The sequence below is a fragment of the Hirundo rustica genome, chromosome 5, assembly GCF_015227805.2.
Source record: "Hirundo rustica isolate bHirRus1 chromosome 5, bHirRus1.pri.v3, whole genome shotgun sequence".
Taxonomy (NCBI): Eukaryota; Metazoa; Chordata; class Aves; order Passeriformes; family Hirundinidae; genus Hirundo; species Hirundo rustica.
Genome location: NC_053454.1, coordinates 71124725 through 71196813, shown reverse-complemented (window position 1 = coordinate 71196813; position 72089 = coordinate 71124725). Strand labels below are relative to the sequence as shown.

General features: G+C 40.0%; 1 protein-coding gene and 1 long non-coding RNA gene across 2 annotated transcripts; both read left to right on the top strand.

Annotated features, from left to right (window-relative positions):
• The first annotated feature begins 5627 nt into the window (after positions 1 to 5627).
• Positions 5628 to 16946, top strand: LOC120753574 (uncharacterized). The gene is made up of 3 exons (XR_005701161.1): positions 5628 to 5681; positions 15084 to 15156; positions 16827 to 16946. It is a non-coding gene; the product is annotated as an uncharacterized LOC120753574 (long non-coding RNA).
• A 22648-nt stretch (positions 16947 to 39594) lies between these two features.
• PCDH18 (protocadherin 18) lies at positions 39595 to 49284 on the top strand. The gene is given in 5 exon segments (XM_058420783.1): positions 39595 to 40458; positions 40460 to 42403; positions 43326 to 43411; positions 43540 to 43703; positions 47805 to 49284. Coding segments are annotated over 5 exon segments (3411 nt in total). The 5' UTR covers positions 39595 to 39918; the 3' UTR covers positions 48482 to 49284.
• Positions 49285 to 72089: the final 22805 nt, after the last annotated feature.

Genomic DNA, 72089 nt, shown 5'->3' with positions numbered 1-72089 from the left:
TACACACGATAAAGTGAAAATCTTCTAAACTAAACTTCTGAGCTGATTGTAGGGACACAGTTCCACAGTGTTGATAGAAGTTCATCTTTTGACCTCCGTGCCGCTGCTGAGCTTCTACACACGTGTTCATGGATTTATTTCATTGGGAGCTGTTATTTTGGAATGCTTGTAAAGGTCACATATACGAGCATTTGGAAGCTTGCCCAGGTTGCTTTAAGTAACCCCAGGGACAGAGAGTTGTGTGATTTCTGAGGCCTTTGTAGGGAAGTGGCAGAAACAGCAACTTAATTCTAGTTTAAGGGTTTAACTAGACTTCGTTTCGTGGAGATAAAACAGCACAGCTGCCCCCAGTTATGTTCAGAAACTGAAGGTGTTAATGAAAAAAATGAAACTTATAAACAGAAGTTATTGGTGAAATATTTAAGTTCAGGAACTTGTTATTAATTAAATACACTGTTGCAGGAGTGGTGGTTTTTCCTCCCCCCACGAAGTGATAAAAGTTTGTAATCCGTGCGTTTCAGATTTGTAAATTCTATCATTGTGCCAACTGTGTGCCTGAGGGTCGTGAATGCATTTTATAGGCATTTCTGTGAAATGAAGCATGCCAAACATCACCAGAACAGAAAATGAGAAAGTGAAACAGAAGAAGGAGGGTAAAGGAATGTATGTTTTGCAAGTGCCGGTTTGCATTTCTTTCAGTCAAAAATTAGACGCAGTTCCTCCGTAACAGCTCTAAGGGCCCACATAGTCATAGGTCTAAATAATTTTATGACCCTAGAGTAATTTTTTTTTTTGTATCAGCACTGGCTTGAGGAAGCAAAATGAACCCAACAGTGTGCTTTAAACAGTATTTCAGGGTCACCCTGCCAGCATTCAATTTGCAGTTCTGCTGTAAATCTGCCACCATAGGCAATGTACAGGAGCATGCTCAATCCCTTTTTTGGCGGGGATAGGACTAGCTTGTTTATTTTTTGGCACACTATTAAAGTCTAGCTTGTTGTGGCTATTTTTTTTTTTTTTTTCCTTTCAGTACTATGATTTTGTCTCAAAAATAGTGATAGGGAGTAAATAAGGTGGCCTGATTTAATTTCTTGTTCTGCCACACACCCTGACTCTGCGTCTCATGTCATTAATAGATCTAATAGGATTTTGGCATGAAACCAAAGAAGGGGAGGGAGGAAGGGATGAGCTGCAGAGAAAGCTGGTGCCTTTCTCAACCCAAAAGCGATGTCAGGCCTATCAGCCTTCTCTTTTAGCCCTCCCTGACAGAGCTAGAGGCATTTCTCTATACATGAGTGTGTCTCATGCATTCATGAGGCTTTTTGACACCGCAGCCTCTTTTGTTACGAGATAGATCACAGCTCTGCCCTTCTCCCAGCTACCATATGGTGCAGTGGAAAGGGGCTTTCAAAGGGAGAGCAGGGCTGAGGAGCTGAGGCAGGCAGAAGAAAGCGATCGAACAGCGGCAGATGAGATTGATTTATTTTCACAGTGGAGGAGGCAAGTTACTATGACTGGTGGAGAGAGGGGGGAGAGTGCCTTGGAATAGAAAACTGTCTCCAGAGCAGGAGAACGGGCTGTTGGGATGACAGCCATGTTGTGCTCGTTCTCTAGGCACAGAGCTTGAAAATAAGTGTACGTGGTTTTTTGTTATCTTAATAATGCTGGCTGAGAAAAGCTGAGAAATTCTTACAGCCCCTTATAGCCTCAACACGGGATCTCAGCTGCCTCATTTCTCTGAGACCGAAATCTCTCTGCCCTACCACGTGTGCGTAACTGTCAGGCTTTAGTCTGACAATGTTAGAAGATTCCAAAAAATATGTCTTCACTGTGGTGTTTGGAGAAGGACTGTTTAAAGGAAAACATAAGATGACAAATCCCTCTCTCTGTTCTGTGAGTGCAAATGCACTAAAATCCACTGAGTTTTTCAGACTTACAAGTCATTACCTTGTTTTACCAAGGTGACTTTATTAAAAAAGAATTATTAACTGACTCAAAATTACTATGTGCTATTTTTCGTCTTTTACTTTATTCAGCTTCAAAAGGAAGTCTGTTTCACGCCTGCTTGCAGCCACTTTGACTTCTACATTTGGTGACCAAATATTTCAATTTGAAAAAGAAAAACAAAAATTATACATGTTTGTCTTAATCAAAAGAATTTCTTATTGAGATTTCTTGAATTGTATGGCAAATTGGACTTTGATCTTGATGGCAGTATAGATCAAAAAAATACATGTAAGGACACACTTCTCAAAATTTAGGAAAATTTCTGATAAAGCCGATTGGAACTGCAGTTTTTATTCCCAGAAGAATTAATAAATCTGTGTAATTATTTTAATATCCCTGTGGGACTGAACTAAATTGTGCAGAATGCACAGGAAGGGAATCAACTGTATTACTTGGAAATTTTAAAGTGTTTTGTTCTAAATACATTTAAGGTCATTTTGTGTCTCCTGAACTGCTTCAAGAGAGTCATGGAAATTACAACTCAAGGACATGTGAGAGGACTGAGAAGATCAAAGTTAGAGACCATTTCCACAGGATGGGAGGATACATGGATGGAAGAGGCAATGAGAGAGATGTGGTACAAGTTTAAAAAATCGTGCTTGGCACAGTAGCTAGGGAACCATTATTCACTATTTTGCAACTAAATGACTGGAAGACACCCAACACCAATTTAAAATAAAAGTTTTGAAATAAATCAAGTAAAGTCTTTCATCTCACTGCATGTGATTAAATTGAAGCTTTCATTGCTGCTGTAAATTCTGAAGGCCAGAAGTATAGATGGGTCAAAACAGATTCATTTGAAGGAGAATAAAGTTGATATTACAGTACCTTAGATGCAAACTGTAGCTTGGGAAGTCCTAGAAATTTTGCATTTTGGGGAACTGGGACAACATGTCAGAAGAAGCAATTAATTTCTAATTTTCTTGTATAGTTTTGCCTCTTCTACTGACTACTGCAAATGACCAAACGTGTATGAAGCAAACACTTTATCTGCCCCAGTATTATTTTTCTTTTCTTATAAAATATTTATCAGTTCTAGTAAGCTGGGCTCTCTCGTTACTCTGTTCATCCAGTTGGGTACCATTCAGGTGTTTAATTCTGTAGTTGACTTTTGAGGTTTAACTGGAGGGAAGATATTGAAGCATTTGGGAGATATATCAGACAAGGAGAGTTGTCTCAAAGGGGAATACTCCACATCCCATGAGACAATAAGGGAAGCTCAACTGGTTTCTGAAACTGACTCTAAACAAAATACTACTTTTCTAAAAAATGAACTGCTTGACTTGGATTTGACATAAGTTTACATTTAAACCTGACAATTTTTTTTTTTTTAATTAAAAAAATTACAATTTTTGTTGCAGATGTATATCTTATATAAAGGTTGGTATTTCCATTTCCTAAATTAAGTTAGTTTATTGACTATTGCAGATGGCAACAGGGCTGTTGGGACAGATCACACAGGTCCACTGAAACACTGTAATACTTGGTGCAGAGAAACAGGATTGTCCTTTCACACTATTCCCTGGTCAGAGGAAGTGGAGAAATGCCAGTCTGAATTCCATTGGCTTGGATTCAGCGATGCCTTTGAGTAAGAGTCAGCAAAGCTTGTTTTAAGTTAATGATGGTGTTACACACTACCCTCATGGAGAACATGTGCAAGGGATCACGTTCCCCTTTTATGCACATGTCAGCCCTTGAGAAGAGTAGAATGAGATGAATAAAACCACTTCACCAAGATTATTTCTGAGAATTTTTAAATGAGTCATCCAAGTTTCATGTCTTTCATAATTTAAATAATCTATATAATTGTGCTTTTCCTTATGCAAATAAAAACATATGCAAATGAATGAAGGAAAGGAAAATAATATTTTTGTGAGTAAGTGGTGGTCACAAAAGAACTATTGTGTTACTTGTTATTGCAGATTTTTTCTGTCAAGTGAAAAGACACTGCCATTGCTATTCATCTTTAAAAATACTGCTACTTTTTGAAAAATGAAAAGCAGCATTTGAGCTTAATTCTAAGGCTGCATGGTAAATCAGTGTTAGTCACAAGCATATTTATTCAGTATTCATCTTCCATAGCTAATTTTACAGTAGGAAGAGAAAGACAATTTTATACAAAAGAACCAAGAGGTAATTTTTTTCTTAGTTTATTCCAATTATTGTCATTGTTTTGATTAATATTTTCACTTAGGAAATGAAGAAATGCTCTGCTGGATGAGACTGGTGGCCTAGCTTCCAGGAGTGCTATAAGGAATGCCACGTGAGCCTTTGTACTTCCCGAAGTCCGGTCCCCTCGGCCCCTGGATGTCTGGAATTGTGGTACTATCTGGTTTAGGACCAGGCAGGCATGTACCCTTTTTTAATCTATTTGATGATCTTTTGACTATGAGTTTATCTAATCCTTAACCTGGTGATACCTCTGGACAGGAAATTGGAAATATCAATAACTAATGTGAAAGAGTACCTTCTCATAATGTTTAACTTGATGTTTTACAATGCAAAGGAATTTTTTTTATTAAAAAACACCATTTAATATGTTTTGTGGCATCAAAGAATTTGACCAGATAGCTCTTGGTTTCCACATAGGATTTAAACCAACTAGCATAATTTGTGATATTCAAACAGACAGATTTACTATTTAAGACATGACATGTATACCTTGTGAGTTTGTCTCAAGAATGCCAAGTACAATAAAACAAACCAAAATCAAGTGTTCATAGCTTTAATTGGAGAGAGTTGAAGTACTTAGCACCTTGCTATATTCTAGGTAAACTGCTCCCACGGTCATGACACACAAGTGAAGTGAAATGTTCTCGACAAGGTCAAGCAAACAATTTAAGAGTTTGATTTTCATAAGGACTGGGTCTCAGGTACAGATTAGAAGAATGAATACAAATTGCAATTCCTTTAGACCGATGTCTTTGTTCCTAAAATTTGTCTCTACGTATTACATTTGAGCTACCTGGTAAAACTTCCTTATTCTTACAGGCAGGGTATCAGGTAGAATCCAGTTGCTTCAAGGGTAAGCCATGTTAATTCATGAAATGTTTCAGCAGCCTCACATTATTCCCAGTGTGCCTTGCTTGTGAATCTGTATTGCAAACTGACAGCAATTGTATTGTATGGGGGTAGTTTTGCCCAATTTTTAAAAAAAGGATGCTAAAGCATCAAAGATATCTTGCTTCAGGTACCACAGCTACAGAGAATCCTAAGGCCATGTGGTTTGGGCTAATATCTATCCCTGCATAACGATAAAACATCTATTTTGATTTTCACTGGATACAGAGTTTTAGAAAATCATTTGTCAGGACATTGGACAAGAATTGCTCTACTCAGGCATCTCAGTGCATGATCCTGAGTAGGACAGAAGTGTCAAACCGCATTTGATTTCAGTTGCTGCTATTCATGTATGGTTTTGACAATGAAGGCATTAATAGATCAGATTTATTCAAGTACCATAATTAAGCATCTTGTCACTTTACCAAAATTATATCTTGTCAACAACAGCAATGACAGCAAGAAGTATGGGATATCTGTAGAAAGAGATGCATATTTTATATTTAAACAGAATGTGATATCCTTAGAGCCTGTGGTACATGTTGTGTTGCTTTTTTTTTCAGAGAAGTTAACTGAGAGGACTCATTACATCTTGAGAGCCTTGCAGCCTCCAGGTAGGTCATTGCTACAGTCTGGAACTGCAATTGTTCTTGAGTCTTGCCCGGCATAGGAGGGTTTTGGGAGAAAGGTTTTTCATTGACGATACTCAGAGGAAACAACTGCTCAGAAAGAACTAGGCAGATTCTGTTTTATCAGAGAAACCTTTAAAAGGTTTTCAGTAACCTAACAGTATTGAAAACTTACATTTGGAAATGCATACGCAACAAGGTTGCAAGTTGTTTTTACATTGAATAGAAGATTTTTTGGAACACTTAATGTATCACCTACTGCTACGGGTCCTTCTCATTTTAGCAGCATTAATTCAGCAAGGCTGAAGTAAATACCTCAGATACTGCACGGATAAAGTAATTCAGTAAATTCCTGGGAGAGCAGTATCCCACAACTTGACGCTAGTTAATCCTATACTTTTGAGAGAAACATTATTTTCATTTTGTACCCAAAATTTCCAATAGCAAGGTGAATCCAGTTTACAGCTGGATTATTAGCAAACAATGCCTAAACTACCACTGTTAAGAAACAAATAGTTTTAATTTTAAATATAATAACTTTTGATAGTAATTAAACAGATCAATAGAATCTTAAGCAGAATGCTTAAAAGAATTTTAGGGATTCTTTAAGTCTATGTGCAAAGTAAAACATTCTTATGTAAAAATTCTTGTTCCTGAGTTAAGGCATTGCCAAAACCAAATAATACAGGTTATCCTTGGTACAGAAGCAGAATAAATTGGTAGAAATTATGGTGTTTGAAATTGGGTTAACATTGCATCATTCTTAAAAATAAATTTTCTTTTTTTTTTTTTTTTTTTTTTTTAAGACTTTGTATAGAACCAGTTTCACTTGAAACTCCTGGGTTCTCAGCAGCTTTTGTTGAAAGCAACCTCTTACATGACTTTACTAACATAAGTTACAGAATTTTACTAGACTTCCATAAGTATTGTAGTATGAGAGTTATTAAAAAAAGAAAAAAAGAAAAAAGAAGGGAAAAAAAGAAGACAGTATCTGTGTTCCTTACATCTGAAAGTGTCCAATGCTTTTACCCACCAAATATCTTCTAAGAAAATGATACCGCTTTTGTCCATGGCATTGCACATGCTGAGATATGTGATATCCTGAACTGTGTGCCCTGGGAAGGAAAAAAATATGGAATATCATGCTAAATGCCCAATAATTGTTAGTGCGTGAAATAACTATTTTGTGTCCAGTTTCATTACTCATTCTGCTCTCTGCATCATATTTCATTGAACTCTTATAAGCTGGAAGCGTACTTTGGTTTGCTATCGTGTTTCAAACTTTCTGCCAGATGTTTTCTGCTACTTTCTGGAAAAAACACCCAACCTCAAACAGAAGCCTTGTCATTTTGTCCCCAAGCTGAGCACAGGTCAGTGGCATACATTTCTACAGCCTTGAAAGATGCTGTAGGCAATTCCTTAAACAAAACCGAACATAAGCAGGGCCCGTATTTCACAGAGAGTTGTAAATCCAAACAAATAAGCCCCCATTTCATTTCCGAATACAGTGCAATAAGTACATTCAGCCTCTGAACAGAAACACATTTCTTCTGGTATTTCAACCCTGCAATATGTTGAAGAATCCCTGTGGCCAAATAAAGTAAGATGAAAAAAGTCCCCTCTAATGAGAAGCAGGATATTATCCTGTTCGTCTCTTTCATGGTGTCACACGCCTTCTGATGTTGAAGCTGGATCATATAGCTCTTTCGTCACACAATCAGTAAGTAAACACTGAGTCTCCCCTCTTCCTGTCCCTGCTCCTTCCTCTCTGACCCTCAGAGGAACTGTGTGAAGAGCAAAAGAAAGGGGAAAAAAGACGACTTACATGTGCAAGGATTTAGCTTCTGGCAAGAGACATTATAAGGAATTCATTTCCTGGCACATAATTTACATGTCCAGTGCTCCCTCCCACTCCTTTTCTTTCTCCCACCCTTCCCCCCATTCCCCTTCCAAGCTGTCTTCTCACTCCGCAGTGTTTGCTGCGACTTCCTGCCGTATGTTTGCTTTCTATTTTCATATCCATGGGAAAGGAATCTGCTCTAGCACAAGGCTGCTGTCCTGCCTGTGCCCATGCTGGCCGTCACTGCCCCTTTTAGCTTAGGCCACAGGTATTTGGGCTCCATTAAGTGATGGTGAAACCATCCAGCAAATGACAGTCATTAAGTTTTAGCCGAGTCAGCTGGAGAAATTTCCTCTTCTCTTTGAGGTTTTCCCTTTCTGCTAGCAAGCTCCAGACAAAATAAAATAGTTTTTCAATTTTAAATATTTAATCTAAAATCTGGTTTAGGGTTTTATTTTTGGGGAAAAGAGTTATGTCCCTCTTGCTCATTAACGGGCTCTCTGTTGTCTATCTTTGATGCTGCTTTGGGCAGCTCTGCTACTTTGATCCTCTTAGAAACAGGCTCATTACAACATCCACCTCACAGAGTAACACTTCAAAGCTTCGCAAAGGACAAAGGGAGGAATTTAGAAACACAGCCAAGTGGCTCTCAAGTATCTTGACTAAATTAACTTTGTATTAAGTGTTACTGGCCCAGTTGCAATTTTGAGAGGAGGAAACAAAGCAGTAACTCCATGTGCCTCTTTCACGCATTTTATATCAAACGAATAAATATGCTTGAAATCTTCCAGGACTCTCTGCCACAGCATCTGCTAAACAAAGCTGACACCACAGTTGTATCAAAGTTAGCAGTTGCTCTGGAGATGTTAAAAAAAGCAGACTGATGTTGTCAATTGACTTCATTTATATTGTTCAGAATGATAGAGCTAATGTTAATCATCCAGTGAGATTAACACAGGAAATAAGCAGTTCTCAAAATCATTATCTCCAGAACCAGCAGTAACCACATTCATCGTCAACACTTTCAGATCTATCCTTGCTGTAATGACTAGCATTATGGGTCATTCTCCAGCCTAAATTTATTCCTTCTGACATGTTTGACTTCGTACTTCATTCAGGAAGTCATTACTGTTACAATATACAATTTTCACTACGTGATTTCTGCACAATTTGCAGTGCAGCGCTATTAACACAAGCTTCTTAAGCACTCCTGTCCCAGTGAAGGTACAATGGCAATCCCAGTGAATTAGAGAGCTCAGCCAGATCCTGAGTGTCACGGTCATGCTGCCTACCAGTGGTGGGCAAATCAGCCTATCCCTTGTGGGTGAGTTTAGACTCCCATCTTATATTGCCATAATCCCTGCCATGGGAAGGGTTTTTACTCTTGAAATATCAGGTGACTCTGGTCTAGGTGGTAATGATTCCTAACATAAACCCTTCGCATGAGGTGAGGCAAATGCAGGTCCCATTCACTACAGACTTTGAGAACATCTACGCTGGTCTCTCTCAAAGACTGCAGAAAGACTTTTGCTTGAAAGTTACGATTCTATTATTTATTTTATTTATTCTGCCTTTTGAATCCTTTACCAGAAGGTTTTCCTGAACAAATCAGAGTACTATTTTCTGAGATGCCACTAAAATACGTTTTCCTGAACAAATCAGAGTACTATTTTCTGAGATGCCACTAAAATAATCTAATACTGCCAACACTTTGCTAGGTTTGAGACATTATTAATTTGCAAAATTCTCCTTTGACTCACAAGTGTTTTACAGTACTGAGTGTTACAATGCAAGTTGTGCTTCTGCTTTGAAAGCGTAGTAAGTGTAATAAACAGAAAAAAAATCACTGGGAAGCCTGCACCTCAGGTTCCAGGACAGAGGGTGTAGATGGCTGCCATTTATCAGGGCTAGACCGTGTTCATTGTATGCTTTATTGCTCCAGAAGAACTGTCATAGCACCTTGCTTACACATATTTCTACTCTATTCTCCTAGCAATCCTTAGAATGTACTTATGTCCCTCCCTGAACCATTAATTTCCTTCTTGAAAAGAGTTATCAGTAAGTATAATCAATGAACTATGATTTTTCTAGGGGGAAAAAAAACCTGGATAGTGGTTTATAAACTTTTTATAGCATACAAAATTTCTTTGAAAACAAAGAAAATTGTATTTTATACACATTTGGTCTGCCCACATGTGCTCCTTTGTGAGGTATGAATTCAGTGCTAATGTAATTTCAAGCTCTTTGTCTTGATTCAACAGGACTCCCTGGAGTCTTCTGGGAAAACAGAGAGGAAAAAAAACCCCATGACTTGGATAGATCTCTAACATGGATGAATTTTAGGTAGAACATTTGAGGACCAACAATGAAGCTGGTAACTGACTTATTCATTCCACTTAATGAGGAATCTACTTCCCAACCACCCCAGCCCACGTCAGTCTACCCAAATGAATGATACATTCATGCTTCAATTTTTGGTGAATGATTTGTTCTCTGCTGTTAAATAGTTAAATTGGAAATTAAGTATCACTTTCATTTCCCTGTCAATATGTCCTGGAGCTGAAGCATTTTCCTGGAGGTTACTGTGGGCTAGAGAGTTGCTGCAGTTTTGGACCCTGGAGAGTCGCATGCTGTCCTGGACATGGAGCCTCAGCATGAAATTTTCTTCTTCTTCTTCTTCTTCTTCTTCTTCTTCTTCTTCTTCTTCTTCTTCTTCTTCTTCTTCTTCTTCTTCTTCTTCTTCTTCTTCTTCTTCTTCTTCTTCTTCTTCTTCTTCTTCTTTCTTCTTCTTCTTCTTCTTCTTCTTCTTCTTCTTCTTCTTCTTCTTCTTCTTCTTCTTCTTCTTCTTCTTCTTCTTCTTCTTCTTCTCTATTTTTCTCTTTAATGTAAGCCACGTTCAATTAGACCTAATTTCTGATTGATCAAAGCCTTCCATCCAGCAGGCCACTTAACTTTTGTACTTCGATGACAAGTCTGGAGAATCCACTTGGCACAGGCAGAACCCATGCTTGAGGTTAGGAGTGTAAGAGTGCAGACCCCTGACTTGTGTCTCCATATACGTGTAATTTGCCACCCTGCATGCTGGGTAAACAAGAAATCTTAGATTTTTCCATGTCAGGTTTGCTTTGAACATTGATACCTGCTCTGTCTGGAACATAAGGCATCTGTATAGAGACTAGTGTTTTTCAATACAGCAGAAATGCCTACTGCATGCCGCATGAACTCCGGGATCAAACCTTTCCTTTGGTAAGTGGTCTTCCAGTAGAGTAGCACTTTGCTGTTTCCACTGAACCTGATCTCTGAAGCAATTTCCCAAAGCAAAGATCATGCTATAATGCAGTTCCCTAAAATCTTCCCGCTTTTATTCTCTCACTAGCCACGGAGCTTTTGGGCACTGCCAGCAAATCCCAACAGCAATATCTTCTCCACCAGCGTATCGGTGACAGAGCCAAACGGTGACAAATAGAGTCCTTTCATAAATGCAGCTATCCCTCCGTATTTCATTCACATGCGTGTTGGCATGGGGATGCTGTCAACATTGTGATTTTGAAATAGCAGGGCACTAACACAGTGGTTGTTATGACCTTCTTTTATGTAGACAGGTATTTATTTCCCTGACTGTGCTCACCAAAGCAGGAAGTCTTGAGTTATTCTAAATTATTCTTCCACTTGTGAGCCGACCTTTGCCATTTCTGTCTCTAAACTTACGGTGTATCCATCACCAAGAAACTCAGAAGTATTTCAACAGAATACTTGCTGACTGACAATCTGCCTTGAGGAAATAAACTTCTGTAACTAAGCTCCTGGAAAAAGCTCTTTTGGGGCAGGTTTGGAGGTTTACTGTCCTGATGCTGTGCATTCTCTCCTGAGGGTGATTCTCTCAAAGTTATATCCTACTCTAAATTTCTCACCGTTTTTAACACAGTTGATCTTTAGGCAATGAAATATTGGTTTCTATTCACATCTCAGTTCTTCTCAGTTCTTTCCCCCAAAGTCGATCCTAATCCACAATTCAGTTTCTTTTTAATATCTGCTTCAGGCATATCTTTATGGAGAAATAGACTGAATTTTCCACAGTTGTAAGCATACCCAATGGGACCTCCATACCCAATACATGAGGAAACCCAAATTTTACTGATAATTTTAGTTGGCTCATAATGTTTAACAGCTCTCTGCCATGTTCAAACAAATAAGATTTTCCTTGGAAATACTAGGGCTTGTATTTCACTATCTATTCCATTCTTCTACTTCTCTATTTCACTGTTGACTGAAGAAGATCCTAATAGAACAAATAATGTGTTTTAAAACCCGCTTACTAGAAATCCCAGTTTAGTTCTTGCACAATTTATTGTATTCTATTTTGAGCTATGTATCAGCCTCTGTAACAGATACAAAACCAGCAATCTATGGCTTATATTGCATTATTCACAAATCCCTTCATTTGCTTGGAATCTAGATCACATATGAGTTTTTAAAAACTATTCTCTTTGCAGCTGCTGTCCTATGGACAACTTTCCCTCCCTTTTAGTTCCTCTTTTAAAGATGTAACTGCTTTACTTATGAAGCACCCTCACCAGCACTATGAGTACATCTAATTCATCATGCAGTGTCCTGGAATGTCATCCTTCTACAACATATATTTCCATTTTTAAAGCAACTTCCTTATAATACTTCCTTATAAGGCAAAATCAAATCCTGACACATTTCTCAAAATTGTGACAAGTCTCTGGGAGACTGTTGCTTAACTACACTCTTCAGCTCATAGTAAGTTTCTGTCTCAAAACCTTGGATTTATCAGCTTATGCAATTTTCAAAAGCTAAAAGGAAATACATAGTGATGGGAATATATTAATGAAGTTGGGCTGCTTTCTCATGAGAATCTTGTTTATCTATTTGTTTATTTTCTGAGTGAAAAAAAAACCCAAAAACCAATCTACTTGTTTTTATCAGGGAGGCTAAGAATTCAGAGGAAACTGTAAAACACAAATAATGGAAAGGACTGACAAAATAGAACCGGAGAGAAAGGAAAGCTAGGCTTTTTTTCTACTTTTAGTTACAGCTAGTCCTCATTTTACCCCCAAACTCATGGAGAACTCCACTCCCTGGTTCCTTTATGGCAGAAATAAAACCCAATGACCTCAGTTCCTTTCCAAGAAAAAGACTTTTTTTTTTCCTTTTATTTGATATAATGCCATTTTGAAGGCCTCTGGATAAACAGATACTCTAAGCAACCTAACATTTCTTGCATTTTTTGCAGGTTAGTTTCTAGATGGCTGAGATGGTAATTTCATCTGAACTGCCCTCTTCTAGAATATCTTGGGAGCTGACACCATATAACAGTATTTAGGTGCTTGTGACTACAGACATCTGTAGCAGTAGTAGATACATTAATTTCCCCGTCCATTCCTTTTGCAAGTTTCCATAGCAGAAAAGCTTTTTTTCTCTTCTTAATTGCACATGTTCAACAGAAAAAGGCTCTATTTTAAACACAACTTGTCCTTTTGGGAAAAAACCCCAAACCATAACTTAACACTTATTAGTTTAAAAAGGAGCACATTGAAATATCTATTTTTACTGACAACAGTCAAAATTAATTCTTTGGCAGGACGACAGGTTCCACTTCCAAATGAATTCTGAAATCTCTGTATGGATTTTTCTAAGGTATTTACTTAAAATTATGAACCATATTTCCTAATTTATGGATCATTTGAAGATCTAAGGCAGATGAATGCAGACAGATCCATAATAATGGAGTTTCAAAATTATATCTGCATCATGGGCTTATCAAAATTACGTACACAGATCGAATGCCTAATATTTAGCTGGCTATTTTCTAAATGCAATAACAGATAAGCACCTCAAGGCTGATAAAAATAGTGTGTATAAATATGGAATCCTCTAGTAATTATAAATTAATTTTTGTCTGCTAATTCATAGTGTTCTCCTATGTTCATGCATTTTGGGATATGAGCTAAGGTATGTGAGATGGGATCTCTTCCATCCTCTGGGATTAACATGCCATTTACACGGTTGTCAAGTGATGGATGAGATAGTGGAGGCTGAGGACAGGGTATCCTCGGTGGCTGGTCCTGATGCTGCTTGTGAGACCTCTGGGTTCCTCTGACTGCTGTGGGGTCAGCAGAGCAATCAGTGTGCCAGGCACGAGACAAAAAGTCTGCCAGCTTCTTTCTGCAAGATGAAAAATGAGATGGTAGAGTTCAGTGATTCAGAGAGTTTAATGTGACCACACGGAGACACTAAGCTGACCAGGCATAATTCACAAACTGGTGTTATCCCAGGTAACATGACAAAGTGCTCGAGCCCAGGGAGATCTAGTTTTGATGTACTGGCACCTGAATGAGAGTAGAATTAAGTCACATAATCTGCTTCCCACTCTGACCCTTAAGCCATTGGCTCACGGGGGAGCACAGAGGTTTAATGCCAAGGCTGATGAAAACTGACCCATTTCAGTTTACATGGGACTGGAAAGATGGATTTTAGAGAAACTGTGGCAGAAAGGCCACATGTTTCAATTGATTAATTGATCTAAAATTGAATCTCCTGAAGACAGCAGATGGCAAAGAGAGAAAAGCTTTTATAATGCGGTAGAACAAATAGGGACATTTCCAAACCAAATAAATAAAAAGATGAAAGCATTAACAAAGGGCACCTTTATAAAGTAACAAAGGGCTATGGACTCAGCCACTACAACAAACCTTTCTTCTATCTTTTTGCAATCACCAGCACTGTTATGAGCCACAAGCCAGCAGCGCCTCACTGAATGACTGATTTACACTTTGACTGCAAGTACAGTGGTTTTTATCAATTTAATGAAAGTGTGAGGAAAATACACCGGGTTTGAGGTACTGATATATCTCTTTTTCTAACATTATATGGAAACTAAATTGGTCTCATCAGTATTAAAAGTGTGATTTAGAGTCGCCTCTGAGGTGCATGGATTCTACAAGCTTCAGTCCCAGAACTATACAATTATTAATGCTGAAGGCTGGTCACAAGCTAATATGCTCTGCCTGCAATTTCTGGACGGAAACTGTTACTGAGGGAGCAGATATATGTTTTTCTATCTGTATAAATCTGATGCAAAGTAATTACATAGGGGTTTATGTCAGATTAGCTAAATTGTTTCACAATTTAAATCAATGCAAGATGTTAGATGTTCCAGGTTCCAGATACAAAGGTTTCTTACAGTGCTTAGTCATGGCTATGAAAGAGCTGTCCAGATATGGAAGGCCACTAAACTTCAAAAAGACCATTGTGAATTAAACACGGTGGAACTGCTAAAAAATGCTGTCTGTAATTTGCTAAGTCTCATTATACAAGGATAATAATTTTTTTTGGAACTGCTTTGGAAGCGGTACCCTGATGCTTCTATTGTCTTTTTTCTTTTTCTTTCTTTTTTTATTTTTTTCCCCCCCTTTCCTCCTAAAAAGCATGATATTAATTATGGTTTCTGTCTGGAATTACTTGTAGAAATTTAATTTATTAAATTAGCTTTAGACAAAAGGATGTTTTCTTTCTCTCCTTAGCAGGTACAGCTGCAAACACTGAACTGAAGTGCTTTCTGGACAAGATCACACCACATGAACTGGCCATTTGCAGGTAGGTATTAGCTGGCAATACCTGTTACGGTTTATTAGAGTCAGGTGTGAAATAATTTTCAAGCTAACAACTTCCCTGTACACATAAACGTCTCACAGATACTTTCCTTCTTTCAGAGGTGTATTCCTGCCCACCTGGCGTAGCTGCATTTGTAAGATGCCATAGCTCCACTCCTCTCCAGCCTGAGCACGGGATCAGCCTTGCACTGACCACAAGGCTCTCAGGCAGCTCCCAGGCAGGCTGGACTCTGGCTCTTCTAGAGCCCAGTCAGACAGCACTCACGTGGGCCTGCAAAACTCTCCATAGGACTGAACCTTCATTAAGTCAAAGGGGCCTTTGAATATTCATTTCTTTTCAGAAATAATAGCTTTGAAAGTTCTCAGCACTGGCTATGTGGTAACATTTTGCTCCCACTAGTCTCACCTATAAAGCTGAAGGTCAGGATTGAGTGGATGAGTTGCTTGCAGCACAACATAGTGTCTGCTGGCCTATTTTTTACCCTTAGAAGGAGCTAGAACCCTCTATCCATATTTTATACTCATTTATGCCTATTTGCTAAGTAATTATTTTCTTCTTCATCTTTCTATACCCCGAACCTTGATCTTGCAGACATCTTGCTATTGTTAATGAGAAATTGCTCATAATTGTCTTTACAATGCTCACTTTCCACCTCTTAGCACTGAGGCATCAGATGATAGTTCACTTTGCAAGACTTGAAAAGTCCTCTTTTGGACAATACATTTATACTAACAGAGCTCAAACCACGAACAATAATGACAGCCTTACAGACATGATTACTAGCTGAGACACAAGTACACTCTCTTGAATACATCACCCAGGCATTATTTTCAGCTCCAGAAAGCAATTTCCATATTCTACGGAGAACAACATGACACCTATCTCTAAGGGAAGCAGTAACAATCTAGTATTTGTGGAAATACAATGCATCTTCTAAATGACAGTTTCAGGGATATGTGTAAACTCTCTGTCTGGAGGGTATTTCATTAATTCCAGTTCCTATAAAGTCCATCATCTACTTAAGACATGGAAAAGCTTTTAACGAGCAAGATCTCTGGCTCTCAAGAGACAAGGTGTTCCAAGAAAACAAACATCTCTCTTAAGATAGCGCCCAAGACCTGGTGCACTGAACTTTGAATAGATTTGCTATTCTAACAACTATTCTAGGCAACGCTACATTTATCTGCGAGTTGAGGAGGAGGGGTGATGGTGAAGACATGGACCTCCAGCATGGGCCTGGCAATACAGGCGCTAGATGAGTTAAGATGGAAAAATAGAACATTTAGGATAAAATGCTGAATAGCAAAAGGCATAAAACTTATTCTGCTGTCTGATGGTTTGAGCTGAGGCTTCTGCAGTGATTTTCTCAGTGCAACTGTCCTAGTTCAAAGCAACAATATATTTTATATGCCTGTGTCTATCTTATTCCCCACTGAGTTTCTCACTGTTCTTGAGAAACAAAACAATTAAAAATGATCTTCGGTAGTGAGCGAATCTCTACCTGATCTGTTTTTCCAAACACACTTTCTGAACACCCTGAGCTAGCCTACCTTCATTTCTTCCTCAGCAATGGTACTTTGGAAGATCAAATGTTCCTACTCTAATACTTTTTTTACTCTCTGCGTGTGGGTGTGTGTGTTTGTTTCTTCCAGGTTATTTGGATTATGAGTCATAACATGTCCTGAAACAGTGGGAACTGCACCAGATGTAGCAGAAGCTCTGCTAGACCACAGCAAGAAGCTCCTCAAGTACTGAGATCCCTTGCAGAAACCCAGTGCCTACTTTAAAGCTGGACAGTGCATCACAGTGACTATTGCAAGTCAGTGCAGAGCTCGTCACTGGTGAAACTCATCTAATTCATTTATGTTTGCTTGTACAAATTCAGACAAATTTAGTGGCCCTGTAATGTATGTAGAATAAAAGTCTTTGGTTGGGATGAAGTGCTAGCTAAATTGCTGGTGTGATGTCTTCAAAACAAATACCCATCGATTATTTCATTCACTTAGCAAGAGATTATCCCAAACCTGGATAGATCACATTGATTTGTGACCCTCAAATTAGAGGAGAAGCTCTATCATGGATTAGAACTAATTCAAAGCCTCCATAGGATTCTCTTTTGCATATACTACCTCAGTTCTTCTTCCCTCTGGCCACAACGAATGTTAGTGAAGGAAAAATTTATTTCCTGAAGCCATGCTGCCTTTAGCAATTTCACATAGCTCTAAATTATGTGTAAATATCTCATTTCTTAATGATGTTAATGTTGCTGAGTGCCTAGGTCTGCAGTACTCAGAGTTTTATGAATAAATATCAGCTCTAAATTACTCACCCTGTGTGAGCAGTAATCACTCAGACTCTCAAGAAAGCAGAAAAAATTCTTGTGTTCTTTTCTCCTCAATTTACTTGAAATTCTAAAGGCTTGCAAACTTCACATACTTTTAATGGTCTGTCTGCTTCAGCATTATCATAAAACTTTTAACACTTCACCTTTGCATTCTTCAGGATGTGACCTTCAGCTTTCTCTGGAAATGTTAAGACAAGAATTAATTCTGCTTCTCCAGTAATATCAAGTTTTCCTGTCACCAGCATCCTACTTGTGTTCTGTAACGGTCCAATTAATGCCCTTCTTGATAGTTTGCTTATCTCCATACATTCAGTTTATAATTTCCTTTCTATATTATATCCTGGTTTAAAAAAAAAAAAAAAATCCCTAAATGTACATATTTTTCAAGCTCCCTTGATCCCTTGTTCATTGTTTACACATCAATTTTTTCAAAAAGATACTACCTGACTGGGTGATTGTGAAATAAATATTAAAAATAAAATAAAAATAAATAAATAATAATAAAAAAAAGACCAAAATACTATACAAAAGTATTCTTGAAGAAAATATGCTGTGTAAAAAATAAACTCCTCAGAACTTCTTCCTTATGGCACTTATCCCTTTTTCTTCTCTCCAGATTCATCCTTTAATACTGCTTTTACATTATCCTGAAATAAAAGCTTCAAAAGTTGCTGAGATATGGGAAAGGGTCAGCTCTAATAGCACATCTGCTTGGGATACAGTACTCCTTCTTCAGAGGAATGTAATCTAGTCTTTTGTTAATAATACAAGTAATCTCCAGAAGGAGATGATGAGGAGGCCTGAACTTCTCTGTTTTGAATTTACTTTGTTAAAAAAGGTAAATTCCAGGATCATGCCTGTCATCCAAATAATCAAAATCTCCATTTCTCTACATCCCTACAATATTATCTGCAGCTGGATTTGCCTCCCTTCATCTTATATAAATTTTATTGGTTTTATTCATGTGTTATTCCTATGGCCTGGACTGCAGTTTTTGCTGTAATACACAGCAATATTTGCATGAAATGTTGGAGAATTGTAGGGTTTTTCAGTTACTGAATGACAGATGCACTGTCAGGACTAGATTTATTTTTTTTTTAGGGGATTAAGTGTCTAAATATTTAGCTGGGCTAGTATTTCAGCTGTGTTTAGGTGACAAACACACATCCATTTTACTGTACCTTCAAAGGTTCCCACAGCAGTTATTCAGATTATTGAACATTAACATTTTTCCAAACTCTTGTCTTTGCAAGCTGGAATTTCAGAGTTTGCTAGAACATTCCTGAAATGCCTACAAATTCTCTGGCTTAGCCAAAGGAATATTATGGATATTATGGACCGAGACATCCATATGAAAATTAGTTACAGAAGTTTGTAACAAATGCTAGCCACCTTACTTTTAAAGCCTTCTTCAGGTTTATTCACTGCTGTTTATCAGCTCTCAGGTATTTTCCTTGCTCCTTTCCATGATGCCTTTACCCGTACACTGACTGTGGTCTATACAGTGCTGATTTACGTAGACACTCCTTTCCTGGCATTGCAATGGAGAGATCAGACTGAAACAGGATTTTGAAAGCTACTCTTTATGACCTGGGAACTGGATGTTGTTGTTGTTGTTGTTGTTTTCTTTGTAAATTCCCATTTGTGAAAGCTTTTTGAGAACTGCAATTTAACTTCATTTGGTAAGAAAGTTAAATAAAAGCAAAATGTTTCAGAAGTTTTTGGAAAAGAAGTAGACAGAAGCAGATACTTCTGTGGTCAAAATTTACTGGATGATCTAAGTCTTTAGACAAGTTCTCATTTAAAGTTTTGTTGAGAGAAACAGGTTCTAGTAAATACCTTAATTTGGGTGAAGCAGCATCTTTTGCTAAAGCTATGATTAGTTGAAAACATCCCAGACTGCTTCAGCAGGAGCACAGAAATTATGCCACGTTGTTAGGCTGGTTTGCAGTCTGCTGACTGCAGAATGCTTTTATATTGTTTGAGCATCTGCTCAAGAAATGTGCAGTTGCTTCGAGCTCAAATCATCAGAAAAAGCCAAGGAAGAAACTGCAGCTTCTCATCAGGTCCTTTCTTCCCCAATTCTGCCAGGTGATTGTCTCTGTTCTGCTGCTTCCAGGAGTTTCTCTCTTTCCTGTACTGCTGGCTACTAATTGATCTCCCTGAAGCGTTTTTGCTTGCTTCTGTTCCACTCTGTTCCTTGGTCTTCACCGTGGACCCTGGGACCTCCTTTCTGCTTGTCACTTGAAGCATCCAGACAGCCCCAATCCAGGGAGTGCCGCATATTTCTCCTGCTCCCCTCACCCCAGGACTCTTTCACGGACCGTATTTGGAGAAGGTCTACAGCTCAGGAAAGGCTCTACTCTTTTCCACATCTTCTCTCGTTTTGAGCTCAGTCATTGCTAATCCTCAGGGTGGCACCCACCATTTCTTTCCAGCTGGCAAGGAATTTTTCTCTCTCTTCATTTTTTCCTATTCCATTCCCACGAGACACAAGCTGGATTTTGAAAGTGATAATTCAATCCACATGTCCAACCAAGGAAGCTAAACTAATAGCCAGTGCTCCTCGATCTGTTTTCGAAAATCACAGCACTCAGGGCTTTGAGTGCCCTGCACACAGGCACAGTTTATCCCAGAAGTTTGCAGAAACCTGCTATTAGATGACCCAGTGGGACTAAGGTATCATTTCTTACCAAAGCTGCAGAAACAAAACGTAGCACTTTCAACTACAATGCCTAATTGTGAACATTAAATATTTTGACAGCTGGAGGAGAAAACAAGTCCTGGAAATGTCCAGGATTGTTATTCATAAAGTGATGCAATGGGTAGAAAATCTAGCTACTTTAGTATATAAAAAAGTGAAATCTTGCCTTTCCTGACAGAACCTCAATAAAATTTTCCCTTGGAAAGGAAAAAAGAAAAGTGAAAGAAATCCTTACTAGGTGGTGATTTTGTAACAATGTACTCTGCTAATCTCTCTGTTAAGCTGATCTGAGTAACACTGAAGCTGTAAAAGACCCTGACTTTAAAGATCCTTGAAGGTAGGTCTTAACCATATAGAAAGGATACATTGAAATTTGCATGAAAAAACCCCTAAAACTTACCCACTCTTTTATGCTATTCTAATGTTATGGAGCATCCCTTACACAGACACACAGATACACGGACAAAGACAGACAGCCACACACACATCACTTTGTGCCGGCACTGGCTGTTAACATAAAGAGCTTGGTCTGTACAAGGTCCTGCTTCCTCCTCCCCATTCCAACAAAAAAGGCAAATGAACAGGAGCACAAGCTAGGTTTGTTTGTTTGTTTGTTTGTTTGTTTGTTTTCCAGAAACAATAATGGGAAAAGAGAGTTGTGCATTTGAGATACCTAGAAATAAATTTACTACATTCAACTAAGTAAAACACAGCCCCACAAGAGAGAAGGTGTTTAAACTTTGAGCATCTGATGCCATCCCTTGACTTTACTTAACTGTGCCGCTTTGCTGAGTGGAAAATCTAGTTACTCGAATGTATAAGGAAAATGAAGACTTATATTTCATGACAGAATCTAAATAACATCTTATCTGTCCAAGTGAAAATCACGTCCATTACACTAGAATGGTTATGTACATCATCCTTCTAGTTTACATTGTTAGGGTGCTTTTACATCAAAGATGTCATTTTTACCTTCCATCAGACATCCATGGATTCCTCGCGCAGCCTCCCTCTCCTCCCGCTCTGCCCTCGCTGCTCTTTGTTTTACTACCAGGTAGCATGAAATTGTAGCTATATTTTTTGAGCTGTTTTTCACAGGTTGGAGTAAAATATATTTATAATGCGAGTAAATTTTTCATCGTAAAAGGTATTTCTTCATTCAGAAAAGCGTCTGAACTTAGAGCAGCAAGTGTATTGTTAGAAGCAAGGTTTCACTGTAAAAGCTTTAAATTATGTCTTAAAGCTTTTTACATGCAGTGTGTTGTCTCTGCTGCTCTGTAAGTCACTGGCCTGTCAGAGGCCAAAGATTGTCCTTTAGAGAAAGGCTTCATTCTTTGTGAAGCAAAGTGATGAACCAAAGTAATACAAATAAGATGCCTGCCCTGAGACTTAGGTGTCAGAATACATCTTTGCTGTCAAGCAAAGCAGAGATGCTAATATGAAAATGGGGTCTATTGTTTTCCTGAAATGCTCATGGATAAGTGTTTTATTGGGCTATTGAGGCTAGGGGATAATATGTATTCTCAGTGTTCCTGACACTTTATCCAAAAAATCATGAGTTAATGGCACACTACCCACTCCCAGTGGTGAGGTATATACAAGAAGGGAGAATTTCTCAGAGTCAATAAACCCCACTCTATTAATTCGAAATATCCTTGGCTTTTATGTTTAACCTTGGGATAAGTACATCATTCCAATAATGGGATTAGAATATTATTATCTTTCCATTTCTTATTCAAATCTTCAACTTATCATATGTTTATAGTAAAATTGCCGGTTTCCCTGCAGAAATGTGTGTGTATATATACACAGATTTCAAGGAACTTGGTTGTGAAATATGACTCCCAAGGTATATAGTGTTATCAATATCCTTCTAAGATATCCTCTCATAAAATGGTAATAAATTAAGCATGAAGCTTGGATCCTTGACTGTACAACAGCTTTGCCAGTCAGCAGCATGGTAATTAGGATTGAAGGGAATGGAAACATTAAGTGTCTGCGATTTGTAATGAAGAATTCCAGATGATTGTAACAGTCCTTTTAAAACCCCAGAACAGGGATAAACGTAAATGTCTGACTCCTACGAGCACAAGCACATGCGTAGAAGGAACCCTTTCCTAAGCATAACATCCAGCATTAATTTATATTTCCAGTCTTTTTTTTTTCATCTGCTGGCAGCTTAATGCTGAAAGAAAGTTCTCCTTATCTGAGTTGATAGCTAACAGTCAAAGTTGTTCTCTTGTCTCTGTATCTTTCAGAGGCAGTGAAACTGATTTATAACAATACATGGATGCACTGAATTAGAAAAGACAGTTTCAGAGCAGTGACATGTTTTTCTTCCTACATTGCATTCTCCACTGAGATCTGTCACTGAGGCTGCAGGAGAGATGTGTGTACTTGGAAAGGTTCTCCTGCGCACTCTCTCCTCTTCCTTCCCCTTCCCACTTGTCCTTTTGCTCCTCTGATTTTGAACAGAGAACTGCTCTGCCAAGCAGAGGGTGAAGGAGAAGGGGTGAAGGTCTTGCTTCGTGGTTAAAAAGGACACAGCAGCTGGTGAGATGAAATCCCAGCTCCTGAGTAGAGCTGAGCCCATCACTTTGATGGCACAGACAGCTTTCACTCCTTTGCAGCTTAGCAATTGAAGACCTTATCCAAATTTCACCCCAAAGCTGATGTAAAAGGCTGCAAAGACTTTGAAATTAAACACAAACTTTCTTTTACTTCTGAAATTCCTAAGGAAGATTGGGTGATTTTCCTCTGATGCTTAGGTACCCTAAACTGCTGCTTCAAGAGAGTGTTTCCTTAACAAAATGGCCACATGCATTGATAAGTCACAAACCAGTTTTCCAGACTAAGAGATGCTCCCTTGAAAACTAGACTTTATGTATAAACTTTAATTATTTTATTTAATATTTCAGAAATGTTACTTTAGCACACTAAACAATTTATTCAATTTGATTTGCAAATCTAGGACAATATCTCTGCCTTAGCCAGCTGTAGGAAAGAGACAGTTGTACAGAAACTATGTATGTATGTATACAGAATAAGCACACCCTCTATGGCTTTGGATATTAAACACATTCCTACCACTGAAACATTTTTCCCAGCTCTTCCTCTGTGTCCAGAATGCAAAAGGAAGTTTCTTCCAACCTTTCATAAACTTTCAAATCCCACGAGCAGCGTACACCTTTGTAGCCTCAACTTTTTGTGTTCTTGCCAAACTGAAAAGAAATAACAAGAAAAAATTTCCCGTAAGATGTCCCAATATGCATCTATCTGTAAAAAGTTGAACCCAAACTGAATATAAACTGGCTGCTCCTTCCAGAAAGGCCCTATGGAATATAGCTCAGCGTGCAGAAAAAGCACATTTGCAACGGTGTACATACATATATATATACACATGCATATGCAGAAGTTTTGACAGAAACAAAATTTTTACATTCAGGATAGATTTTGTCACCGACATTCAACTGACTGGGTGAATAAACTCAACCTGTCCACCTACAGGTATAGGCACAAAAAACATCAGAGAAAATAGCCCTTGAATGGGATCTGCTGTAGAGTTCACATCCTTCCATAATTGTTTTGGAACCTTATGCTGTTGCTGGGGACTGCTAGAAGACAGTGATAGGTTTTCTGGGGGAAAATTTGGGCATAAGCATTTGAAAGCAAACCTGTCAACTTCTTCTGTTTGCCAATGACAAAATTTGAGTTCCTTTAAAAAAAAAAGAACAAAAGAAAACCCTCTTAAAACAATTGTAACTCAATTGGCTTCGTTGTAACTTAAAAATGTAACTTAGTAAAGTTAATGCAAGTATAATGCTGATTATATATGTGTGTATGTGTACTCATATACTCATATTTACATATTTACAAAAAGGGGTAAAGAAGGATTATCTTCTTTTAAGGCAATCTTTAAAATTGCAGAAGCAAAAAATTATTGCAGTTTAGGTGACAAAGAGTGTGCAGTGTTCAGAAGTGACAGATATATTCAGGTAGGCACCTGTATTAGGAGTTTGCATTAGTAAAATTAAAATTATCAGAATTATTAGGCCCCTTGATATAATGGTTCTTATACAATGAAACAACTTATGTGGTATTATTATAATAATTATTATTAGTAGTAGTAGCAGTAGTGGTGGTGGTGGTATTGTCAACATTTGGGTTTGTTTTCCTCAAAAATAAATATCATACAGCATGAAATTTCACTGAGAAGTTGCGTCATAACACAAAATAAAGAGTTAAGATCACACTTACTGATTTATTGGAGAAACTGCGACTTAATGCAACAAATTCAATCAGTTCAATCTGTTCAATCAATGCAATCAGTTCCAGCAATGTATTTTAAGTTCTACATTTTGTTAATATCTATTATATTCTTCAAATTTCCTTATAAATGCTTTTTATTTATTTTTTTTTTTAAAGAAAGATCTTCAAATCCAGAAGTTTCCGCTCCCTGTATGTTTTTCTCTGAGGAAATGATTGCTTTCTAATCTCATCCCCATAGGAGCAAAGTGGATTTTCATGTCAGACATCTTTCTTTTGGATCAATAAGGAGTCAATGGAAAGGTGAGTTTAAAAATTATAGTAAAAATGTGCAAATGAGTCCTTAAATATGTATGAAATAGAGAGAGGTCTGAATCCATCGTCAGCCACCAGAGCCCAAGTGGGTTCTTGGCTGGGCTGTGCAAGTGAAGTCACATTTCGTCAAGGAGATGTGCAGGGTGTTTTTATTTCAGGCAGCTTATTCCTTGAGGTTAAATACGTGCCTGTACACAGAAAAATTGGGTCACGTTCTATTAGGTTTTGCAAAAATAAAGGTAGGGAAAAAGCAGACTTTGTAAAAGGCCATGGAAGTGCCACTGTGAGGCTGTGAGTCCCTGGGCAGCATGAACCGTCGTGGGAGTTATTTTTGAATAATAATGATAATGTTTCTTGGAATTGACCCGGAGTGTAAATGATAGATCTTTATAAAACTCAAGCTTTATAAATGAAAGACAAGAATCTCTTTACATTTTAGAAGGAATCAATTGTTATAACTGAGGTACAAAGACTGAGCTGGTATTTAAATAACAGGGTTTTCTCCAGTGGGTCAGTCTGAAGACAAACATCAGTCTGGACAGGAAGGCTTCGGGCTGTTTGAGGTTTTTTCTCTGCAAGCAGTATAAGCTTTATAAAACAACAGCCCACTGCCAGGTTTAGCCATCATGTGGACTAAAGAAATGGGAACTGGCTACTGCTGCTAAGTATCAAATGTCCCTCATTTCTCCTGATCATTTTTGGTTCAGTCACACTTTGAGCAGTCTTGGCATCAAGGTTATTTCCGCACTGTAGCGTTTGTTTCCATTTGGATCTTAACTTGCCATAATTAAAACTTGTGTCTGGGTTTTCTATTGCTCTTAAATCCAGTGAATCAGGAGTATTTTAATGATATATACTTTTTCTAAAAGGCTGCCTTATCAAGTCTGAGGTTTTTTTTTTGTCAATATGTTTGTTCTAACATTTTCTGAACAAAATTAACTCCCTACAAAACATTTAAGCAACTGTATTTCTATCAATGTACTAACCTTGTGACTTCACTCATCCTAAGGACTTGAAATGTCTTCCACTAGAAAGAGTGGTTTCATTCATATGTGTGCACATATGTATACATATATGCACATACAGACATGCCAAACCGAAGATGAGCCTTTATGCATTCTACAGATAATTTATACTCCATAAGCAGGCCCTTGTACAAGAAATATGACATTGTTCATATGTTCTATTAGATAACACCTCCAAGACATGTGGATTCTTCAATCTTTTGAAGAATTTCATACTGTTGACAAAATATATTTAGACTGGATAAACTTTCTTTCCTTTTCCTTTTCTTCCTTTTCCTTTTCCTTTTCCTTTTCCTTTTCCTTTTCCTCCTTTTCCATTTCCTTCTCCTTCTCCTTCTCCTTCTCCTTCTCCTTCTCCTTCTCCTTCTCCTTCTCCTTCTCCTTCTCCTTCTCCTTCTCCTTCTCCTTCTCCTTCTCCTTCTCCTTCTCCTTCTCCTTCTCCTTCTCCTTCTTCTCCAGAAAGCAAAGCTTTCAAGCAAAATATTTTCTTGACCTGTGGGCTCTTCCTAAGTGTTTCACTGCTCAAATCTTGGTCTTTCCTGCTTAAAAACTTTGTGGCTTGGATGGGAGTTAATGAGCCCCACCTGTCCTGGCTCCCAGCATATGCGCCTTGGCATCAGCAGAGCTGCCCTGCTCCTGTGTGCAAGGCCATGAAACTTGACATCCCTTCTCAGTTGTTTTGTTTTGTTCCTGCTCTGTGGACTATATTTGCCTGCCAACTGGCTCTGGAGAAGGAACTGAATTCAGAACACGGCAAATTCCCTGTGTAGCTACACAGACACAGCAGCACTGCACTTGTCCATTCTCCCTTCTCTTCCCATGAAACAGGGTGCGAAAATCCGAGTTTTAGACTTGATGAAGTACTCCATGGAAATTACCTATTTTAAAAAAGGATCTACTCTATCGACTAAAAAAAAAAAACTTAAAGAGAGAAAGCCCCAAGTGTGGCACCCACTTTGAATGAATGTAGTTATGTTGGCAGTCAAGATATATGTGTATGCATATGTATGTATATCTACACATACATAAACTACTTTTCTGGCTCAGAAAACATGTCACAATGAGCAGTAGAGAAACAGCAAAAAACAAAAAACCCCAAAACCAAAACAAAAAATAGCATTCGATCTAGATCGAATACAGTGATAATCATGGGAAGAGGAAATATTTTTTTCCTCAAACCTCAAAGAAAAGACTGATGTATATATTTTTCCTTGGGAGTTTCCATTCAAGGTAGATGTTGATACCTAGCTTTGTAGGTATTCTCCGTTACTGCTCATAGCATTTGTGGACTATAACAGCCCTGTAAGTCACATTCTGTCATTCACTGAAGTAATTTAGCAAAAGAGATTGTTTAAAGTAATGGTCTGAATCTTTTGTACTTAAATGCATATGGGAAAATTCGCACTGAATGGAAAGAGAAGTCTAATTAATTGTGAAAGATGTTAACATCTTCTTGGGGCCTCTTGAACCAGCACAAACAATAAAACAATTTATTTTAATCCTATTTCTATATCTGTTTGATTACTTACAGAAGCAGGTGTTTTAAGGATATTTTTCTGTGATTGTTTGATGGTAACTAAGTGCATCAGGCACCTCAGTATCATGCTGATAAAGCTGAAAGAACTGACTCAGCCATCAGTTCCGGGAGCTATCTCAGATCATACCCACTTGCACTTAGAGCAGACAGCGTTCAGAAGCAAAGCCCCATCTAGGAAGAGACTTAGGACTGAGGGAAGATTTTTGGGCTGCATGTTTGCAGGCTTTGATTGTTTCATCGGTGCCTTACTATTGTAACAAGTGGTAAGAATACTGAGAGAGCAATTTTGCATAAGAACACAGGGTCAGCCATGCAGTAAGATGTACCAACTAGAGCCTGAGAACTGAAAACTGCTATAAAGCAGTAGTTTCTTCAGTTTTCAACAAAAAAGTAGCTGCCTGGGGGAATTTTTGTTGGGAAGAATGGGACAAAGATAACATAATAGGACTTATCCATTAGCAAATCCAGCCTGGCTTTATTTGGCTCATATGTAAATTTATATTTATGTAATGTCTTTAGTTCAAGATCAATTTTTATTTTTTTTCTTCTTGGGTTAGTCATGATTCTTGCTTTAAATATGCAGTGTGGACATTTGATTTGAAGTACACCAGGCTTTCATGATAAAAATGGGGATAAAAGAGAAATGTCTTTGAGAAATGTCCCAGTTCATCAACATGTGAATCAGTAGACTATGGCTCTCCCTCAGTTGAGAACAGAGGTCAGACTCTTTGGTCTCTTTTCCATGGTAGTGCCTACACAGGTTCAGGGTTTCTTTACTTTTTTATTTCTACAAAAATATATGTTCTTTCAGGTGTGTTATTGCTGCTACAATGCCAACATTTCTTTTGTCTTTCAAGTAAATTAATTGATAAAAAATGGATATCTGTTCAGTTAAACTTTTTATGGCAATGGAGAAATTGAATATGGCCCATGTCAGCAGTCATACAGCAGAAGAGATTTTATCTCCTTCCTTTAATCCTGTCAAAAAGAGAGACCTTGCCTGCTCTCTGGGAGAATTTGGCCCAGTAGCAGATATTTGGGGAGGTGGACTTTAGAGACCTTCAGGTATTTAGACATTCTGTTAATACATGCAATCCAGGAAATCCAGAAACTCAGCAGCTCCCTCTGCAGCCTCCAGGTATTTTATTTTACTCCATGTAACTGAAAAGAGATGGCCCTTTGCATCCAATGTCAGACCAAAGTCAGAGAACGGGACTCACCTCCAGTCCCTAATGGCACAAGGAAGTCAAACCATCCCAAGCCATCAGGCACCAATGAACTGCAAAGATGTTTAAGGAGTAGCTCTGAGAATAAAGTCTTCTCGAGTGCTGGGAGGGATCATACCTTTGCTGGGTGAACTACCAGATCAACTCCTTTTGTGCTTGAATGCTGCTCGGCCCGGGAGGATATCAGAACAGAACTCAGTTAGGGGTAATAATATAGCACAACCTATAACTTTCAAAACTATACTCTTAAAATGTTATTGGCTACAGGTATGAGGCATCCATACGATCTAGGAGCCACCTTTAAACTTCATCAGGATTCAGGGATATGCACTTTGGCTGAAATTATAATTCATCGGTGCACGCAGGTGTCTGAGTCAGCAGATTGCATCCTTCTTGTGCTCAGATCAACAAAGGCTTTGGAGTTCATCCCCATCAGTTGTAAATGAAAGCTGGTCTTAGAGCCACCTTAGGACAGGGTCCTTTGGCACCTCTAAATGAGCCGAGGTGATCCCTAATGAAAAACAGTAACTGTTTAAGATAAAGGTTTGCACAGCTGAAGAAGAAAGCAGCCAGGTTTACTTTTCAAACAGGCCTGAGGAAATACATGCCAATGGCTTATGTAGCATGTATGGCAGGTTGCATATTACTTAACTGGTTTAAAATCAGTGCAAATGTTCCATCTAAAGTGATCATAAACCAAAGTCAACAACAAGCCCCCTCAAACTTGCCAAAACCACTGAGGTTTTTTTCATAGATGCTTGTACAATTATCACTCGTTTTTATAGCTTTTAGAATTCAAGTGACAAATTTTGAGGGACTTTTATTATTGACTATTGAACCATCTCCTTATTAAGGAACTAAAAAAGTAATTTGAACTATGTTATCGAAGATATAAAAATATATTTAATAAAACCCGTGCTGAAACGACACATTTGGGCTGGAAGTTGCTGGATTGCTCCTAGTAAAAATTCCAATCCTTGTAGTGGAGCTTAACTTGTGTAACATTTAATCCTGATAGTAATACAGCAAATCCACCTAGACTCTACAACTTATTTTACCTATTTTCCTTTTTTATCTGTTTATTGAACTTCTTTAATGGAAATTGTCCATATGTCATACTGGGCGTGCTTCCTTTATCCTGCATTTCCTTTGTAGCTTCATTTTGTGATAGAAGTCTTCAAAAAATCTAAAAGCAAAACACAGGAGACCAATATCTTAAAAACATGGATGTCCTAAGGAAAAGCACCCTTGAACAACAACTATAAATACTTGAAAGCTGTAAAGGCAGGTCATCAAGATACATTTCTAGATCTTTTTATTGCACTTATTTCTCTAAAACTTTTATATATACATAAATACATAGAAATACAAATATATATATTTATGTATAACAATGTATTTCAAGGAAAAGTCCACACGGCTATATTTGAAAAGCAAATATTTCAGTTTATGCTTCGTTCCAGTCACCACAGCATTACTATTGGTGTAATGAATTTATGAAAAAGAAATGCCAGCTGCCTCATTACATCAAGTGTTCCAAGATCTGACACAGATGTTTTGGACCATAGAACTGAGGGAAAAATTTGGGTGTACCCATATTTATGCAGCCTGGTGAGAGAATGCATTCCAGCAAGTTAAGGTTGTTTTGGAAGAGTCTCACATGTTTGTTTCAATTGATGTCCAGTTGAAACAAAAATATTTCTGATTTTCTGATGGAGGCAAACTTTATTCCAATGGTTCCAGAAAAGCAGAGCCCATACTTTTGCTATGTTTTCTATACACTTTCTATCTTTTTGCTGGCCATAAAGATTTTAAACTTTATAGTGCAAAAGGAACAGGGCTCTTTCATTTGAGCTAATGGTCTTCTAATGAATTTTGTGAATGCTAATATGCCCACAATACATTTCGTACAGCTGATACACGATCCTCTACTTCTAAAATGGGTCTGTGTAAATTAACTTTGAAGGGTGTACATGCTGGTCTTCCACCCAGTAATTGCATGATGTGAAGCCCCACAGCAGCTGATTTCAGAGCTCACCCTGGCAGATACTTGATGGTGGAAATTTGCCACAAGGATTACATCATCTTCCAACAAACCACATGTGCATGACAACAGTCAGCAAACAATTACTTAAAACCCTATAATATAATTCGTAATTTGACATAATAGGCTTTTCTTTCAGGGTTCACATTTCCATGACAAAGCCTGGGGAATTGGGGCACTTCTGCAAACAAGCACAGGCTCTGGACATCATCAGTGGGGGAAACGGCCCTGTCCCTCCTCTCCTCAGTGCTCCAGGCTTGCACAATTTCTGTACCGCCTGGAATTTGGGACTAAAACTGTGACAGTCATCGTTTTGGAAAGCTCATTAAAATGCTCCTATTTATTTCTTTTTAGCCCTGGGCGAAGCCAATGCCCATCTTCTGTTTTCTCTAACAAGTCAGCAAGGGGGGAGGAAAACAAACCTCTAGTCATGATTTATGGAAAAAATAACACTTCCTTGAGTTTTAAAAACATCTGAAAACAAATGTCATGCCCGTGCCTCCTCTCCCGCTCCCTGTGATGTTTTCCATTCTCCTGTGTTACAAAGACTAGTAAAGGCTGAGTCTCAGGAAAGACGTGTTGTGGTAAAAGTATTTCTGCTTTAATCTAATATTCTCCAGCAAGGTCGCAAATCACTAGCTATGCAACCTTTGAAAACCACAAAATTATTGCAGATTCAGGCCTTGAAGCCCTTCTGTCTTCATTGTTCACAGAGAGAAACCCTTGACGTATATACAGGAGGTAGAGGAGTTTAAATTCTCTCCCTCTCCCTCCTTCCCCTCCTCGCTGCTTTTAGACAAGTGATTTATTTGGAAAATGTGTGACTTCTCTAATCATCCGTTTATGGGGCGAGGGTTTTTTGTAGCTGTAAAAGGACTTAAGGCCAGCAAGGAGGAATTATGCAGCTTCTATTGTAAGGAAATGTAAAATAATTGCAGTTTTATGTGGGGTGAAGACACTTAGAGGAATGAGAAGTCTTTATCTGCAGATGTGAGTTAACGTTTTGTTTAGACTGTGGCTGCCAGAGGAAGATATGAATAAACAGAAGGTCCTTCTTTCCCTAAGGAGAAAAAAATTTTACTTTTTAGTCTTGTTTCCAAATTAGCTCAAAGTTGGGAGACGGACCTTTTCTGCACACCTTAAAAAAAAAAAAAAAAAAAAAAAAAAAAAAAAAAAAAAAAAGAAAAAAGAAAAAAAAAACTCTTCAGAACTTAGTGGCTGGGAATATAGAAGGGCAATAGTGGCATTATTACACACATTACTACTAGAAAAAGGTTATAGGCGTCTTACAGGCATCATACATTAGCACAGATCCACAGAATGTGGTTTTCAGGAAGGGAAAGAGCAGAAACAGAAGGGAAGAGAGCAACTACCAAGAACAGTGAAACTGTATCACCAGTGCTGTCTGCAAGGCTGTTGATTTTAAGCTGTTTGTAGCTATTATCTTAATTTGCTCTTCCTTCCCTGAGTGCTCCTCTGCGTGATTTGTTTTCACAGCCCCCTGCCCGGATTCAGAGGCAGAGGAACCCATAGGTTCAAATGAATGATAATGAGCATTGTCAGAGGGGCAAGAAAATTGAGTCCTTGCTCTGGCTGCCTGGCCAAGAGCTGCAGGAGCTAATTGTGTCAATGGTAATGAGACCAAGCAGGCAGCAGATGCTCACGTGCCTTTACAATCCAAATCCCACCAACAAATTCCTCCCACAGAAACTTTGAGGGATGTCTTGGCACCCTGGAGATGGTGACAGACCCGGTCTCAGCCACATGCCACCTGCTAGAGCCATTGTTAAAACAAAGAAGGAGATAAAAAAGTGCCTATTATGATAACAAAGTTGTTCGCTGTCTCTTGCCATGACTTTACGGCACTGGTTTTACCATACTGCAGCTATTGAACAAAAAAAAAAAAAAAAGAAAAAAAGAAAAAAAAAAAGGAGAAAAAGAAAAAAAAAGAGCATCTGAATCTTTATACAGAGACATTTTCGTTGGGCACTGTTAACCACTTACTTGGGAAGCCAGATGTTCAGTATGTGTTACATATTCTGCTGAAAACCCATGCCTGCCTTTTTCCCATTACAGCTCCCACTGTGCCTGCTTCCTCCAGCAGGTTTAAGTTTTCACATTTTCCCACTACACTGGAGCAGGGAGCATGTTTTCCTCTTTTTTTTTTTTTTCCCAGAAAAATCATGAAGAAAAAAGTGCAAATACCCATGTTGAGTACTGTATAAGCATTTACTGTAAAATTAAACAGACAACCTACTTGTTTCTTACTTACAAAGCAGACTGGGTGGTGGATGGTGCCTGAGGTTTTGGAGAGAGAAAGACCATTATGGGTTCCTTAAAGACAATACTTTTTAATGTAAGCTTGCTAAATTCTGCGGTAGAGAGAGGTTTAGATCCTTCCAGGAAATATTTGCCCAATAGCAGCTGTTTCTGGAGAAATCTGATGAAATGTCCTTTCTTGCCACAAAACTTTGTGTCCAGCTTTGCAGTCCTGTGGGGCTCATGCTCTTCAAGACATTTTTAACTGACTCTAAAGCCGTCCATAATCTTTCTAGGTATTGGGCTGGTTCCCTGTCAGCCTCAGCATGAAAATCATAAAATCACTGATGTTGGAAAGCGCCTCTAAGACCAGGAAGTGCAACCATCAGCCTAAAGCTGGCAGACCCACCAGCACCATTTCTACAAAGAAGGCAAAAGCATCCAAAAAACTCTGGAGCTACCTCTAGCTCCAGCATGGCTGAACAGGGCTGAACTCTGGCTGTGCTGAAGATGATTGACCCGTTTCCTGCTTGAGAGACCCCCACACCCTTGGAACATTTTAGTCACTAGCAGCTGCTGGAAGTAGGCACATGAGTGGATCTGGATCATTTGGCTTAGGCTGTCTGTGGAAGACTGAACATGTGCTTTTTCTGGTAAAAAAGACACTTGAAACAGCAATTATGTTCCTTTTTTAAACTCCCAGGAGTAATGGAGGGTGTTATAGCTCCATGAAAAGCTTGGCTTGAGCCAGTAATTTGACAGACTGTGTATTGCAGCCCTGACTAAATTCACATCTACACCAAACTTCAAATCTTTTATTTCACAGAAACCTCAGTCCTGTAAAGAAAATTATCTCAAAGGCGTTCTTTCTGCTTCTTTCTGCTCTTTAGAAAGAGCGGTCTTGAAAGCATCATCACAACCTAGAAAGTGTGTTGCAGGGCCCAAGAGCAACACATTTGTCAAAGCAGAGTGGCAGCAGTTTAAGACACAGAAAGCCTTTCATATTGATTCACATAAAGCATTTCAAATTCCAGTGCACGAGGTGCATGAGTTTGCTAATATCTGGAATAAAACCAGATGTTGCAAATCCAGTGCCAGTACACCACCTTGTAGGACTCCTTACCGTACCTCAGGCTGAGAACACAGATGCTGCTGGTGCTTTTCCTGTGGGGACAAAAGAGGTCTGGGGTTTCTGCCTGCTGTAGCGACCACCTCAGCCCTTGCTGGCTGCACCACGGGGGCACAGGAGGTGAACGAGCACCTTTGTTCCTCGTGTTCCACTTTGCACGAACCAAAGGTGACGGCCACTGCTCTGTGAAGCCTTTGGCTCGCTGCATTTCACGCCTTTCGGCTGCAGGGAAGGTAAGAAAGAAAAAAATGATGCCTTGGGAAACTGGGTGCTTACATCTGTTGTACACATCGGGACCTACAGCTCGGTTTGTGTGGCGTTGTAAGAAAGTGGAACAGGGCCACACGACATTACCTTTGTCGGCTTAAGGTGCAGTGGGAAAGAAATGTGTTACAGTCCTGGCTGGTGCCTTTTCTCCCCAACATCCACAATGCTCAAACCCTCTTCTGGCTCTAGCGTATGTAATGCTCTTAAAGGCAGTTTTGGGTAAACAGCTATCAATTAGAGACGTTTTACTTCATACTTTACAAGGCAATGACTAAACAAAATGACAAATGCATTAAAATCATCAAACAATGGAATTTCCATAGTATACTGTGTCATATTAACTAATCCTCAAAAAAAAAAAAATTCAAAAAACATCTGATGATATATTGCAGGCATTTGTTTATAAAAGAGATCTAGTAAACTGTAAGAGTCACGCATATTTCTCTTTTTCACTGGGTAAATCTTTGAGAGATAAAAAAGTCTTATTGGTGCAGAAGGAGACTGAATATCTAGGTACTTACCATGCATGGAACATACATGGGTTTATCCACAATTGATATGCACAGTGCAGCATCGCAAAACTGCCTTGGAAATTTACTCATGTAGCAGAAAACATGATCCCCTGCCCTTTGCTACGATGATTGATGATAATGTAAACCCTAATTTTAAACTCACATTTCAAAAACTTTCTCTCCCATCAGCAGGTGTATGGAATTTGGTGGTTTGATGTATTTTAATGGCCCATCAGATCTTTTCTAAGCAAGTTGAAAATGTGAAAATTATAGGTCAGGGCTTGGAAAAAAAATTTACTGTTTACTCCTTCTCCTGAGTCTTGGACTTTTGTTCCAGGGCTTTGACTGGCTGTTTGTTGGGGCAGGAGAATGCTTTTTCCTGGTACAGCTATTACCTTTACCAAAAGTCTTCTGGATGTCTCTGAGGTGACAGAGTGGCCTTTGAGGCAGCTCCTGGAGGACGCTGCACAGTAAGGGCAGTATTCTGGTGGGAAAAGATACTGTTAAGACATTATCTTCAGCAGGAAGTACTGTAAGGTTTAGGTATACATGTATATAGTCAAGATACAGATTTTGTGGAGGCCAGGATTGATAACATTATGTGGACTTTTTGCTTTTCTGATTTTTCTTCCAGAACCGCTGACCCCATTTTTTACTGCCTTTTCAGGGGAACTAGGCAACTGACGTCTGAGACATGTTGCTTAATATTCCACAGACCAAAATATGTGCTCTGCCTGAGATATTTGGTCTTAACTAAGAAGTCTGTTATGCAGAGGCCATATTTTTGGTAGTCCAATGGTCTTTTCTGCCTTTGATATCTCTTGAAGTAAGTCAGCCTCTGATGTCCCTCAGTTCTGAGAAGAGCATCAGGTATAAGTGTGACTGATGAGACGGTAGACTGGACAAATACAGCATTAATTTGCGATGAGTTCTGTTGAATGGTTGTCTAGGCAAAAAAAAAAAAAAGGACTGAAACGTCAGTTTCCTTCCACCCACTCCAAAATATGGTATCACGTTTGCCTTGGATCAGCTTTTTGGGCCCAAGAGTGAGTATAAAATGGCAACACACATTTGCCTACAAGAATACTCCTCACTCAGTCTGGACTCGTGCTGCAGCAGATGGAAATATTAGTTTTACTTCGGGAAACAGGTTTGTTGAAGAGGGATGGAGGAAGAGAGAGGAAGAAAGAAGCAAAGGGAGAGAAGCAAGAGGGAGAGACGAAGCTCCTCGGTTTTGTCGTTCATTGTGATGGAAATGTTCTTTTAAAATCCACTACTGACTTAGGAAGACTTGTCTTTCACATTCATTGCACAGGTGTCAAATAAAATTTTATCTTGCAATGTCTTGTGCAGTGGAGCATAGCTCTCGTGACATTTTGTAGCATAATGCAACGTAAGGTAATAAATCACAGACAAGTGAATAAAACCTCATTTTTGAGTATGTGTCTTGAGGAGGGGAATGAACCAAATGGCACAGTACTAATTTTACTGTGCTTCTATCATTGTTAAGAAACGTTTTTTTTTTCCTCTCCCATCTTTGCTGAGGGACTATTTATCAAAATAGTTCTTCAAAGTAAAATTCTTTTTCACCTAATTTTTGAATATATATTGTGCATCTAGGGGATCGTAAACTTTTAGAAGAAAATATAGACTTGAGAGCTCAGTAAAACTCCTCAGAGTAACAAGACAGACTTTAAAGCGTATCGACCACAGAAATAAACCTCCTTTCAGCTAAGTGAAAAATAATTAATCTGTTGTGCAGCTGTGGTTTCTGAGGCAGTACTGTAGGCAAATGAAAGTGCAATTTAGAGTCAGTTTGTTTTTCCTTCGGTACGACAGTGAAGAATTGGAGTGCAACTTTTGGTAAGAACCTTGTGGTGAATAGGTCTGTTTTAGGTGGGAAGAGCTGAGATTAGTCTCCAGGAGGCCAGCAGCACTCCGGTCATGTGCCTAAGAGCACTCACAATACCACGCTCACTAAGAAGCATCTGCTGCCTGCACGTGGGACTCTCTCTTTTCTTTGTGAGGGAAGTCTGTCATGTCAAAGGTGGACTGGAGTTTAAGAGACTTTCAGACAAAACTCTTTCATGGGATGTTGGCGATCCCAACCTTGGGGCTGCCGTGATTGCTCCTAAGCACCCTAGAGAGGCATCACTTCTAGAAGTGCTACACGTGTAAATATTGTTCCATCTAAGCAAACAATCTGAAGGCATGCTCTTCCTCACTTGCAGCTTATCAAATGAGGAAAAAAAAAAAAAAAAAAAAAAAGAAGAAAAAAAGAAAAAAAAGAAAAAAAGAAAAAAAGAAAATTGCAACTTTTTCCTTACTTTAGTTCAGAATTCAGGTAAGGACCATTGTGCCAATGACATTTTATCATCATTGTAAGTGCAAGCGGTCAGCTGCAAGGCAGTGTGGACTCACATGATAATATGGCATGTAAATACGACTGATAAAGTTGTAAAATAAAAAATAAGTTCAAAGAGGGAAGAAAAGAGGTGCTGTAATTCCTACTGGTAGGTATCCTGCTCTCTGTTATTATACAGAACCTGTCTCTTAGAAAGACCAATGTGACAAAGTGGAATTACTACCTGTAAAGTGATAAAAATTGCATAAAGCAAGTTCTGCATATCTAAGTCTGCTAAACAGGTCCTTGGAAACACATGCAATCATTTGAAAGTAGACATAATAGTTTTAAAGCAGTGGAATTATTTTTACTATGAATTATTCATCTCCTGTACTCATCATGTAAAGGGGTGGTTACTTCTTTTATCAACAAAACAGTTTTTATTGACACTAAGAGCAGCATTTAATTGAACCTCTTTCCCCAATTATCGTCAGAAAAGAGTTTACACTTGTACTTTGGAAAAATGTTTTAGGAAGATTTATCAGAGCTGCAAAAAAAGGTGTCCATGAACTAATGGAATTATACTATCTTTGAATTCTCTCCACCAGAACTTAGAATGGTCACTAATTCCTTTCTTTGCTCTTTTGGTGTTTGCAAAGGGGTCCACTAAAGCCTGAATTGATATAATTATTGGCTTGGATTGTTAGAGATTTAGGCCAGATGGCTATGGGTTTCTAAAGTCCCAGTTGCTTGTGTTAGCTTTTCTAGTTTGCCTATAGGGTTTGGGGATCAGCAATTTGAAAGGGCTGCAAACTTGTAAAACAGTATTATTCATGGGGGCAGAATGTTCATCAGCGTGACCCAGTACTAAATACATTCATTATGGGCATTTCTATTCTGCACAATTTGCCACACGGTGCTAGTTTGTGGAAGGAAAAAAAAAAAAAAGAGAGACAATGGCTTATAAAATGCTTTTGAATGCTTAAAAAGAAGGAGAGCTCACACTGAGCCTCCTCTGCTTTCTTTTTCAGCAAAAACCTTCTTAGTGACTTTGGCTGAGCTCTGCTGAGTAAGTAAATTGGGCAAATAAGAGATTTACTCTTTACATTTTTGGATATGCCGTGGGGGGGAACATAAGAGAGGGAGAAGAGCAATAAAAGAGTGATGGTATCCTTATGGGAAATGCTAATAAACAAATGGACAAAGTTAGCAGCAAAACCAAGAGAAACATAGCAAGCCTGTGGATAAAATTATAAAAGCACATGCAAGAAGGAAGTAGAAGTCACATAAATAGGTAACATTTGGGATGGGAAGAATGCATCGGCTTCCATGTCCTGAATGCAGCCCGCAGCTCACACGTGGATCTGTAACATTTCTGGTGTGCACAAAATACAGGCTCGACTCAGACACGAGATCGTATTTTTGTGTGCAAATGTGTGGGAGTGTAAATAGCTTTCTGCAACATCAGAGAAGGGAGGAATTTGTCATTTTCTAAACAATCTGTCTCGTGGCTGCTTTTCCTTTAAAATACTTGGTATGTAGAAAGTGTGCTTAGCACAGGCTGTCAGGGTGGAGCATGAAGTGCTGTTTCAAACTGGATGAAAAAGATCATCTGAAGTAGCACTGGAACAGCAAATAAAAAAGCTCAGAGACAATCGCATACATGGACACACAGAGGAACGGAGGCAGCTGCGCTGAGAGCAGAGATGCTGCGGGAGGCAGCCGGGGAAGGACGGGAGAATGTTCCTGACTTGGGAAGAAGGAGCACAGGTTTTGGGGAGCGGAGGAGCTCTCGCAGGGCTCCGGGCAGGAGCACATACACCGGGAACACGCAGGTTGTAGGCAAACAAGCAGCGAGAAGACGCTCTTGCGGCACGCATAGCGAGACCGCTCTTTTACTAAGCAAACCCACTTAAAAGCTCCCGGCGAGTTAAACAAGGGGGTAACCTAAAAGTCCGCAAATAATGGAGCGCGAACGCATTTCTCGTGGCAGGAAGGGGAGGAATTAAAATCACAAAACTGCCTCGAAGATTCGGGGGGGGGGGGGGGTGGGGAGGAGAGACGTCGATTTAAAGTTGCCCGTCAGTCGTCGGGAGCCCCCAGCCCCCATCCTCGGCGGCCAGCGGGTGCCGGCCGGGAAGCCGGCGGCGCTCCCGGTGCCCCCGCCCCGGCGCGCCGGGCTGCGGGCCCCCTGCCCTCCGCCTCTCCCCTCCCCTTCTCTCCCCTCCCTCCCTCCCTCCCTTCCTCTCTCCTCCCCGGCTGATTGGCTGCACCGGGCTCAGCACAGGCCGGGCAAGAGCTTTGTCTGGGGACTTGGAGTGAAGTTGCGGAGGATTTCAGTCTGGAGCCGGCGAGGGAGGGCGTTCAGTCCGGCGGCGAGCGCGGAGGAGGAGGAGGAGGAGGAGGAGGAGGAGGAGGAGGAGGAGGAGGGCGGGCTGCAGATCCATCCCGCCGGCTCCCGGCGGTCCCTGGATGCTGACGGCGGGAGAGGAGCACGCTGCCCCGGAGCATCACAGCCTGGAAGAGGAGCGCCGAGTCAAATGAGAAGGCGTGGGTTGCTTACGGATTGTATCTGGATGTCCCGGCACGGTGTGTATAACAAAAAAAAAGAGCAGAAACTTTTCTGATCTGTAAGTAATTAATACTTGGCTGGCTAGAGAAGGCGTTTTCAAGCTGGAAAGGACCAGATGTGCTTTGGATTTAAGGTACCGAAGGAGGCAAAATAATTGCTTTTTTAACTTATTGGGAGAAATTATTTGCAAAAGCTTACAAATGTTCCGAATCGGCGGTAAAATGCACTTTCTGTTCATTTTTGCACTGATCGTAATATCTTGCAATAATGCTGCGCTGGGCAAGAATTTGAAATACAGGATTTATGAGGAGCAGAGGGTTGGATCAGTAATTGCAAGACTGTCGGAGGATGTTGCTGATGTTTTATTGAAAATGCCTAACCCTTCCTCAGTTCGGTTTCGAGCCATGCAGAGGGGAAATTCTCCCTTGCTGGTCGTCCGTGAGGATAATGGAGAAATCAGCATAGGAGCTAAAATTGATCGGGAACAACTGTGCCAGAAAAACTTAAACTGCTCCATAGAGTTTGATGTGATCACTCTGCCTACTGAACATCTGCAGCTTTTCCATGTTGAGGTCGAAGTGCTGGATATTAATGACAACTCTCCGCAGTTTTCCAGAGCTCTTATCCCTATTGAGATATCAGAGAGTGCAGCTGTAGGAACTCGGATCCCTCTGGACAGTGCTTTTGATCCAGATGTGGGAGACAACTCCCTTCACACTTATTCCCTTTCTGCAAACGATTTTTTTTAGCATTGATGTGAGAACCAGGACTGATGGTGCTAAGTACGCAGAGCTGATCGTGGTTAGAGAGCTGGATCGCGAGTTGAAGTCGACTTACGAACTCCAGCTCACTGCCTCTGACAAGGGGGTGCCTCAGAGGACTGGGTCATCCCTCCTGAAAATCAGCATTTCTGATTCCAATGACAACAGCCCTGCGTTTGAGCAGCAGTCATACGTTATTCAGCTCTTGGAAAACTCTCCTATTGGGACTTTGCTCATAGACCTCAATGCCACGGATCCAGATGAGGGCGCCAATGGGAAGGTCGTGTACTCCTTCAGCAGTCATGTGTCTGCCAAGATTATAGAAACTTTTAGGATAGACCCAGAAAAAGGTCACCTGACCCTGCTGAAGCAAGTGGACTATGAAGTAACCAAATCCTACGAAATTGACGCTCAGGCTCAGGATATGGGGCCAAATTCTATCCCAGCTCACTGCAAAATAATAATTAAAGTTGTGGATGTGAATGACAACAAGCCAGAAATCAACTTAAATCTGATGTCCACAGAGAGAGAAGAGGTAGCTTACATTTCTGAGGGGTCGCCCCTGGACACCTTTGTTGCCCTGGTCAGAGTGCAAGATAAGGACTCTGGTGTGAACGGAGAGGTCGTTTGTAAGCTCCATGGGCATGGCCACTTTAAACTTCAAAAGACTTATGAAAATAACTATTTAATCTTGACTAATGCCACTCTAGATAGGGAAAAGAGATCTGAATACATCTTGACTGTAATAGCAGAGGACAAGGGAACGCCAAGCCTCTCCACGGTGAAACACTTTACTGTCCAAATCAGTGATGAAAATGACAACCCACCCCGCTTCCAGACAAACAGATACGAAGTTGTTATCTTGGAAAATAACTCTCCGGGAGCGTACATCACATCGGTCACAGCCACAGACCCAGATCTGGGCGACAACGGGCAGGTGACATACACTATTTTGGAGAACTCTGTTTTGGGAAGTTCTATAACCACCTATGTGACCATCGATCCCTCCAACGGGGCGATCTATGCCCTGCGAACCTTCGATCACGAGGAAGTAAATCAAATTGTCTTCGTGGTTCAAGCTAGGGACGGAGGGAGCCAGCAGCTCACCAGCAACACCACGGTCGTACTCACCATCATCGACGAAAACGACAACGCTCCCGTCATCGTGGGGCCGGCGCTGCGCAACAGCACAGCAGAAATCTCAATCCCTAAAGATGCTGAAATCGGCTTTCTTGTCACCAGGATAAGGGCTACAGACAGAGACTCTGGTATGAACTCTGAACTCAGCTGCTCCATAGCAGCTGACAAGGAAAACAGCATCTTTGTGATGGATCCCCAAACTTGTGACATCTCCATCAATGTGAGTGTTGAATCAGTTCCAGCAAAACAATGGGAGTTTCTGGTGATAGTCCAGGATAAAGGCAGCCCTCAGCTTAGCACTAAAGCTCTTCTGAAATGTACCATTTTGGAGCATGTTTATTCGTTTTCAAGCACCGAAGCAACTTTGGTGAGCCAACCCTCCCTGGACATCTCCATGATAACGATTATATCCTTAGGATCAATATGTGCCGTGTTACTGGTTATTATGGTTATCTTTGCTACGAGGTGCAATCGAGAGAAGAAGGACACCAGGTCTTACAACTGTCGCGTGGCCGAATCCACCTACCAGCACCATCCCAAACGTCCCTCCAGGCAGATCCACAAAGGGGACATTACGCTGGTGCCGACGATTAATGGCACGCTGCCTATCAGATCTCACCACAGAGCTTCGCCGTCATCGTCCCCGGCCCTGGAGAGGGGTCAGATGAGCAGCCGGCAGAGCCACCACAGCCACCAGTCACTGAACAGCCTGGTGACCATCTCCTCGAACCACGTGCCTGAAAACTTCTCCCTGGAACTCACCCATGCTACACCAGCTGTCGAGGTAAGGCTCCAGACCTCGTTTTTGCACGTACATTTATAGCCCCCTGCGTGCAGTCTGTGAGAGCAAGGGGCAGCCAGGCCTGTGCCTCATGGGAATGTGTCATGGATTTCTCTTCGATGGCGCAGCTTTTCAGTTCTACTCCAATATCAACAGATTCCATTACCCAGAGGAACAGTGTTAAGTCTGTTGCTAATAGCATTATTCCTTGGTTCTTCCCTGTAAGGTCAAAATGATGGGCGGGAACATAGCCTTTTGCACTGGTAGACTGTTCACTCTTTCTTCCTTGCCTTCCCTCTCCATCCTCTCTGTACAGCTCCATCTGAGAGAGAGTGCCTGAGTATTTATATTCAGAAACAATCCAGGAAACTCTTTTATTAATGGGGGTGCAGAACTAAAACATTCTGACACAGTTTGAATACAGCTGCAGTAACTTATGATCACCGTATCTCAAACTTTGAGACTCCCTGTCTCAGTTTTTACTGCAAATGCTGGGTCAAGGCTTAAATAAATGTGAGCTGTGTCCTGGTAACTCTTTATATTTAAAGCAAGGCTGTCTTGTTCTGGGTTAGGATCCTGGAATGGTAAAGGCTTGATTCTAATATATTAAAGCAAAACAAAACTCCACCTCTGTTTAATTGCTCGCTTTACTTGTTCAGCAGTAAATTATTGTGAGTTCAGAGGCTAATGAACAGCAATGAACTTCCTCATTTTACAGAGTCTTCAGATGTTTGCTGTGTCAGACGCTACACTACCAAATAATCTATGGTACTGCATTATATACATGCAGGAATTTGATTTAATTAAATCTTAAAGGAGAAAAAAATAAACCACAAACAAACCTGAGAAGAAAACTAGTGGTTTTACAGCTAGGAGCTTGAGCTTTCACTTCAAGGAATCAGTCTTTTCACCTTTTCTTTAGCAGGTTTCTCAGCTTCTCTCGATGCTTCACCAGGGCCAGTATCAACCAAGGCCAAGTTTTCGAGGAAACAAGTATTCCAGAAGCTACAGGTAAGAATCCAGATCGTTCTGCTACCTGTGAGTGTTCACGGATCAGAAAATACAGGCATGCGTTTTTAAACAAAAAATGGACTATAACATACTTGAGATAATTTAGTTCTCCACAATTCTCTTTACAGATATGCCCTACAAGATATGGATAAATTCAGCTTGAAAGACAGTGGCCGGGGTGATAGTGAAGCTGGAGACAGTGATTATGATTTGGGGAGAGAGTCTCCAATTGACAGACTTCTTGGGGAAGGTTTCAGTGACCTTTTCCTTACAGATGGGAGAATTCCTGCAGGTAAGAGCACAATGGAAGCTGAGCAGTTTATTTACAGTTCTGCCCGGCTGTCACTTTGATAAAACTACTACTGAGAAAGCAAAAATTCTTTAGCTTTCAAGTCCTGTGTTTCCTTCCTTTTTAACTTTGCCTCATGATCCTAAGTTGAAGCCTTGATGCATCTACAAAAATGAAACCTCAGATACAACTGCAAATCTACCCGGAGCAATGCCTACTTTTTTTTCTTACTCACATCATGAGCTGGCTCCGGATTCCTTCTAAAAGTATGATCTGCTCCAAGTCCTTAGACTTTTAATGACTGGGTGGATGTCTTTGCAAAGCCAGGCAGTTGTGGTTTGTTAAAAATACAGTGGACTATAATTTGGGAGATAGGTTTTCCACCATGGATTTGATCCATATGATAGAAACTTCTACCATTTAGAAACTGAGTGTGAAAGTGAACTGGAAATATGGATGGAGAAGAAAGAAAAGGGTTTTTCCCACTGAAAAATGAATAGCAAGGGAAGGTTTGAAATATTTCCCAGATTTTAAATCTTGCAGCCCTGGTTTTTGGTAGCAGGAGCTTAAGAGGTACAATTCAGGGGCAGAGGGCAGAAAAGAAAAAAAAAAAAAATTAGAAAAGGTTGAGTGGCAGTAGGATAAACAGACATATTCATATTCATGTGTATGAAGTATTGCTTTTAAATTTATGCCCAAGTAAAAGTTGAATAAAAGGTCATGGGAATTCATGCTTAGTACAGACAGAAGAATTTTGTAATTACTTTAATAATTATACAGCCTCTGGTTGTACCCTAGGTCTTGTCCTTACTTCAGATCATGTTTAGTTTTCTCTGTATAACCAGAGGGACAGATAATTTCAGTAGGGTTCACTGAACCAAGTTTATAAATTTAACAAGTTTAGTTTTATAAATGGAGGCTTTGGGGGGTGGTGCAGCACGTGGCCTTCCTAAAGCGACCCCCATGTATTAACCAGGGCTGTGATGCTAGACAAGACAGAAGGCCAGAAGTTCAAATTGGTTTTCTTATACATTTTAACTTCAAAATTTTCTGTGGATATTTTGCTCCAGTCTAGGTCTTGCATCACATACCCAGCCCTTCACCTGCCTCTTCAAATGTGCTCAAAACTGGAGGCCTCGAAAGGTTACTCTGTTTTTCAGACTAACCTAAATCGGACTTCTAATATATTTTTATCCTCACCCTCCCTAACTCCTACTACTTTTTCCGCTGCCAGCTAGCAGGAGGCATGTCTCATTCTCTCCTATGCTTTGGCAGGGAGGCAGGGAGGGATCCGCTGGAGCTCTCAGTTGGCTGGGGGAAGTTGAAGTGCAATGGTATTTGCACTGGCATCCAGCCCTGCTGCTGCCAAGGAAGAGTGATTCCTTTACAGTGGGCAACTGCAGGCTGCCAGCAGACAGGAATGGTTGTCCTCTTAGCTGGCTGAAATGCCCGTGACCCATTTTCAGCTCTTACAATTCGCCCTCTAAAGAGCAAGCCTAAGGACAGGATTTCCAAAAATGCCAGGCGAATTAAATTCAAAGTAAGGGAAACTTCTCTCAGTGCAGACAGAACTGGGTTGGGCTATCAGGATTGATATTTAGTCTCACCCAGATGTCCATTTATCGCTATGTGAGGCCTTAATCCTTCAGATAAGTCTGTTGAACCTGTTCACATGAGTCCTGAATTGATCTACAATCCCAGTATATGAACAGGAAAAGAAAACTTCCTGAAGGTTTCCTGTTCTCCATTCTGAAAGGTTTCTGCATTGTCAGTCTGGACACAGGCAAAAATGCTGTGGGAAGGTCCTTTCAGTTTGTCTGCTTAAGGTGGAACAAGAAAGGAATGGAGCCAGTCCCTCAAAACTCCACAAATTACATGGTCAGAAAGTTCCATAACTGTTCTTGAAAGACTTGTTTCTTTTTCTTTTTAAATCTTAACCAGCAAGCTTTAAATTCTGGGGGGAAAAAAATGAAAAAGAAAAAAAAAAAAGAGAAAAGAAAAGCTGTTGCACATCTTTAAATTTTTAAATTTATTGCTGATTTAAAGGACAGATTGCGTCACCATTCAGTTACTTCAGAGTATCTTTTGATCTTATGTTCAGGCATCAGAATTTATTATTTTAAACCAAAACCATTCCCGATAACAACGGCTGCAAAACTGAGGCTTAGACAAACTTTGCCACTAATGAAATGCTAGACCACTGAAAGTTTCTAATGAATTTAAAGGAGTCTTAAAGGAGTCTTCTTAATTAGAAGTGTAATCCTCAGCTTCTGGGATGACTTGAGAAGTGGTCACGGATCGCTTAGATGTCTTTTGACAGTTCTAACTCTTGGGCATTTCCTGTAAAATGCCATACATGGGAACAAAGACTTGCAGGCATTTCAGTCACTTGTATCAAAACTTCAGCCGCTGATACATTCTAGTTTGCTTTGTTTGTTTGAAACTTCCTGGATCAGCAATTATTTTGCAATAGATTGTGCAATATCCAGGCTGCAGTCTGAGTTTGTAATCTTGAAGAAATTCATACGGCTGCATGCATGACATGGAGAAAGTTTATACTCGTAGGAATGGAAAGGCCACTGGGAAAGCAAACAATATGATAGGCTGTGTAAAGTGCAAAGCTAAAGAGTGCTGACAGTATGAGAGTAGGACTTTATAAATCAGCAGTATATCCTAAACTGAAATACTCTGTTCGGTTCTGCTTACACCATTAAAAAATTGGTTTTTGATGAATGGAGTGGATCCAGAGCCAGATGGGAAACGTGTTCAGGGAGCAGGAAAAAACTTCCAGGGCGTGACTGCAAACATTTCTTATGCAGTCGGTATATACTGAGAAAGAGCAAGAAACTCTATTCTGTGTGGGATGATCTAACCATTAAGTGATTAGGGCAGGAGTTTCTTATGGTCAAAATATGCATAATGCAAAGAGTCTGTCATTTCTGAAAGCTGTCTTTTGAAGCTGGTGTCTCAGACCCGTTAGGGTCCCAGCAGCACCCAGATCTTCTGTAGCATATCTGGCAGGCACACAGACACCTAGCCTGAGGCCAGGCTTTGTGTCCTTGTGTCCCTTTGGAGTGGAAAATTTAGCATCTCTCCTGGCAGGTCCCTCTCTGCAGGTGTGTCAAATTGGGCTTTTCCTGCCTCTGCTTCCAGGAACCATCCCCAGACCGCTTGGAATGTTTGCAGAGGACTCTTGCAGTTCCCCTTCGTGGGCGGTTTGGACCAGTGTAGCACTCAGGGTTGCAGTCATTTGCCCCATCTTATTGCTTCTACCTGAGAGACGTCAGTAAACCAAGAAGCTGGGAGAGCTGCTCTGTTGCCTTGTGCTCTTCAGCCCTCATGGCTGAGCTGGATTCCCATCCAGTGGGTTAGAGCCCTCCTTATGCCGAGGCCTGAGGCGGCACGGGCCAGTAACCTGAGCAACAGAGCTGCAAGTGCAGCTGAGAGTATAAATCCAGTATAAACACCAGTCACATAGGCTGAGAATCAGACCCTAGGTGTTCTGATAGTGGATTAAAATTTAACTGATTTAGTTAAAAAGGTAATATGGCAGTGGATCGCCCTGTGTTCTGCATATACCTCATTGTCAGAGCAAAGGAGTTGTTTAATGCGAAAGGAGATCCCTCTGCATGTTATTATTATTTGCTCTTTATTTCCTCTGTCCATTTATTCCCACTTGATTGCTCTGATATGCCTCACTAGTTGCATGCAGGAGACTTCTCTAAAACTCAAGTGAGTGCTTGGAGGTAGAAATTTCTTCCTTGTATTTTATATTTTTTAATGAGCTAGACCTGTACAAAAGGCTTGTGTGGCTTCAAGCCACAAGCGCTCGTTTTTCCACCTGGAATTTTCACGTCTACCTTCAGCCTTAGTTAAGGGATCGCAATGCTGTCTTGTGTGTTCTGCATTGGTTGCTCTCGTTCTTGGCCATGGAGGCACCTGACCATTGGTATTTGCCACCTTCCTGCACACAGAAGGTGGAACCAAACACCGGATTTGAACACCTCCGGGGAAGCTCCGTGTCCTGCTGACAGGAGCGCCCGCGAGTGCAGGCGCGGTGCGCAGCAGGAGGGGACGCTCACTCTCCTCGTGTCTCTCTTGCAGCCATGCGCCTGTGCACGGAGGAGTGCAGGGTCCTGGGCCACTCCGACCAGTGCTGGATGCCACCGCTGCCCTCTCCCTCCTCCGACTACAGAAGCAACATGTTCATCCCCGGGGAGGAGTTCCAGTCACCCCAGCAGCACCTGCAGCAGCAGCAGCAGCATCAGGGCCTCGAGGAGGACGCCCAGGCGGCCGACGCCGGTGAGAAGAAGAAGAAGAGCTTTTCAACGTTCGGGAAGGACTGCCAGAGCGAGGAGGAATCAGGGGACACGTGCACCTCCTCCCTCCTCTCCGAAATGAGCAGCGTCTTCCAGCGCCTGCTGCCTCCCTCCTTGGACGCCTACACGGAGTGCAGCGAGATGGATCGCTCCAACTCGTTGGAGCGCAGGAAGGGACATTTGCCAGCCAAGACTGTGAGTTATCCACCGGGGGTGGCAGCCTGGGCAGCCAGCACGCATTTCCAAAACCCTGCCAGCAATGGGCCCGCTCTGGGGACTCACTCGGGCGCGCAGCCTTCGTCCAAATGGCTGCCAGCCATGGAGGAGATCCCGGAGAATTACGAGGAAGATGATTTTGACAATGTGCTCAACCACCTCAGCGATGGCAAGCATGAACTCATGGATGCCAGTGAGCTGGTGGCAGAAATTAACAAGCTGCTGCAAGATGTCCGGCAGAACTAGTTGCTTCAAAAGCCTATTTTTCCATATTTATGGAAAACTGGAAGGGGAAAAAAAAACAAACAAACAAACCCAACAAAAAATAGACTGAGGAGAACTGGCATTGCCAACTAGTTGCATTTATCATAAATGTGTCTGTGTATGTTGAATATTAAAATACTGTATTTTCATATGTACACAATGCAAGTGTGATTATCTTTATCTGTATTTTAAAAATACATTTGTACCTTATATTTATGTGTAATTTAACAAATAAATTTTATTTTTGTACACCCACAGCAAGCATGTTTTCCTAAATGTATATAGATGGTACCACCCTTGTCAAGCTTAGAGCATTCTTGCCACACAGGCATGTTAAAAAAAAAAGAAAAAAGTTTCAAATACAAATTCAAAGCACTGAAAAAGTTATGCAAATGTTAGTTTCAGTAAATGATCCAACACCTTTTTTGCAATGTTTTATAATAAAGAATTGTAACTCCCACGAAACCTAAAATGTCCTTTTTTATTTTTATGCTTTTGATCTATAGAATCATTTTCTCATTTAATTAATGGATTATTGCAGGTCTTCCTGTCTTTGGCACATAAGTGTTTTCCCCGGTGAACAAATAATGGAATTCAGTGATGGGTCTTCCACTGTGATCTCTGCAAGAAAATGTAAATTTGTTGTGCTGTTGTTACACTGCAAAGCCAGTTGAAGTCAGCAGTGTATACTTGAAAGACAGCAATAAAATCGGCTTTTCTGACCTCAAGCTGAATTCTGAATTTATGTAAATACAAAAATTGCAATGAACTGCTTTATCTTTGTAAATGACACCAAAATAAAAGGAATGTTGCATCTTCCAGAAAAACAGCTTTATTTTGCCTCTGCACAGCAGCTACGTTTTTATATTAGATATATTCTCTATTGTAAGTGTGCCTGTCTTTCATTTGCAAAGTAGCACAGAAATGTTGGAACTTCCTAGAAAAGGGCAAGCCTGCTTGTACATTTTCTCTGTCTGCATCCCTTCCCATCCCATCCCATCCCATCCCATCCCATCCCATCCCATCCCATCCCATCCCATCCCATCCCAGAGTGAGGCTCTGTCCTGAAGCTTGGTGGAAAGTCGTTTATGTTACGGTGCCATTGCTACAGTGGGGGTGATGGAGGTAATATTGCTCAGAGGAAAGTCAATGTCGTCCTTTTAGTTATTTTTTTTTAAAACGTTTTTTAGTTAGCCTGTCATACACAAGGAGATCTTTGTGGGAGTAAACAAATGGATTTTACAGTTGAGAAACGTGGGTGGGTTTTGAACCCCCAGTGCTCATTTCAGGAGTGTTAAGAAATGGCCATAAACTCCTGCATTTATGGCATTTATGCAGATGCATATTTTACAGGATATATATATATATATATATAGTAGTTTTTTTACCAGAACTGTGAAAAACTGTTGGAATAATCCAAGCCAACCTGGGCATAAAACTGATACATTTGTTCCGGAGAGTCACACTTGTAAAGTATCTTATAAAATATATTTTTTTAATGCTAGATACAAAAATTCCTGCTTAACGTTACCCCAAAAAAGCAATAATTTTGTTGCATGCATAAGCTTCATTTGTTTTCTTAGTGTGCAAGGAAACTTTAATCTCCTTTCACAGTGCTGTAGATGGGACGTTTGAGGATGTGTAGGCATTTGTTGACACCTGAACAATGGAGGGATTCTCAGCTTGTTTACACATCAGTAGCTCATGCTGTGCTCCTGTACTGGTTAGAAATACCAGAAACTCACTTTGGGAGGTTTGTTACAGCACCTTTGAACACCAACAGGACTTGAGTCTCATCGAGCTGCCCTCTGCTACTGACAGGAAGAAGTTATAACACCCCATTGAATATTTGACACCTCTTCCCTGTTTTTACCCTTCATTCCTACTAATAGGCATTATTGGTCCCACGAGCCTCACCTGGCTCCCATTTTCCCATTCCTCCTCACTCCGGGGGCTCAGACTGGAGCAGGCAGCTGTTCTTCGAGTGTTTGTCCTCTTTGGCTCTCAGGCTTGACCCAGGACTGACTTTATAGCTGTGCCTCCAACCCATCTCCAGCTACTGCTGACAGGAACCCTTGGCTTGTCAAACTCATCCTGGTTTGTCACCTTGGCACGCTGAGGGCTGCCAGTGGATCCCTTTGCCAGCACCTCACTAAATCCACTGCATCCAGCTTCTGTAGGGCTGCACTTTGTCAGTGTGGGGACTGCTCGTGGTGGGATTGCTCTCAGCTCTTGAGCTTTAAAACAAGATCAGGCTGACTCTGAAGCCAGGATGTTGTGACAATCCTAAAGTTCACAAGGGCGTAACTTCCTCCTCCTTAACCAGGTTGTTTCTGTCTCATCTCAACCCTGCCCTTGCAGTTTCTCTCTTCTTCAGCATCCAGTCTGAGCCCTGCTCTCCAAATTCCCTCACCATCACTTCATGTTAACTCCTCTTGGCTCTCTAACTTCATTTCCCTTAAAATCTGACCCGCATACTAATCCTGCACAGCCCATAGATATGTTTACGGAGTACATCGTATCGCAATAACCCTGCCCACAACTGAATTTCCCACTTTCTATCTCTTTGGTTGGATCTAGCTGGCACAGCCTTCAAATCTTCTCTTGCCCTAACTTTTTGATGTGTAATTGTAAGCTCCGCTGGATTCCTGAATTCCCAATGCCTTTTTTTGGGTGCCTGTACAGCATGGAAAGGGCTGACTTGCATGGCTAAACCTCCTCACTGCTGACTTTTCACAGAAGTGGGAAGGAGGGTCAGGAAAGCAATTCTGAAGACAAAGCTCATGCCTGCCTGGTTATTTGATTCCAGCCTGGACACACCGAGAGTGTGAGGTGTACAGGGAGACTGGTGGTTGTGTTAAAAATGTACAAGGTGGTAGTTTGAAAATAGTTATTAGACTTGTAGATTATTTTTCTTCTGACCCGAATAAAACATTGTTGTCTGTTACAAAATCATCTGCAGGATATGAAACTCCCCTCCAAGTGGTGTGTATTCCTCCATTAATAAATGCAGATAGCTGTTTCTCCTCATTTCTAGAGGAGGAAATATGAGACGTTCAGGCTCAGGCTGCTTTCTGTCTACAAGCTTGCAGGGCAGCTTGATAAGCTTCATTTTCACAGTCATATCATCCGCTAGGGATTACCAACCTGTTTTAAATTTAAAACCCTAAAATTTTCAGGCACAGTTTATGCCTGCTGGCCTATGTCACATGGATAGTCTCAATGATTTAAAGAGCCATTGTCTGCAGAGAGGACTTTCTAGAAAAAGTAGACTGCAGTGAATTTATATGGTAGCAATAGGCGTCCAAATATCATAAAACACATAAGGTTTTCCTGGAGGGGTTTTCTATACCAACACACAGTATTAGTATTTGGGATGTGCGCTGCTGCAAGAATTCTGTCATATAAAGGGACCAGTCTCCAGGAACAAGAATGTTTATTTAGATTATATCTGAAATGCATTGGAGTTTGAGTTGCATTTATTATTGATAGGAAGCTTATTAATAGGTCTGTAGTAATAGTCGTAAATGAGAGAAAAATCTCTCTTAATCCTGCTTGGTTCAGAGTTCCTCTTTTTCTCAGGCTTCTTTTATAAATGAGAGAAATTATACAATACTTATGTAAGTGTATGTACACATATGAAAACCCTAGCAGCAAATCTCTTCTGTGTAATGGGAAAACTGAGAGTATGCAGATTAAACAAAATATATAATAAATCTGGATTTGTTGCATTTTGAGTACTAATAGAGAGTTGGGGGTTGCTGATGTGGTTTAAGCAGTGAACATGAGGATGGTTGTCATGCCCAGAAAACAAGGTCCTAGTACTTCTCTAAATACTTACTGGTTTTATCATTCTTGGTGGTATAATGGCAGAAAAGTTTGTGAAAATCAGCAAATGGTAATTACCAAATTACTGGTTATCCCTGTAAGTGTTCGAGGCCTGGCTGAGTGGGGCTTCGGGTTGAGTGGTCTAGTGGAAGATGTCCTTGACAATGGCAAGGGACTGGAAAAAGATGATCTTTAAGGTCAAACCCAAGAAATTCCATGGGCTAGTGGTTCGGGCGTTCCTTCTGTATATGGAAATACGGAGACTTTTGAGCAAATACAAAGTTTATTCGTGGATGCTCAGCAACTACTTTTCTCCATGCTCATGTAAGTTTTTTTTATTCTCCTCTGAAATGGTTACGTTAAAAAATGTACTGAAATAACAATCAGAGTTGTTTCACCAGTTATTTAAGTTGTGTTTAAGCATTTCTGTCACTGCTGCATCACACTTTGCTATTAAGTGCCCATTAGGATAAACACACTGAGAGGATGTGGCTGTCAATAATGTCTTTGCTGCATTCTTTACCCTGCTTGTGTTTATAGTTGCTATGTCTGAGAACAGCAATAGAAATCAAACAAAAGCCACCACAAAATGTTTAACCCTTACAGTTTCCTTACCTTTTTTAATGTTCTATTGGAATTCACAGAAAATGCCAGGAAGTTTAATTTTTTTCTCTGCAACCTGCAGAGGATTTCAGTCTCCCAAGATTAGATGACTCGGAAGCCTCCATTTTTTATCATTAGGTTTGGCCTAATGCCCTCCTCCTGACCTAGGGGGCTATGGTACATGTGTCATCTTTCAATAATGCCGGTCGTTACATTTTCAGGCACAATTTCTCTCCTTTCTGTATCCCAGGGTCAAACTCTGCCTGCACACAAAACTTGGCCTGCAACATTTTCTGCAATGCAGTTAATAACAGCAACAATAATAACAATAACAATAATGAAAAAAAAAATTGATTGCTAAAAATATTAATAATTAACAACCCTGCTGTATTTTGCATCCTCAGAGCTGTAATTCCTAAATGACTGAGCACTTCTAAAGGCCGTGGGGATGGAGAGGGTGGGGTGGTGGCAGTGGCAGTTACAGTGACAATTCCTGGCACGTAAAATGGTGATGGGATACAAAGCACCCCCAAGACAATTATTCAGTGCAAAAATAGTATTTTGAATTGCAATTTTACCTGCTTGCCAAGATTAGTCTCCTCCATAGCAACTGAGTGTCCTGAGGTCATCGTGGAGATTTAAGCAGACAGCACAGAATCACACAATCCCAGAATTAACTAGGCTGGAAAATTGCTTTGAGATCATCAAGTCCAACCTACGACCTAAGACCATGCTGTCAACTAGACCGTGGCACTGGGCACCATACTTCCCTGCTCCTGCTATTCCTGATACGGACCAGGATGGCTTCTTGGCCACCTGGGCACACTGCTGCTGGAGTTCTGGCTGCTGACTGAACAGGACTGCTCTCGTTCAGTCAGCCTCAAAAGGAGGTATTCTTTCTGCTGCGCATGGAAAAGGAAAATCTCTCATATATGGTGCTCCGGTTATAATAACTTGTCTTACCTTTGTGGAAGCAATGGTTGTGTTTAGATCCCAGGAGAACTCAGAACTCTCCAGTCACTATTATGTATGGCTAAAACAGCTAAGACAAGGAAAATAAGCACAGTCTAGATGAGAGGAGATTGTGTTTGCCTCTCCTTTTCACGGGCTTCAGGCGATCTTGAAATAAAATGTTTTCTCCGTCTACACATAAAACACATTTGTGACGTGTAAAGGTGCATTGCTATGAAACGCAGGTGAAATGGAGACCTGTCTGAGCCTGGTAATAATTTTATATGGAAAGATTCCATTTATTCCTGGGTGGGGGAGTAAGAGAAGCTGTTGCCCTGGAAAAAGGCTAATTGTAAGAGTCTTCTGGTCTAATGAGCTGAAGGTACTGCCTGTGTGTGAGCTGTGTGGATAAAGTCCATATTCAAATTAATATAGCGCTGTGCAAGAGGAAAAGGAGAGGAACAGGTTAAAAAAAAAATTGAATTTTCTTGTTAATTGGGCCTGTGCTGCTTCAAGTAATGCCTGTTATCCACAATATTTGCAAACTAGGGGGTAACCTGGCTGGCTTGAATGAAAATGATGACAAACAACCACCACAGCAGATTAGTGCACCTCTGGCAAAGAATGATGGCCATTTTTTAATTCAAATATAACGTAAGCATAAGCTTAGCAAGTTGGCAGGCTTGAGACCAGTTTGGGCTTGTTTTGACCCGTCTTGCTTTTCAAAATATTAGAGACTGATATTACAATCCTTATATATCCTCATGTTTGGATTTTTTTTTTTTTTTTTTTTTTTTTTTTTTTTTTTTTTTTTGGTAGTTGTGTCTGATCTGACTGGAAAGTCCTATAATTTAAACTTTTAAATACTTTTAGGAAAAGGATATAATCTGGGCATCTGCAGTTGCAGTGGTACAATACATGAATGGGGTTTGCACTGGTTTAAGGAACCAAGTGATGCTATTACAGTCATCCCTCGTGATCCCAAAAACCTGTGAAACAAAATCCCAAATGTAGATGTGTTTTCTGAAGGGCCACCAAAATTCAGGTCTCTCTGATGGTTCTCGTCTCACTTACCGTAGCACATGTTGGAGTACATTACTTCATATGGGAAACAGCAGAGATTTATCACTGAAAACCTCTGTAAACTGAAAACTCAGTGGCTTCCTTCCATCGTGGGTGGACAGCAGTAACACATTCTTATGCCCTGTGTCACTCAACACAGATTTCTGCAACACTGTTTACAAAAGTCTACAACAAAACACTCTCAAGAGAATATGCTGCAGTTCAAGTTAGCTGTGCAGAGAGACATTTTCTAGCTTCTGTAGTTCTGCACTTTTGCATATATTAAATTACCTAATTCCTTCACATCACGGTGAAACTGCTTTCTGGAAAAGGTGTGCACGTGCCATTAGCTGCAAGTTGCATGAAGTGCAAGTTTCACACAAAAGAAAGCATGTAATATAATGTGTCAGCAAAGAGCCAACAAGATTATTTCACAATTAAGCTAGAATGAAACTTCGAGTTTAAATATGAAGCGTAACCACTGGTATCTGTGAAAACTTTACTCAACTGAAAATCAGGAAAAAATCACGTTCTTGTGAAGGACTGCATGCTATAGAGTTCTTAATGACATAGTTTCTGAGAAGTAGATAAATTCAAATATAAAATAAGAATCTGTATGTGGATCACACTACTCTTTTGCAAGTAAATATAGTGGGTTTTTTTAGGTTGAAACATAGATGCTGAAAGAGAAAACATTCGTAAGTCTCTGCTTCACTAAAAGACTAAAGATTAGATATTATGGCAAAAAAAAAAAAAAATAGTGTAGGTTTTTGAGTGTGGTTATTTCAGCTACTTACAACCCATCTTTGCTATCAGTGCCATGACTAAAAACTTTGGAAATACTGGTGTTAAGAATAAGGTTTTAGTGGTAGTGCATCATTGAAAATGAAGCTACAGTAGAGTGGCAAACCACATATCATCAGTACCAACTTTAATTAGCATGTGGTAGAAGAATTAGAAGAGACACCATTTCCCTGAAACTCTATGAGAATCTACCAAAAGGCGCTGTTGTTTTTGAAATAACTTATTTTAAATCTGAGTGATCAAAGAAATAGTCTTCTTCACTTCCTATTCTACTTGTTATCCCAGATTTCTAAGGAAACAGGAAGAGCAGGGAAAAGACCTGGACAACTGTGCTCTGCAGTTTAAGTATCTCACTGAAGGTGCTGAGCCTGTTTGGGCAGGGAACACGGATTTCTGGCTAAATCCTCTGGAGCCAGGTGCTGCGCTGGAGTTGGGAATGGAGACTGGTAAATATTTTCTGGAGTCTGTCGCCTCCAGGGTACAATTTGTCTGAGGCTGATGAGAACAGGGGTAGATTCTCTCACTGCAGAGCTGAGTCAATGAGCCCAGTGGTGCCAGCAGTGCCTGTTTACAGCCTGGCTGAGGCCTGAAAAGGCTGGGTGTCCGTCAGCGCTAGCAAGGGGAATCCAAATGGATTTGATGCCTCCAGCCAAGGGCTGTTGGCTGCATGGGTGGCAGCCAAACATATGGTGATGCTTTGGGCTGGTGGGACAGGAGCAGCTGGCTCGTGGGGAGTTGCCACTGGAGGCTTGTGCTCACTCTCTCATTTCCTCTCTGCTTGTTGTACTGATGTCCGAAAATATTCACATCCTCCTTATACCTTATACCCTGGTGCTCTTACTGAGCTGGCCAGGTAGAAAACAGATTCTGGAAAAAGCCCAGCTTGTAAACTGGGGAGTGAAGGGTGAGATCTGGCATTTTTTTTGACTGAGTGTGTTGTCCTCAATAATGGTCTTTTTCACTGAAAGCAGCAAGAGTGTTATTATCCCTCCATGGAGTCAATAGGAAATAAATGAAAGCCCATCTGACTTTAGAAATGAAAATTGATTCCTTCCATTTGGAGACAGCTTGTGTGCTTTCCATTCCTCTTGGAACCTGAACACACAGGAACTGCTGCCAAAATTAGGATGATGCTACAAGGGTATCGGAAGCAGCTCTCATAAGTATCAACAGGAGGGGAAGCACAAACAAACACGGGTACAAAGGATAGTGTCTGGTTGTGCTGGGGGTAAATCTCCAACAAGGGAGAGGAATGTCACCCGGATAGAGGGTGCATGGGAAAATATTTCAGCTCTAGTTTTTGTCTTGAGAGTTGTTCTGCAGTATGTTCCCAGGCAATTTACAGAGGAGTTACTTATATACATCACATGTTTGAAAGAGTGTTTTATGGGCAATTTAGTTAAATGTTGAGCCTGGGACTCGTTGTACAAGACCAGTGAAATTAGCTAAGATATGATAGAATCCTGCTGTTGTTTTTTTAGAAGCAGTGTTATACGTTTAGTAGAATTGCACAGTTCAGTGATATCTTCCCATGAAGCATGATCTGAAGGAATGATAACTTAGAAATACAGAGGAGACACAAGTATCTTTACAAGTATCTGTAAATGCGAGGGAGTTTGGAGACAGCATAACTATCCTTTCTGTTTTACCTCAGGCTTTAAAAATACTTTTTTCAGAAGAGATTATGGATGGAGAAAGATTCCAGTTGCAACACAGTTATAATTGTTTTTCCAGTCTTATTCCAACCTACTTGGGGATGGTGGTCTGGTCATGGCCCTCTGGAAGGGCTCCATGCACCTCCCAGTGTTTCCCCCCAGAGCTTTAATAAATTGTTCCGTGACCCATGAGGAGTTTGAATCACCTTGGAGAAGTCTCAGTAATTTAAGTATCTAGAGAAATTGCATTTATTAGGTTATTTTAGCAAGCTTAGTTAAGCACAATTTCCTGGGGTGTCCTGAAGCTCCAGGATCAGTCAACATGCGAGTCACTCCTAGCCAGCGCTGGAGTGCGGCTGGGTCGAATCACTCAATATTTACGGTTGTTTAATCTACTGGGCAAACAACCTAGCACATATATATTGCTAGGACTCAAATTTATTTTATAGCACAACATGAAATTCAAGAAAATCTCTTTAGGTAAGAGAACTATTCCCTCTACATATTCATTTTTTTTGGATGTGTTTTTTTGATATGGAACTGGGGCTTTTTGTTTGTTTTCATGGTGTATTAAGAAGATTGATGCAGAGTAGGTTAACTACCAAAAATAAAATCAGAAGAACTTATGTTCTAGGCGAATTGAATTGGCTGCAGGACCAACAAATTATGACTGAATACAAAAATGTTTAAAGCGGTTTTCATAAAGTGAACGTCAATACTTTGAGCTGCTCTGGATGTTTTCTTAATTTTACAAAAAGGATTTTTTTTCAAATGTGCTAGCTTAGTTTGAGAGATTCAGAGAGGGAATCACTGGTTATTTAAGCATATGAATGTATGTAGACGTGTGCTACTCTGATTCAAAACAGTATGACATCAGCCCCGGACAAAAAACTGTTTTGCAAAGAGAGCTACAGCAAATTACATCAGAAAATACAATGGATCCATTGCTTGTGATGATACTAACACCAGCAGATAAGCAGATTTCTTTCTTGCCCTTTCAGAATGGTATATATGTATACACACACACACACACACATATGTATGTATGTATGTATGTATGTATGTATGTATGTATGTATGTATAGTTCAATTACTTCAAGAGGCAGGTGGGAAAATAGCATCCCAACTGGAGATAAAATAAGAATATTTGTAAAATCATTAATTTAACAAGCAATTAATAAATTTCCCATATTTCTAGAAGGGTTTTTAAGAGGTAATCTAGTTTTTACAGGCAAGAACTGATATAGACGTAGGGAAGTTCAAATAACTGGAAACCATTCATGTATGAACAGGTAACTTTCTATTCCAAACCGTACTTGAAACAGGGTAAAAAGTGTTTTCAGCAGAGTTGTCTAGGAAATTAAGTAGTTCTGCCATATTAATGGCAAAGACACGACAAAATTTAAGACAGTTTAGGCTAAGCAGTGTCACTGGTAGTGGAAATTGCAGCATATTATCTCTTACAGCTTTTTGAGAAAAACACAATTTTCACTCAAATTTGTGTTATTAACAAAGTAATTTGATGTTTTTGTACTGGCATCTACCAGCAAAAGCTTGCCAAATGCAGCAATATCTCAGCACTTTAAACTCCAGGGTGGGAAAATATCTCCTTTTTAAAGAAAAAGTTTTTGTGAAATAGGGCAGAGTCTGTTATAGCTTAAAGAAAGCCACACATTGATATCTGCAAGAGTTTAGTGCCATGAGACTCTGTCTTGGCTGGTTTGATGACAGAATATTTTTTATTTCTGCTGGATATTGAAAGTCCTTAATAACTTTGAACAATGAGCGTATGCTTAACATAACTCTTCACATACCTGGGTTTTAGTTCCCTCCTTTTCTCTAATCAGATGGAGTTTATGAAAAGCTATGTGTTTCCCTAACCCAAAATCCTCAAATGTCTTGTTCTCCCATCTACAATAGTAAAAAGCAAAGGTTGAGAGACAATGAGGGGGATGTATCCTAGGTCAAACTGAAGAACAACTTTAACAAGAAAAATGGTACCTGGTTTACTGAACATGAAACCTGATCTCCAAAACATTACAAATGGAAAATCCACATCCTAATCTTGCTCCCACGACTGAATTTGTTTTTAAAAAGTGTGTTCCTTGATGTGGAGCATGACTAAGGGAATATTGGAGTATCAGCAGCTGGATGCCCAGGAGAAGTCCTCAGGAGCATTTCGACCTGCTGGAGAGCAGAGAACAACAGAGGACCAGCATCCTGGAACAGGATCACAGCTAAAAGCCTTACTTGGAACTTACATGGATTACTTGGAACTTGTCAGGAGACAGGGGCAACATTTAGGAAGAATGTAGTATCCTCATGGTATGTCCTGTTCTACTCACAGTGGAGGTAATTTTGTGTTCTCTTCATGTGTTTGTTTAGCTGGAGGCAATTGGGAACTGAAGTGATGAGTAACAGGGAGTCATGTTTAAATTTAAATGAAGGCTTCAGTTTAAATTAGGATTCCAGGACTTGCAAGAAAGTTCTGTAAGAATTAGGCACTTGGAGAAAGTGCAAGACTGCAATTGGCAGTAAAATAAATGACAGAGTCACTAAAAAATAAGAAAAAAAAATTAAATAGCAGAAATGAAAGAGCAGAACACTGGTTTTAGTCCAGAAAGTGGCAAGGAGCTCTGCGTCAGCAGCTCACCCAGTTCCTGCAAAGCATTACAAGATGGAAATTATAGACAGAAAATACTTATTATGTTATGCAGGCCATTTTCCAGTGCTAGCAGAGAAGGGAAGAAGTGGAAAGTACATCTCGTGTCACTCTCATGTCCCCTCTGGCTATATTCGGAAATGGCATGCATAAACTCCGGAGGGAGCCGCACCCAGCCACTTCTAGCCAGAGGCAGTTTAACAGCGTCTGAAATGCTGGGAACCGGGAGGGAAAATCTGGGGGATGCTCACACAGGTGGGAAACCCCTTCAGTCTGTGACTTGGAGTGCTTATAGTGAATCTATCGGCATAGGAAGAGACCACAGGCTGCGATGATAACCTGGTTTGCTCTGAGAGCTGTTCTCTGTGCTCATGCACCAAACCCTTCCCTTCCGCCTTCCTCCCCTGGGGTCGGGCTTCTCCCGTGCTGGAGGTGTGCCTGCGAGGCCCTGGATAATTTCTGATGGCCAGAATATCCTCCAACAGGATACTTGTCAACAAATTGGAAAGTCTGCTAATAAATTGAAACAAAACAAACAAACAAAAACAACCAACCTCCCCCAAACCAACCAATCAACCAACCAAACAAATCATGGGACTTGAGCTCTTCTGACCTAGTAGTCAGAAAATCGTAAGAGAGATAGGAAAGTTTCATTGGAAAAAGGGAAAGTCCCTTTGCCTCACCTCAAGCAGCTGACAGCTAAAAAGAATAGAATTTTAAGCTAAATGAGGTCTGCCTCTCTCTGTCCCAGTTTATTTGCTGCTCAGCTCTGTATTCTTTCTTAGTCTGGTTTTGAGGTTAAATTCCTGTGACCACTACCACCAAAGCCAGGTCACATGTGTAGCAATTCAAGACTGAGTAATTTTGTAAGCCTTTTTCACTCACTCAACTACAGCCATGACTACAGCTTCCAGAAAAGAAGCGTTTTCTTTCTTTTTTTTTTGCTTTTTTTTTTTGCTTTTTTTTTTTTTTTTTCCTTGTTGAGTTTTGTTCAAGTGATTTTTGTTTAATTGCATGTTTTTAATTATGTTGACAGTTTACTCTGAAACCATCTGACTGGGCTTTTGATTTGTTTAATTTTTTGCAAGCACAGTTGCACTTACACTCCCCCTCTGTTTGCTGAAGGTGGCTGCTGATGTGACAATTTAAAACGCAGTCCCAAGCAGCCATTTACTGGAAATGACATGGGGTATGCCTGTTCGAGTAGGACAAAGAAACAGACATAATAATAACTTAAAATGTGAATTATTCATCCTAGCATGTGAAAGGTATGAAGTGTACTCTAATTATCAACTTTAAAGATTAAGGAAATATATTTTTTTGATTGGTATGTTTCTTTTTAAAGAAATACTCTGGCATCTTGAAATGTGAAGTGGTGGGTGTAAAGGGAGCCAAACTGTGCTGTAGTCTTCTTTTAATGGCAAAAATATTCTAGTCTTCTCCAAGACTCCGGTCAGCAAATGCTTTTTAATTGTTGCCATACGATGTCTGCGAGATCTGAGAGTCACCAGTTCACGAGGAAGCGTGGGTGTCAACTTCGTGGTGTCAAAACGGCTGCGCCCTTTGAAGTCATAATCACCGAGCAGATTTAGATCAGCTACAGTATCTTGCCAAACTGATGAACTGATTACTGCTGTGTTTTGGAGAAGGCTGGCCTTTGATCTCCGGTACTTCTAAACGAGAGGACACCTCAGTGCGTTACTCAGAGTTTTATACTCTACCAGGGCTGCGTAAAGTGAGGGGACGCGGAATGACGTGATCTTTACGGCCCCTTCCAAGGTGAGCCATTCTACCATCTCAGAGGAGGTTTCTACTGGTGCCTGGAGCAGCTTGTTGCTCACAGTCTGATGGGGTTATTCATGGTTACCTCCTTCACCTCAGGAGATGAGGAGCTACCCTTAGCCTTTCCCTTGAGCAGCGATGAGCGGAGAGAAAGAGCTGTACCCTTTTGTCAGCTTGGGTCCGCTGTTCCGGCTCTATGCCCTTCAGCTGAGGAGCTGAAAAGTCTTTGACTTAGACTAAATCCTGCTCAGCCACAACTGAAACACCAGTGTCTTATCAGTGTTGTTCTCGTCCAGAATCTTAAGCACAGCACTGTACCAGATACTTGGAAAAAGATTAACTATCCCAGCCAAAACCAGGACAGACTGTTCTCCCTCATGAGGGTAAGAAACACCCCCAAATGGAAACCCCAAACCAAAAGAAATCCTTACTCATTATACATATGTAAAATTGTTATTAAAAGAAGTAGCTGCTTAATATTAGAGTGTTCTAAAAAAGAAAATTCATATGGTACATTAATTTTTTCTTACTTTTACTCTGATCCTTCCTGGGGCCAGTTTAGGACTCCTAATGATGACAGGGGAGAAGACAGTGGAAAACAGGGGATGAGTGTAAATTTCTCACACTTACACGATGAAAGACCATTAAAAAACCTGCTAATCAGCTATCACTTTTTCTTTATGTTACTTTATAATCTTCCTTTATAATTTAGGAAATAGTGAGATTTTTTTTAACCTGTAAAACATGAATTAGAAGTTTTAAATTAGAAATTAAACCAAGAAAATATTGCGGTTTCAATGTACTTAAGCTCTCTGTGAATACTCAACTCTAGGACAGCAAATTTGATTTCGTTATTTACAACCAGATCATGACAGGTCTTTATACTTATTCATTTCTCTCCCAAAAGATTACCAATTGGTTTATTACACAGAGGTAGATAAAGGTCATGCAAAATAAAAACAGGATGGATTGTATGGCAGAGAATTGCACAGATGTGAATCAGACCAATAAGGATGGTGTTGGACTTACACTGCTAGAAAGGCTGACACTCACCATCATATAAATTGGATAATATTTTGAGTAAATGCAGTATTAGCAGAAACCGGCAAACAAGTTGGGGAAAAATATGAGCGGTATAAAATTTTTATGCTGATTTCCGTAGGCAGTCACACAGCATACCAGTTTCTCTTAGTGAGAATGTGCTCTGATAGAACTGAAAATAGAATTTGAGAGAGAGATAAGTGGTCAATATGTACATTTTTTGTCATTTAGTGTTTGTCTCTGCTCTAAAGCATCTATGTATGTAATAAAATTCAGTGACATACATCTGATATTTTTTCCAGAGAAAAAGTTAATATTCATAATTCTAAAACCATTTGAATTACAAAAACAGTTGAAATCGTGTTATATTTTCATTATTTTTTATAATTAGAAATTGTATTATTGAAATCTTTTTCTGATAAAATAACTGTCAATGTACATATGTTTTCATATTTTGAAGCAGTTAAAGCAGAATAGCCAAAGGTTTTTATTTGATGACTTGTAATTTATACCCAAAAATACCATCTTTTTTTTTTTTTTTTTCTGGCAAATAGAAGACTTTTTTTTTTTTTTTTTTTTTTTTTCCCCCCATAATTGAATTCATTATGCTATCCTCTATTCATGAGACTTCCGTATATAATATTTTAAAAAATAAACTTGTTGTGTTGACTGTCTTAAGCTATAAGGATAACTTATTGTGTTACCCTCTTACTTTTCACATTAATGTTTGGACTCAAAGATCTTAGAGCTTTTTTCCAGCTAGACAAATATTTATAAAAATGTCTCTGTGCTTTCTGACATAATGGAAGCATGTTTATGACAGTAAGTCCAACTGCTTAAGAGAAATAATTTTATTAGTTTTTAGAGAGGCATAATAGCATTTGAAAGAAAACAACCACTTGACTTTCATTGTCTGTTTCAATTTTTTTATTTTAATTGGAAGGTCAGCATTCTCTACCGAGTGTGAATATAAATGAAAGAAAATTTATATACAAATTGTTATGCACTACTAATTGAATTACGGGAAATAAGTGCTCTTAACTTCTATTTGAGGAAACTGTCTGGCTACCCGATGGGAGGAGGAGATAAAGTTCTGTCCATTTGAGGGTGTCAACGAGCTATTGACATTCTCTGTGTGTCTTACGTGCTCTTGCAAGCTTAATCCTGTTCGAACTAAAGCCTAAACACATCCAAAGAACATCTGCAAACTCTCCGCTAGCCCTTGCATATTCATCAGCATGTAAACAGAACCCGTGAGATGACAGTAAAGGAATGTGAACCATAATTAATCTGTCTTCACAGAGTCCATTTATAAATTATTGCTGCTAATCCTCCCTCTATTTTTAGATGGGGAAGGAAAAGCTGGCCTTACAACATATCTAGACATTCAACAGCTACGAGGCCCCCATCGGGGAAGGAAAAAACCCCACAAAAAACCCAAGAGTTCTGAGAGACCTGAGGGAGATGCTACTCATCACTGCTTCCATTCTAGATCTTCACAAATTTGTGAAGCTAAATACATCAAGTTCAACATGAATATTTAGCTGAAAAATCAAGACCAGAGCTTCTGGCCTTGTGTACTTATATACGTGGCTTCCTGATTCCATAATGAAGTGAGAACTGGAGTAGCGCAGGTACCATCAGGTCTGGTTTCCTTTAGAAGGGAGATGATCATGGTCATGACAACTATCTTATGTGTTAGTTATCAATTGAGGCAGAGCCTCTTAAAAGTAGGCTGCCTGTCCACTTAAGTAAGTTTAAATCAAACCCAGCACTTACAATCCTTTTAGAAACCAATGAACATTTGAATTGGTCTATGAGGCTTAAAAAGATAGACAAAACCCAAAACAAGAACCACACATTATCACACAATCACAGAATATGCAGTGCTGCAAGGGACCCATATGATCCCTGAGTCTAACCCTTAGCCCTGCACAGCACCATCCCCAAGAGCCACCACCCTGTGTTGTCCAAATGCTTCCTCCTGCTCCTCCTCCTCCTCCTCCTCCTCCTCCTCCTCCTCCTCCTCCTCCTCCTCCTCCTCCTCCTCCTCCTCCTCCTCCTCCTCCTCCTCCTCCTCCTCCTCCTCCTCCTCCTCCTCCTCCTCCTCCTCCTCCTCCTCCTCCTCCTCCTCCTCCTCCTCCTCCTCCTCCTCCTCCTCCTCCTCCCAGACTGGCGTATTATTTTTGGTGGTTTTTCTGGTGTCACACGAGCTGTTCAGTATTTTCAATTTTTAGTGATCCTGAGAATAGCTGGGGACTAAATCTTTCGCACTGTCGTTAGTTACTTTTTGTGTTTCAGCAGCGTCCAGACGTCCCAGTGTGAACTAAAATCCCACTGTGAAATAGGCAAAACAAACACACAATAAAAACAAACTCTGGCCACATCACGCAGCTGGGGAGGAAATAGGTAGAAACAGGTAATCCTTGGAGACCAAGGGTAGTGTGGGCAAATGATGGCTCTAGCTGATGGGGAAGGTTGTAACCTGTCTTTGCATATTACAGAAGTCTTCAAGACTGACTTATGCAGATTCATACTGATGTATGCCCCAGTTTATTTACAGTTTTGCAATATAGTCACCTTTGATTCACCCCAGTAGTGCCCATATTTTCAGTATTTTAGCTCATATGAATCAGGTTTCATCTCTGCATTCTAGGTCATATATTTGAATTTTTTAGAGGTAAAAGAGGGAAGGATTTGCCATTTTGATACAAGGTAGATGAGAATCTATCAGTAGCAGAGTTACCCATGAGTAAGATGGAATTTTGACAGAAAGTAGAAATCAGAGCCAGGCTAATTAGAAAAAAAAAAAAAAAAAAAAAAAATCTGAAATTTAAAATGAGAATGTTTGATTCTACTAATTCAAGTGGTGTTCTGAGCTAAGGCATTTGCTAACAGTGCATTTCAAAAAGTTTAGTGGTTTAAAGTTTTTCTTACAGCAAGAAAATCTCCACTCAGGACAATGCAGACACTTGTAGGTTCCTCTACAAACTGGATGATCCTGATAATGCACCTCATCAGGAAAATCATTGCAATGCTGTGGAAGATGAATACAAATAAATATTGTTGTATTTCTTATTAATTACTGCTTATTGTATTTTGCTTAGACTAACAGCCAGTTGACTAACAAGAATGTTAATCAGGTGATCAAGAACAGGGACTTGGCAAATCTGAATTAGATTTTATTGGATTTTCTTGAGCTTTTCTGAAGAGACTCTTAATCAAAATGCTGCAATCACCTTATGATCTAAACATCCAAAACATTATTGAACGTAACAACTCTTCTAGAGAGAAAAATTAATGAAGTTTCAGCCAACATCACCAAGAACCTAAATCTTTGCCATGATTAGTGACTTGTATCATCTTTCTTCAAGCAGACTATTGGAAGCTGTTTGTTTTCAAAGCTTGCATTAACCGTGGCCCTGAAATATTTGAGAAAATTAGGGCTTCAAGGCTCAATACATCAAGCGCAGGTGGAATTTTATTGGCATGGAATAACTTAATTGGCATGAGAAATTATACTGAAATGAAGTTTGGTAGGAAGGCAGCATGAATGTCAGTCCTAATGTGTAATACCTATAATTTAAGTACGAAGTATGTATTTTATAAGTATAAAAATCTTACTATTTTAGATGAAAGTATTATAGGAATAAAGACAATGTATGTTTGGAAAATCAAATCTAAATTACTTGCGAGAAGCCCACAAATACTATTTTTTTTTTTTTTTTTTTTTTTTTTTTTTCTTCATGAAAGTAGGGTAACTTTTGTGTAATAGTTGAAATTCCTTTGGAATTCATGGAGGAGCTTAGAGGGTCAAACCCCAAATATGCATAAACTTTTATGGAGACTGAGGGCATCAGCCTGCCTTTAAAATGGGGATAGTGCATTTCCTATGCAACTAAGTCATAAGACACATTCATTATGTTTTCATTTAAGCAAAGATGCAAAATTTTCTGGCTAGAAGCAACAGTATGGATGATTGCTACCAAGTGTAATTAATTTCTTAATTTACACCTAATCAATATAACATTTTTCAAAAGTTTTCCTCGGTCAATCTGTCCTAAGGATGTACATCCTAAGATGGATGTTACTTTTAAAAATACATTTTTAAATTTCTATGGAAGCATAAAAGGAATCAATTCTTTAGTAAAGCTGCTGAAATACTGTCATATGTGAGTGGTGAGGCATGAATAACTGTGTGAAACTACAGGAGGGAAGCATTTGCCTTTTTTTTTTTTTTTTTTTTTTTTTTTTCCCTCTCTGGCCTGCTTTATGGTTTGTAAATGATAAATGAAATTTACTGGCAATAGCCTGCAGTAATATTTCAAATTATGTTACAGGATACACTGTGAAAAGTATTGAGTTATAGCAGAACCAAAGAAAAAGGCCCTAATTTTTTCCTTTCTGGAAAAGTGTGCTGTATTAGGACATTCGTCACCCGGTTTCAACATTACAGGATGCCGCAACGCGTCAACCTCCATGGGCCGAAATATTTTGTTTAACTTAAATAACTTTAAAATTATGCCCACTGTTAATGTTCAGACTTGGGGATTAAGTGAAGTCAAATGTCAGTTTTGCAGCGTGGCTCTGGGTAGCGGTGGGTGCCCTCAAAGCAAGGCAGGAGAGAGGAGCTGGGGAAGCGCATCCCTGCGGCACTGCTGTGCAGACCTCTCTCCTAACAGCAACCCCTCCCCTTGCCCCCCTCCCACGACAGAAAATTTTCACGGACACGTTTTTATGATGTTTCATTTGTTAATGTCAACGAATGATGAAAACCAAGATGAAAAAGACATTACCCTACACAGGGGCCGTGGGTAGTGTCTACAGTGTCCTTTCAGCCCTTTGAAGCAGGATCCTTTTGTCGGCTCGGGTGAGTGGCGGCTCTTTAACATTCTGAACCTGCTCTGGCTGCTGGGGCAGTTCATCACCAAAGAATAGAAAAGGGCCCCTGGCATATCAAATTAAAAAAAGAAAAAAAAAAAAAAGAAAAAAAAAAAAAAAATGTGGGGGGAGGAAAGGAGGACAGAGAAAGGCAAGTGTCCAGCACACAGACCGTGCATTGTGCACGCAGGGTTTCAAGAGTCTGCCGTTAGGTATATTTCATAATGTGAAAAGACAGACCAATTTTGGCCCCCTCGCCTGGTGGGATCAGTGCTGTCACTGCCATTTATTTTCAATCCCCCATGATTTCTGTATTGCCAACAACCCTTTTTGCATAAAAATGAACCATAAAGGCAGTCAAAACACCTGCTTTACTGACAGCCCCGATTAAAGCTTTGATTTATCCTTCAAAGTGTAAGCTGATCTGCTGTTCCTGGGGCCTGGTGCTGGTGTGTAATTCATCGGGGGCTGAAGGTCTCCTTTCTGTCTCCCCACCCTCAGCTGTGGGCGCCTTTTGTACCTGCTTGAGAGCTGGGCTAACTCCGAGAACACCCACCCCAGCTGGAGGCTGGGATTTTTCCGTCCCTACTTGGTCCATTCTATCAAGTGACAGTAAATTACAGGACTAATTGGAGAGGCCCCCAAAGGCAGGGCTGCGTGGCTCTGAGGGAGCAGCCCCGCTCCCACTGCGGGCTACGGGGAGCAGCTATTCCAGATGGAGAGGAACAGCGCCGGCTACTCCCACTTTGTGCTTTCCCATCACTAAAAAGATTGACGTTTGGCGTGGAAATTTTAGGGGTCACGTGGGAACTCCTTCTCTGCAGTCAAGTTTTGTTCTGTGGTCCTAAACTTTCGTTTCAGGGACTGCGGTGGCAGGGCTGGGCACCGTGAACTTCTCCCCAGGCTGAAAAACAGCACAGCATGTGGGACTGAGCCTTTCGAGCTCTTTTTGGGCAAAAAGTTAAAAAGCTTTATCACTGTAAGCATAAAAATAGGTGTTTCTTAAACCTACTGGAATGTTAAATTGGGTCAGAGTTTTTTTAAAAAGCTACCTTGAGCCTGTATGTGAATCCCTCCCCGCCCAAAATAAAAGCAATCAAAAAACCAAACCTCAGCCTTTAAAATACTTAGACAAAATTGCCTTGTGAGTATATTTGACTTATGCGCCATCGTTGATCCATTAAACCACTAAGCTGCTATAGGTGCAGAGCACGGTATAAAAGAAGGCTGAGCAAATCGTCCCACGTGGATCAATGCTCAGAGATTTCCCAAAGTGAGATTTCTTTTATTTGAAATGTACTTTTTCACTGAAATGAAAACATTCTGAGGAAAAAAAAAAATATCTGTGTATTACTGTTTATAAATTAAATAGGAGCAAAGAGGATGATTTGCATTCCAACTCTTTGTTCTGGAAGAAGACTCAGTTTTGAAATGCTGATTAAGTCAACACATAATCTAACATAGTATATATGCAATATGATGTTTCGTTAAGATCAAAACAATTTTTCATTTGATCAGGCGTACAATGGAAAAAAAAACTATCAGGAGAGACTGAAAACGTCCTGTGAAATTAAGACAAATACTTAATAATAATTCCCTATTTAAAAAAAAAAATCAAATTTTTTGTTGCTGCATTGGCTGGGAACTGGAACATTAATTTAAAAATAGCTTTGCTATAAATTCTTTAAATGATAGAAATAAATCTCAACATTTGCAGTTGAGATAGCCCTTGTCATAAGTCTGAATTGCAGACAGTTTTCCTGAGTGTTTGGAACGTAAATTAATGGGATAGCTGAATCTGTGCTGTAAAGTTGAGCAGATCTGAGCCTCGGCACCACAAGGGCTGTGGTGGAGTTGCAGAAGTGCAGGCAGCAGGCACCTCTGTGTTCAGGTGTGAGATAGGCATGAGCTTGTCCTCACCTGGATGATTTCCTTGCACAGGAGGCAGGCGTGGGCACAGGGCAGGCGGGATCCAGCCAGCCTCAGCGGAATGTTGGCAGCACATGTGCAAAGTCTTGAGCTGCCTACTTAACCCTAAAAGTCTGGTTTGAGATCTCTAGGTGTTTGGAAGTATGATTAAGGTGATCTCAAAGCATAAAAATTGAGAGCTTTGCAAAATCAGCCACGTCTTTAGGTCTGCAATAGCATCTATGGGGATGTGGGGTTCTACAGAGCCATCAGAGACCAAAGCTGCAACAGCTTTTAATGTTAAAGAAACTTCATCTTGTGGCAGTGGGAAGGAAAGGCACTAAAACATCTGCTTATTCTTTGTCTATCACTGTCTTCCTCAATCTTCGCTTGCTCACCCCACACCGTTTCCCTGTCTAGGCTGGCATGTGTTTTACAGCCCCCCACACAATAAATGCAATTCTTGATTTTAAGGCTGGAAAACCCCTTGCATCTGGTATCCTTTTGAATAGAGTCAAACCTCTTTAAGAAAACCTGAAACGATTCATGACAAAAATAAAATTCCCGATTAATTTTTGCTGTCATAAATACTGCTTTTTGTTGGAAGAAAAAGAAAAAAAGAAAAAAAGAAAAAAAGAAAAAAAAAAAAAAAAAGGCAGGAAAGGTCAGAAATAGAGAGAGCCAAACTAATTTTGCTTTGTTTGTACAAAGGAGGAGACACTTTGCCTGAAAGTGGTCAGTCCTGATTTTTTGCCTGGTGCATGTGAGCTTATCAGTCTTGACATTAGTTTTAGTTCCTGCTGGAGGGAAAACTTTCAGCCAGCTATGACTAGCTAATGCAGATTTGAAGAAATGGCACACATATTACAAAATGCTGAATTTTTCCATTTATACAGAGCATATAAGAATTTTTTCATGTCTCCCTCATCCATACCTGTGCCTGTCTTCATAGTGACTGTTCTTTGCTCCTTTCTACATATTTTGATCTGTGAATGAGAATTAGGTGCCTTTCTCCTAACATTTCATTTCCAAAGTACTTTCCCTCTTGTACTGAATGTATAAGCTATATATACACCACATAAATGTATATGCATATACATTTTATTGTATAATACAGTTAAGATTTCACTGAAAGCATGTAAAATTCCAATTCACATAGGAACAAGTCTCTCTTAAGAAATTCAGAGATGTTTAAGATATAACCATGCCTGTGAGAGCGTCCTCTTTTGCTCGTATCAAATACGTGGTGATATATCAAATCCAGTGGTGCACCAGAAAAAATAACACCGAATCCTGGTTAAGTATTCCTAATGGAGATAAATATACACGTTAAAACCTGAGTCCACCACTGCTGTGTTGCTCATATAGTGGCATGTCCTGAGGGAGACTGAGGGAGCAGGAGAGATGGAGCAGAGCATGTGGTGAGGCAGAGAAAACACACTGGAAAAGGGCTTGGGCAGGAGTTCTTACTCCACAGTCTCAGTAAAGGCAGTAGATAGACCATTTAAAGCAACTTTATCCACAGCCTAAATCATCTCCATATTTTGGCCTTTTGTTAATCAGCACATTACTCTCTCCTACAGGCGTTTGTTGATGCGCGCATCCTCTCATAACCTGCTCCCTACACCCTACTCATAATCTAAAATAACTTTTAAAAATGTCAGCCTTGGATTTAGATTTCTTGATTCTGCTTGGCCCCCTAATTACCATTTCCCAAATGAATCCAGCCTCAACTTAATCCTTATCTTGTGTACAGGTTCTACAGCATTGCTCCCTGCTGTACCTAAAAGTTAGAAGGAAACAATCAGCATCTGACTGTCGTTTAACTGCACAACGTCTAAATACTGTGTAACATAACAGGTTCTAAAAGATTCATTCTAATTGATGTCAGAAAACTAGGCAAAATTCTCGTCTCACTTCTAAGAAAGAAATGTTTTGGATGTGCAGGGCCTACGTTCTTTTCTTTGCTATGCTTTATCAAGCCATCTTTCAAAATGTTTTAAAGGCTGCTTTCCTTACTCATGTGTTTTACCTTGAAGGCTCTCACAGTGGTGATGACTGCTATTAACTATGTAGTCAAAAAAATTTTAGGTCTTAGCAAACTCCGTAAAACAAAATGGAGGAAAATTTTCAGAGGTAAACCTCAAGCGCAGAGACTGGCAACCCTGAAAAAAGATTTGCAGCCAAATCTCTTTAGATTGAGGTAAGCACAGGAGAAGGTGCTAAGTGAAATCCTGGCAAATATCCACAGCTGAGCTGTGACTGGAAAAAAAATATAAAAGAAAATAAGAAAAGAAACCCATAGCTGTTATTACAGATATGTAAATACAGATTTGATGACATTATAGATCAGTTTTAAGGTATTTTTCTGGCAAAATGCTTAATTTTACTTTTTGGGGTATGTTCTCCTTTA